Source organism: Castanea sativa, chromosome 6 (genome assembly GCF_040712315.1).
Source record: "Castanea sativa cultivar Marrone di Chiusa Pesio chromosome 6, ASM4071231v1".
Classification (NCBI taxonomy): Eukaryota; Viridiplantae; Streptophyta; class Magnoliopsida; order Fagales; family Fagaceae; genus Castanea; species Castanea sativa.
Genome location: NC_134018.1, coordinates 37,675,188 through 37,737,023, shown reverse-complemented (window position 1 = coordinate 37,737,023; position 61,836 = coordinate 37,675,188). Strand labels below are relative to the sequence as shown.

At 36.6% G+C, this 61,836-nt stretch overlaps 3 protein-coding genes across 5 annotated transcripts; 2 read left to right on the top strand and 1 right to left on the bottom strand.

The window, feature by feature from the left end:
* Nucleotides 1–5,146: 5,146 nt before the first annotated feature.
* On the bottom strand, nt 5,147–7,311 carry LOC142637937 (squamosa promoter-binding-like protein 4). The gene is made up of 2 exons (XM_075811914.1): nt 6,763–7,311; nt 5,147–5,764 (listed from the first exon to the last, which is right to left on the bottom strand). The coding sequence occupies exons 1-2, from the start codon at nt 7,104–7,106 to the stop codon at nt 5,527–5,529; spliced, it is 582 nt and encodes a 193-aa protein (XP_075668029.1). The 5' UTR covers nt 7,107–7,311; the 3' UTR covers nt 5,147–5,526.
* A 26,403-nt stretch (nt 7,312–33,714) lies between these two features.
* On the top strand, nt 33,715–40,104 carry LOC142639142 (mitotic checkpoint serine/threonine-protein kinase BUB1). 3 transcript variants are annotated; one of them, XR_012845131.1, is made up of 16 exons: nt 33,715–33,881; nt 33,989–34,127; nt 34,677–34,834; nt 34,961–35,051; nt 35,178–35,288; nt 35,383–35,470; nt 36,280–36,383; nt 36,462–36,533; nt 36,618–36,707; nt 36,790–36,947; nt 37,718–37,772; nt 37,861–37,995; nt 38,085–38,206; nt 38,422–38,908; nt 39,159–39,469; nt 39,970–40,104. XR_012845131.1 is itself a non-coding variant. In XM_075813252.1 (14 exons), the coding sequence occupies exons 1-14, from the start codon at nt 33,814–33,816 to the stop codon at nt 38,606–38,608; spliced, it is 1,578 nt and encodes a 525-aa protein (XP_075669367.1). In that variant the 5' UTR covers nt 33,715–33,813; the 3' UTR covers nt 38,609–39,004. The 3 variants fall into 3 exon arrangements, 1 of the variants encoding a protein (XP_075669367.1); XR_012845132.1 differs by having other exon boundaries at nt 39,159–39,337; nt 39,970–40,082; XM_075813252.1 differs by lacking the exons at nt 39,159–39,469; nt 39,970–40,104 and having other exon boundaries at nt 38,422–39,004.
* LOC142639143 (ADP,ATP carrier protein 3, mitochondrial) lies at nt 39,996–43,528 on the top strand. The gene is made up of 4 exons (XM_075813253.1): nt 39,996–40,144; nt 41,615–42,107; nt 42,296–42,667; nt 42,995–43,528. Exons 2-4 carry the CDS (start codon nt 41,637–41,639, stop codon nt 43,289–43,291), a joined length of 1,140 nt encoding a protein of 379 aa, XP_075669368.1. The 5' UTR covers nt 39,996–40,144; nt 41,615–41,636; the 3' UTR covers nt 43,292–43,528.
* Nucleotides 43,529–61,836: the final 18,308 nt, after the last annotated feature.

Here is a 61,836-nt window from a genome sequence, read left to right as displayed (position 1 = left end):
TAGATACATTACGATTCAAACATGTGTCTAGTTTTGAATAGGTGTCCGCATTGTATTGTCTACAACGCAAAAAAACACCGAACACAAGCCATATTTGTCCAAACATACTATCAAACGGCCATTTATTAAAAACTTAACACTTATCCCACCGCTATTGAAGCCAATTTGATTACACACCTTCATTAAAATGAACACTGAGGAATACATGAAATGAAAGATTTAGCGGAAAAAACCAAAGTGAAAATACTATTTTAGTTTTTACATTTTAGTATTATTATCAATTTAGTTCCTATATTTTGGTAACAACCAATTTGTTCTTTGTTATTTTTAACTTGTAAAGTCTAGGATCATTCCATTTTCTTTTCCTATGTTCTTTTGCCCCTCTCTCTCTCTCTCTCAGAGATCACCAAGCCACCAAATCATATACATTAGCTTGACTGTGCTGCTTCGGTCTTGCTTCTTCATTTTAATTTGCTTTATCATAATATAAAATGATAAAAGTTAGAATTTCTCATGATTGGACATTTTCCTGTCCACTTTGCCTATCTTAAACTCCAATGTCACCATTTTGTGCTGCATGCTATGTAACAGAGACGATATTCACAAATGGTAGATTCCACCCACCTACTATTCATGTAAGATGAGGCCCTAACAGAGTATCACACATCACTATATTTTCAGAATATTGAATAATTACTACTATCATGATCATAATATATGTGTGTGTTGGATTCAAGTTACACTTAGTATAACTCTAAGTAATATTACACCACCCAATAACTTGTTAATTGAAAGAGTTGACCCCCTAAAACAATGTTACGTGAATGATGCATGACAAGCAAAAACCAATTGGATTTTGTGTATCATGAATGATACATACATATATATATATATATATTTATTTATTTATTTATTTATGGGTTGGGTTCAATAACTTATTACATGTTTTGAAAATGTTACACCACTCAATAACTTATTATTGAATTCATATTTTGAAAATTCAACGGTTGAATTACATGTTTTATATGTTCTTAATATGCATGCCAAATTTCATATCAATCAAATGTGATTTACCATTCGATCCATTTGCTAATCTTTTATGCATTATTTCAAACTACAAAAACTTGAATTTAAATAATTTATTGATAACATAGCTATTGATTTTTGATCATCTTGAAATTTTGCAAGCATTGAGAATATACAAAGATAATGTAATCTAACGGTGGATTTGTCAAAATTTGCATCCAATTAAAAACTATTGATTGGTGTAGCATTGCTTAAAGTTACACTAGGTATAACTTGAACCTAACCTTTTATATATATATATGGCAATAACAACATGTATAATAGAAGAGCCGTGGCCCATTATATAATTCTCACCTCATTTGTTAAGTTGAACCTTGTTTTTAAACATCAATAGTTGGAGATGGGAAGATTTCAACCCTAGATTTCTTCATTAGAAACACCAAAAAATGCTATCCAATTGAACTTTAAAACTCTTTACACATATATTGATGCTATTAAGACAAGACAAAACATCTTGTTGACAAAGACAACATGACAAGGGGTTTTTTTTCAAAATAACACTGATCTTTAAACAATTTCGTTAGTTAGCACGTTTTCAAAACTATTTAGAAAACTAACATCTCGAGTGTAATAAACTCGATTTTGGAATGCTAAACTCGAGTCCATTAGACTCGCTTTCTGTCAAATTGAAATCGAGCCTTACAGACTCGATTTTTGTACTCAGTCAACAAAAACAAAAACAATGAAGAACTTTGAAGAAGCACACACAAACCCATTTCCAAAAAATCGTCTTCTCAAACAATTAAACACAACAACCCATTTCCAAAAGCTCTTCTTCTCCAACAATTAAACACTGAGAAACAACGAAATCAAACCCAAGACCCACCTGGGGTTTTGCTCAGATCAAATTGGACCTGGGTTTTGCTGGAGTTGCTGGGATCGGATTAGAACTGTGAGGAAGGTTTTACTAGAGTTGATTGGATCGGATCGGTGGTTCTCTCTCACTTTGTCTTGTTCCATATCTCTCGTTCCTAACTAAAGCTCACCAGGGTTTTGCTCGGATTGGATCAAACCTGGGTTTTGCTGGAGTTGAGTTTTGCTAGAGTTTGTTAAAGGTAAGAACTTAAGTTGAATTCTAAAATTTAAACGAAATCAAGTCCAATAGGCTCGAGTTCTATGAAATCGAGTTCATTGTACTCAATTTAGAACACCAAAATTGAGTTTATTGCGCTCGAGATGTTAGTTTCCTAAATAGTTTTGAGAACGTGCTAACTAACAAAATTATTTGAAAATCAGTGTTATTTTGGGAAAATAAAAAAATCTCATAACAAGTATTAGCAATTTGCTAACATTTGGAAATCAAAAAGGACTGGGACCTATCATAATGCAATACATGCTAGTTCTTTATTTGAGAGAGAGAGAGAGAGAGAGAGAGAGAGAGAGAGAGAGAGAGAGAGAGAGAGGCAAAAGAACATAGGGAAAGAAAATGGAATGATCCTAGTGAGACTTTATATGTGTAGTGTGACTTGTGTGACGATTTAAAGTAGGCTAGCACAGTGATATGAAAGTTAGCGTGCGTATGGATAAGAATGAAAAATTAAAATTTTTTTACTATTCAGCTTATTTTTGCCCAAAAAATCATTCATTTTACACATTTTGCCTAAAAAAACACCCACATCGGTGGGTGTAAAAATGTGTATAAATGCAAGTACTACAGTAACCGTGAATATATGCACAGTTAGAGCATCTACATCAATATGTGCAAAAAATTTCCATTTTGCACATCTAAAACTTACTTTTTCTATTTTACACACTTATTTTTACAAAACACCCACGTCAGTTTGTTTATTATACACATTTATTCAAATAAAATATTCATTTATTTAACATTGTGAATAGTAACCGTGAGAGTAAGGTGAGAAATGAAATGAGAAAAAGAGAGTGAGGAGAGAGAAAAATAATAATAATAAAATTATTTACACAGTGAACAGTAAACGTGTATATATGCACGGTTACTGTTCATTTACAAGACCATTATGTATATTTAGACATTTTTACAAGACTGATGTGGAGGGTTTTTGAGTTAAAATGTGCAAAATTGAGCACTTTTTGTATTTTAGAAGACTATCCACGAGCTGGTGTGGTTGCTACTATTGAAGCACTTGCATTTATTATTTTATTAATTTTTTCTCTCTCTTGTCTCTGGTTGCCAACCATTTTTTTTTTTTTAATTTTTTCTTTCTCTTGTCTCTGCTTCTTTTTCCTTCTCTCTTTGCCTTCTAGCTCCAACCTCGCGTCCTCGTCACCAACCTCACCAACTAAGGCCTCACCGTCCTCATCACCGGCACTGTTGGCTTTGTTAGAACCCACGTCTCCATGGCCCTATAGCGACGAGGCGACGGGTTTGGTTCTCGACAACTTCAATGGGTCTTAAATGGGTCTATTCGCCAATCGGAGTGGGTGATGATGGGTCTCGACAACTCCAATCCCCTCTCTCTCTCTCTCTAGCTTTGTGAATTTTAAATTCCTTTATTTCTTTCCTATCGCATTGTCTTCTCTAATTTGATGGTGCTAGGAATCAAGATGAAGAGATCGTTGAATCAGAGCTAAAATTTTAAGATTTGTAGTGGTGCAGGTGTGGGCCCATGGAGGAGCTAAAATCTTAAGATTTGTCACAGTTGTTCATGGTGGTTTGTGTGGTGGTAGTGGTGGAGGTGGGAGGATCTGAGAAAATTTTGTTTAATTTATCTTAAATCTGAGTTGTTTGGTTTGTGAAAAAATCTGGGATGTTGTTTAGATGTTTTGTGGTTATTTTATTATGAAATGGAGGATTGTAATTATTATTTTATTGATGAGAAAGTGGGAGAGAGGCGGATTGGGCTTGAGAGAGAGAGAGGCGGTGAGGGAGAGAATAATAAGAAATTGTGAAAGAATGAATATTTCATTAAATAAATGTACAAAATAGATAAACTGATATAAGTATTATATAAAAATGTATATAAAATAAAATAAAAAGTAATTTTTTGTATGCGGAAGTTTGCATCACTGTAGATGCTCTACGTGTGTGTAATAGCTGGCACTCATTTGAGAATATCTAAAAAGAGTGGAACGCATTTGACGAGTACACCGTGTATGAAACGGCACTTACCAAGACAAACATAACGTGTATGAATGGGCAAAACAAAATATTTCAATCACTTTTATCAACCTACAATTCCTCGCCGCTAGCTATAAAAATTCGACAAAATACAAAAATCCAGTACATCATTCATTCATTCATGGAATCCCATTTCCCACATGGGATCCGATCCGCGTGCACCTACATAGTAACAGAGGTCCCACATGACATGGCCCCTACATATATTATTAATGATCATCAAACATTGTTTCCAGAAAAAACAAAAAAAACAAAAAATGATCATCAGACATTGCAGATCCTTTTCAGTGCAGTAAAGTGCTCGCATCAATATTTTAAGGAATATATAATACATATATTATCATATATGGTCCCTTTAATAACCATGGATTTCACTACGAACCTTAAGCATCAATACAGTCCATAAATCAGATTTCAATGATCAGGTACTTGGGATCTTTTTCATAACTACGATTTAATGCTCTGCAGAAATCTCAAAATGTATATATTAAAACACTTCAAAACTCTAACAATACGCAACCAAAATGTAAACCTATGTATATATAATACTTGCAAGTCTTGAAATCCAACCACCAAGAAGATTATTATTATTATTATTTTTTTTTTTTTTTTGTGAAAAAAAGTTTAGGTGAGATCAAAGAGGCTACCTCATACCTAGGTAAGAGCAAGGACTGCTGGCATCTTTTGAGCAAAGCATTTAAGCTTACTAATATTTGAACCAACCCCATTGGCTACCACCTACAAGATTAAAAGTATCCTTCCTATCCTATCCCTTTTAAGGTAATTAAATTGTGCTTATGCGCCAGTGTAATAACAAATGAAAAGGCGGCATAATCCATTTAAAACATATATTCTTTCTATGAAAAATATAAAAGGTGAAAATGGAGTGGCTAAAACAGTCGTAGATGCTCCAAATGCACTTTAGAAACAAATAGCATATTCAGATATTCTAGCATATCCCACTTTCCAAAATGCATCCATTTTGCATACCATAATAGTACATTACAAACTAGTAGCAGAAAATAATAGATAAGATAAATTAAGCCCTAATTAATTAAGGGCCAAGGAAGGAAAATACATGCAAATCATAATCTAACCTTGCAAAATATACAAAGTTAAATTGCTTAGCCCAGGTACTAGCTAGTCTATACCTCCAACTACAATTAGCAACTCAAGAACCATGAATGGAAGTTGCTAAGCCGCAGGCATTTGTACTCAGCCTAAATAAATTTCTTGAGTAAATCCACACTACACAGTACACAACAGCACTAAGTTATTATCATTTTACCCTATGACAGAAGAGAGAGAGCATGCTTGTTGAGAGCAGGCATAGTTGGATGATCTTATCTGATCTGGAAATGCTTGTAAGTGGAGTTTTCATGGATGGTTATCTTAATTCTTCCCCTATCATCAACCTGTCCACAAACAAGATCCTTCAACTGATGATTGCCGCCTATTCCCTTGCGGCTTGACCCTTCTGCATGAGACTCAGCAGAGTTCTTCCTTCGTCGCTCATTATGTCCGGCCAGACGCCGGCGGCAACTCCTCTTTGTTTCATCAAATTCTGACAGCTCATGAAATCTGCACCACAATATCGATCCCCCCATTTACAATGAATATATAGTTCAATTACTGAAAAGGGAAAGTCCCAGTTCTTGGTTTTGGACATTGGACATTGGACATTGGAAGACTAAGGCAGCGTATAAGTTTTACAAAGCACAAACATATATTTGTAACAAGATTAGGAGATAGCATGTTTCTCAACAAAAAAAAAAAAAAGATTAGGAGATAGCATGTGTCAATCTGTATTAACGTTTAATAGATCATGAAACTAACGTAGAAAGTTTTTATCTTTGTACAGAAATGCAAAGCAATTTTGAAATCCAAGACAATATATATGACCATATCAAAGCACAGAAAATTAAGGAACTGTTAATGACCATAATCATGCAATTTAAACGGAGAAAGAGTTGTTTAAACAAGAATATTTATAAATATATGCAGATTACACCCTATCATACTGCATTAGCTCATGGTACCATAGTGCCAAATTCATGAGTAAAATATTATATAAAACAACCTAAGTTGAAACAAACATTTTGTTATCTTTAATATAAAATGAAAAATACACATACCAACAAACTGTTCTAACGGATTGTTTGGAAGATTCTAATTAGCCTAGCTAGAGTTGCATTAGAAAGATCTAAATTAGTAACTTAAAATTAAAAAGGAACCGTACCAGCCACAACTAAACTAACCGTAGCCTTAAATTCCAAACTTCTTGGGATCAGCTACTGGGAACTTGCCTTCTAAATTTTAGCAAATTTTAGACCTAATCACGCAAATTTTGTTGTTCCTTTTTTTCAATCCAAAAAATACTAACAAGCCAACAAACAAAAAGACAAGCTCTTTGTTTTTTTAGGAGGGCTCAAATTCCAACACAATTGAACAAAAGTGACCCAATTGAACAACAATTATGAATTATCCCACCCATGAAGGAATTCAGCAGCAGCAACAACAACAACAAAGACAAAACACCGTGAAATTCATCACAAATAAAAAGAAAAAACCCCCCAAACCTGCTGCATTGTTGACAAAACCTTTGCCTAATCCCACCCACGAGCACGTCCTGAGCCTTAGCATGATTCTCACACACCTTGTGCCTCCTATGGTATGGCTTAGCATCACTCAAATCAGCTGTGCACTTCTCAGCTTGACAACACCTCATCCCATTCCCAGTAGTACTCCCACCTTTCTTTCCATTATTTCCAAAACCAACACTACCCACCACCCCTTTTTGCCTCTTCTCCTCCTCCAAACTCTCCAATTCCTCATCAGAAGACTCCATCATCACCTCCTTCTTCACCGCCTTCTGTTGCTTCTCCATCCTCTGGTAATTCCCATCAACCTTACCAAGACTCATGATGATGGTCTTTTACTCTTAACAAAAAAAGTGAGAGAAGAAGTTGGAAAAAAGGTGAGTTGCAAAAGAAGATATTAATGAATGATCAGTTCAGTTGGGTAGGGGTGTGAGGGTTGGAGTGACTGAATGAGAGATGAATTATAGTTGGAAAATGAAAAAGTAACAAAGGAAAGTGTGTTTGAGGGAGTGAGGGAATTAGGACCACAGGGTGGTACTGGTGGTGGAGCTGCTTCATCTTTTTTCTTTGTTTTTGTTTTTTTTTTTTTTTTGTTCTTCTGTTGTTGTTTCTGGGTCTGATTGACTGACTGTTTGTTTGGTTGTATGTTTGTTTTGTTGTACATGGGGGAGGTAGTACAAGCTTTTCAAAGCTGATAATCAGTAACTAGCCTCACGCGCTCCAAACGAGGTTTTTTTATTTTTTTATTTATAGTTTAGGGTTTATTTGAATATAGTTTATTTACTAAAAATTAAAAATTTATTACTAAAAATATTATAGCAAAATAATCAAATAATGTCAATTGTAAAAAAAAGTGACCACCCGGATAGAGAGTAAAGGGAAAGACATGATTTACCTTCTAAATACTAAATGTTGGCCTAAATTTTTCTTATTCCTAAAGTCCTCTCTCTCTCTCTCTCTCTCTCTCTCTCTCTCTCTCATTTATTTTTGGATAGTCCTTAAAGTCTTAATGTAGGTGGTAATGTAATATAATTTACTCCGCCTCCCATTAAAAGTTATCGCAACTTTTGATAAAAAACAGACCCAGGACTCTCCCTACTCAAACCAAAAAAAAAATTATTGATTATAATTTTTTTTATTTTTAAAGTTGCATCTTCCTCTTCCAAAAACTTAGACCCTTTCTTATTAATTAGCCTAGCCCAACTAGCAATTACTCAATTCAAAAAATTTAACAAAAACAAAACTTTAAAATAAAAAAAATTATAGTCAACACAATATTATAGTACTAGCACTAGGTGTTCTCAATGCTAAATATTTAGTATTTAAAATACCAAATACCAAAAATACTAATTTACGAGACATTTCAAATGCTATATTAAAGTAGCAAAAGTAATTTTTGGTTTGTGAATTTTTTTTTTTTGCAATAACTGATGCTCTTAAGAAATAATATTATTGTGTTTTTTTGTCGTTGTTGGTAGATGATTATATCTTAATGTATTAAGAAACTATGATTTTGTGTATTTATCTTGGTTGATAGTTTGTTAATACTATATATATACTTATTTGGTTTTGTTTTTCTTATAATTCGATCCCCTAACTTGAAATCCTGGATTCACCCCTGACGTTGATTGAAATTCATGGTGTACTTTTGTTTTAAATCTTAGAACTCCATCCCTCTCTTTAATATATGTTTGTTTCTAAAAAAAAAAAAGAATGTAATGAGTGGGACAAACATGTGTAAGCTTTTTAATGTAAGGTAAGCCAAGATTCAATTCAAAGTCTTCCTACTTTAATACCATAATGATAAATTAGGGATAAATTTTAGATCCAAACATATTTAGACTCCAACTACTAGTAAAGATATTTGTTTCTGTTATGTTTAACACACGTGATCTACTTAATCCAATTAATCAAGAGTAATGCACATGATATGATATGATATGATGCATATTATCTCCCTTTTTTTTTTTTGAGACAGCATATTATCTCCTTATTAGTATTTAGAGGCCAAAGATTACAAACATGTTTAGAGCCATACATTTTTCATAAATTAATTATCCAATTCTAGCAGTTAAGAAACGAAAATATTAATCAATAAAAAAAAAAAAAAAAAAAAGAGTCAAAAGTAACATATTCACACACGTACGCACACTATCTTCTTTATGTCTAGGCTCATGGGCTGCGAGTCTTCTCGTGAGTGGTGGGCCCAGCTATGGTTAAAGAGAGAAAGAGTTTATGTGTGGTGGGGGGAAAGAGTTGAGTGGGTGATGAGGGCGTGTGAGAATTAGTGACGTGGAGGCATAGGATTGGTGGATAGGGTGGTCCTTATTGACTTTGGGATGAATTGACTAATGAGAAATCGAAACGTGTGGGCGTCATATCGGGGTTGATGGTGATGAGTAGTTTTGTAGTGAAGGTTGGGTCTTTGTCCTATTTAAGTGGGCGTGGTACGATTCCTAATTTCAGTGGTGGGGACATTAGTTTTTTTTTATAGCTTTTAGAACTAGTTGACGACCCAATGAAGATCCGACCCGATTTGGTGTAGTAGGACTAGTGAGTAGTGACTAGGGAATGGAGTGGAGAGAGAAAGGTAAAAAAAAAATCATGTGCCGACTGCCAGCCAAGATGCCCAAAGTGGTCCTGATAATTATCATCTCTTTCTTTGGTCATGGACTCATGGTCAAGGTTATTTCTTAAAGGCAAATACCAAACAAACTCTGTTTCAACGATTTTGGAAATCCATTCGAGCCCTCATAAATTTGTATTTTATCAATGAGTTTCAAATCCCGTCTCTGTTGATTTGATTGTAGTGTGTTTATCAGGGAATTTTGGTATTTTGTCAGGGTAGTATACTATTTTGTAGAAGATATGTGAGACAGTAGACACTGCATGATGATTCTAAGATAACAGTGTCCTGGATATCAACCAAAAAAAAAAAAAAAAAAAAGAAGAAGAAGAAGATAACAGTGTCTTTTCCTTTCTTAATTCTACCATAATATACTAATATATAACTTAATTTAGAAAATCTCAAAACTTCTTGCAAATTAACAAATAGAGTGGATAGTAGTAATTTGACTTCATTTGTGGAGCCCATATTTCCTGTGCATGTGAGAGAAAGCAAGCAACCCGGGGCAGTGGGTTTTCACTTCACCAAGAAAACCATGGTAGAGTTGGGTTGGATAAGTGTCAATTTAATTTCTCATTTTTTAAAGAGTAATTCAAACGGCACACAAAAAATTTGATAATTCATTAGAAAAAGTATGAACCTCAAACATGAAATTCAGAAAGCCTTTGAAACCATCAAGGATTACCTCCTCATCCCACCTGTCCAAATGGCTTCCGAGCCCAAAAAATCTTTACTCCTCTACCTATCAATCATAGAATATGCCATAGGGAGCATGCTAGCCCAAGAAAACGATGGCAAGAATGAAAGAGAGGCAAGAATGAAAGAGACGTGTACTACCTAAGCAAGAGTGCAAGAGACTACATGATTAAGAGAACAGATACACACTTATAGAGAAATCATTTCATGCTCATGAGTTGGCAAGTTTCATTGGTTCTCGTTTAAGTATACAATTAACTTCACTTTTTTATCTAAGACTAAAAATTTGCCACATCAATATATGTCAATTTTTTTTTTCATAAACATTCTCTGTCTATAATCAAGTTCAAGTCATTAGAGGATGGTCTTGCATCCTACTAAGAGAAAAAAGTTTATACACACAAAAGAATTCACAATTGTTGATATGACATGTTATTATTATTAGTGGTTAATAAATTAAAAAAAAAAAAAAAGTGATGCATGTGGTGAGCTCAAATGAGAACCAATAAAAAATTTAACACAATTTTTGTGAATTTTTTTTTTTTTTGGGGTATTTTTTACAAGTGGTTGATGTGATAAATTCTTATTGGTTTTCATTTGGACCCACGATGACTTCGTTTTTTTGCTTACCAATAACCACTCACTATATTAACAATTTGTAAAATATTTTGTGACTTTAGCATTTTTCTTTTCCACTAGTAGTTTACTAGACATCTCTTTTTTTTTTAATAGGATTTTGTCACATCACCTACTATATTAAACATACGGTTGAGAAACGATGCGACGTTTGTTTATCTATTGGAGGGAAACTAGGGATTCATGACCTCAATGCTTCATGTTGAACAAAATCCATAGTAGAAGAGTCCAAGGATTTTGAGCTGCATGTGTTCATATCAGTATCACAAGAGGTCACACTAGAATCAAGGTTAATTCTTTTGTAAACACGTCAATTCTTAGTGGATTTTTTCCCTGATATTAGAGGTAAACCCTCGAAAAGTTTTTTCTATTAGGGATTTCTCTTCTTAACCATATCGCATGTGATATTTATTTTTCATTGTTTATATTTTGCGATATGATTTTTATATGGATTAACCATGAACTAATTTTCAAAGCACAATTGGTTAATTGATCAAGCTCGGTATAAAATTGATTAATTAGTTGACATTAGGGGCTAAATTTTCTAACGAGTACAATTAAAGAAAGATGGTGTGACGGATTTAAGAAAATTTACAAGTTGTGAAGAGGATAAAACTAAGGTAGACGGACTCATTCAATAAAACCTACCTTGGGCGAAGATTTTGGAATAATGGATGATCAAAACATAAGAAGAAGACGACGGATTAATGCACCGGACGGAGAGAAAGAGAAGGTGGACGGATTCTCCATAATGGACGGATTCTAGTAGACTGATACGAAGTGGATGGGTGACAAAGCCACGTGGCATCCACATGGCTTAAGTGGTTTTCAAGAAACTTCAAATGGAAATGTCTTGTGCCCTATGATTAACTCTAATCAACAAAATCTCTATATGGAAAGGATCTCGTAAAATACATGTATTTATAAGGATCTTCCCTACAAGGAAACATCTTCTTCACCAAGAAACAAAAGTCGGTTCTACACTACTATAAAAACCCAAAACCCTCAGAAATTAAAGTACGCATAATTTACCCTAGCTCTGGCACTCTAGAGTTGTGAAAGTTCTCTAACTTAACTTTCGGAGGGTATTTGGCCGCTACCACACCGGTACCCTCTGTAGGGTCTTCTTCTTCTTTGTTGTGTAAGTCTTGTCTAAGAGCGTGTAAGGATCGTGTGGCTTCTAACGATTTTTGGCATCATCAGTTGGTGCCGTCTATGGGGAGGCAAGTAAGCCATACTACCGCTTCCTAGACAAAGAGTTACATGGTACTCACTCATTCGATGGCGACCACCAACAATAATCAAGGAGACAAACTACGCACCACCGCCCTCGAGAGACGGGTTCAAACTCTCGCTACGGTAGTAAAACGCCTCACCAAGCAAGATCATGACCTAAAGGAACAACTACACCAAAAAAACGCAAGGCATAACACTTAGGAGAAGGACCAAGAAGGCACCAGCATTGAGAGAAGGGACCAAGAAGGGTCGAAAGGCAGCAATGCTCCAAGCAAACAAGAGCAATAGGATACAAACCGTCCTTCCGCCACAGATACGGCTCCACCATACATGGTCGCCGAGATGCAGATGATGAAAGAACGGATGTAATTTATGATGAATGCCCTCAGAGGACGGCTGTCGAGCGACCTTGACGAGTTGGTCCATCGAACGGATTCACCCTTCACTGCATTCCTCACATCGTTCCCCCTTCCACCGAAGTTCCACATACCGCAGGTAGAGGCCTACGACGGATCTAGGGATCCTTTAAATCACCTAGAGTCTTTCAAAACCCTGATGCACCTACAAGGCATAGCAGATGAGATCATGTGTAGGGCCTTTCCCACCGCGCTGAAGCGCCCCGCAAGGGTATGGTTCAGCAGGCTAATGCCAAACTCCATCAGTACCTTCAAGGAGTTGAGCGCCCAGTTTACGTCGCACTTTATCGAGGGGCATAGGTATAAAAAGTTCACTGTCTGCCTAATGAACATCAAGCAACAGGAGGATGAGACACTGAGGTCTTATATCACCCGCTTTAACAAAACGGCCATTACGATTGATGAAGTTGACGACAAGATACACGGTGCCTCGTTCACTAATGGATTACGGAAGGGGAAGTATTTGTTTTCCTTATACAAAAATGACTTGAAAATCATGTTGGATTTACTTTACAGGGCTGCTAAGTACATGAATGCGAAGACGCGTTGCTTGCCCAGGAAGAAAAACCCAAGAAGAGGGAAAGACAAGAAGAAGCACGACAGGATAGGAGACGAAAGACAACAAGGACTGGAGACAGACAGGAGGATAGGCGCTATAAACCCCCCACTGAAAGGTTCACGAGCTTCACCCCGCTAAATGCCCCAATCGATCAAGTCCTGATGCAGATTTAGGACGAAAGAGCCTTGACATTTCCTGGCAAGATGAAGGGAGACCCCAGTAAGAGGTCCAGAGACAAGTACCGCTGTTTTCACCATGATCACAATCATGATACATCCGACTGCTACGACTTGAAGTAGCAGATAGAAGCCCTTATCAGACAAGGAAAATTGCAAAGATTCGTCAGTAAGGAAAGGACGGACCAACCACAAGAGCAAGCTGCCCGGAGGGAAAACAAGCGTCCTAGGCCACCCCTAGGAGACATAAGGATGATTGTAGGGGGCACCACAACCTCCGATTCAAGCAGGAAGGCACGCAAGACCTACCTCAAGATGGTCCAGAACGTCTAGCTTATGGGTTTAGTCCCAAAGATGGCACGCATCGACAACCCTGCAATTGGGTTCACAAAGGAGGATGTTGGACGTCTCCACCACCCACATGAAGATGCGATTGTAGTTAGCTTATGGGTTAGGGACTACAACACTCACCGAGTCCTTGTGGAAAATGAGAGCTCTGCTGATATCCTCTACTATCCGGCGTTCTAGCAAATGAGGATTGAGAGAGAACAGCTGGTTCCAACTAATGCGCCACTCATTGGATTCGGAGGAACAAGAGTATACCCCTTCGGTGCGGTCACTTTGCCCTTAACAGTCGGTAATTACCTTCAACAAATTACCAAGGACATCAGATTCCTGGTTGTTGACTGTTTGTCCGCTTACAATGCCATCCTGGGCCATCATACCTTTAACTCATGGAAGGTCATAACTTCAACTTACCACTTGATAATCAAGTTCCCCACCGAGTACGGAGTAGGAGAGGTATGAGGAGATTAGGTAGCGGCGTCCGAGTGCTACATTGTCATGCTAGAGATGGACGATCGTTTACAAACCATGTGTATAGAAGAACAGCGAACGGTGGCAAAGCCCGTGGAGGGGTTGGAAGAGGCACTCCTTGATGACTCTAAGCCTGAGCGAACGACTAGGATCGACACTCTTACTAGCCTACCCATCCGTCAGGCACTCACAGCATTTCTAAGGGAAAATCAGGATGTCTTCGCCTAAAGCCATAAAGACAGGCCCGGGATTGATTCTTTCAGTTATAGTCCACAAGTTGAATGTATTGCCCTCTTTTTCTCCCATCCATCAGAAGAAACGGGTGTTCACGTAGGAGCGGGACAAGGCCATAGCAAAAGAGGTTCAGAAATTACAGGAAGCAGAGTTCATACGAGAAGTATACTACCTCGACTGGCTGGCCAACGTAGTGATGGTCAAAAAGGCCAACGAGGAGTGGAGGATGTGCGTGTACTTCACGGACTTAAACAGGGCATGCCCCAAGGATAGCTACCCACTTCCACGGATTGACATCTTGGTGGATTTAACAGGAAGACACCAGTTGCTGAGCTTCATGAACACATTTTCTGGTTACAACCAAATCAAGCTAGATGAAGCTGATCAAGAGAAGACTTCATTCGTCACTAGCAAGGGTCTCTTCTTCTACAAATTAATGCCATTCGAACTCAAGAATGTGGGTGCCACGTATCAAAGGCTGATAAATAAGATGTTCGCACATCAGATCAGGAGGAACGTTCAAGTTTACGCAAACGACATGTTAGTAAAAAGCCAACAGGAAGATGACCATTTGGACGACCTCAAGGAAACCTTTGGTACCCTTTGCTCTTACAACATGAAGCTGAATCTGAACAAATGCGCATTTAGGGAGACGGCTGGAAAATTCCTGGAGTTTATGGTATCCCAGAGAGATATTGAGGTTAACCTGGACAAGATACGGGCAATAACGGAGATGACGCCGCCAATCAACATCAAGGAAGTACAAAGCCTCAACGGCAAAGTAGCCGCACTAAACAAGTTCGTCTCAAGAGCAACAAACAAATGCCTACCTTTCTTCCGCACATTAAAGAAGTCATTTGAGTGGACAGCTAAGTGTCAGCAGGCATTCGAGGACCTGAAAGCATACCTATCCTCCCCACCGTTGCTGAGTCCTTCTAAACCAAGGGAAAAATTGTTCCTCTATCTGGCCATCTCCTCTGTGGCTATCAGCGCAGCCTTAGTCAGAGAAGAAGACAGGGTACAGAAGCCTGTATACTACACTAGCCGGGCACTTTGAGGCGCAGAAGAGAGGTACCTCCCGATGGAAAAGCTCACCTTCACGTTAGTGACTGCGGCTCGTAAGCTCAAGCCATGCTTCTAGGCCTACACTGTGGTCATCCCAACAGACAAGCCTCTTCGGAGAGCAATGAGCAGCCTTGAAGCCGCTAGACGGATGGCAATATAAGCAATTGAGTTAAGTGAATTCAACGTATAGTATTGCCCATGCACGACCAAGAAGGGGCAAGTTGTCGCTGACTTCATCATGGAATTCACCAGTATGGAAGGCCAGGGGGCAGGAGCGCAGCCTCAATGGAGCATCCACACGGACGGGTAGTCCAACAGACAGGCAAGCAGAGATGGTATAGTACTCCATTCCCCAGAAGGGGACGAGAACGAATGCATGGTCCGACTCGATTTCCCTACAACTAATAATGAAGCAAAGTATAAAGCTTTAGTAGCAAGGCTGGATCTCGCCAAAGCAACAGGAGCCACAAATTTGGTCGTATACTATGACTCTCAAGTAGTCACGAGTCAAGTAAACAGCAACTACAAGTGCAAAGGTGAATGGATGAAGAAGTACCTGGAGCAAGTGAAGAAATAAACAAACGACCTTCGAGCAAAGTTTGTTCAAATCCTAAAGGAGGAAAACGAGCAAGTCGACCATCTTGCTAAGATTGCATCAGTAAAGCATATGCACATCCCAAGTCATGTACTATCCTTTGTCGAGATCTCACCATTAATAGACAACGTCAGTGTGTAGGAGATAGGTTTTGAGGACAACTAGACTACACCATTAATCTCCTACCTAAAAAACGGCATGCTACCTGACGGTAAGGAGGCTGCAAGGAAGTTAAAGGTTCAGACGGCATGATTCATGCTAATCAAAGACATCTTGTACAAAATGGGCTTCTCCCATCCGTACTTGAGGTGTCTTAGCCCCGAGAAGGCAGACTATGTCATGAGAGAAGTCCACGAAGGAATCTGCGGGAACCATTCAGCATCACGATCTTTAGTGCATAAACTGATTTTGGCGAGATACTATTGGCCTACCATGCAGAAGGATGTCTATGCATACGTCAAAGCTTCCAACAAGTGTCAAAGGTTTGGCAACCTCATCAAACAACCAACAGAGGAGCTCACCCCAATGACGGCCTTATGGTCTTTCGCTTAATGGGGGTTGGATATCATGGGTCCATTCCCAACAACAGTTAGACAGTTGAAATTTCTAATAGTCGGTGTAGACTACTTCACCAAGTGGGTGGAAGCTGAAGCCCTGGTCACCATCATGGAGAAGAATGTGTGAAGCTTTATATGGAGGAATATCATCTGCAAGTACGGCATACCTAGAGTACTGGTCTCAGACAACGGGAAGCAATTCGACAACAATTCATTTAGGGATTTTTGCTCACATTTAGGGATCAGGAATCACTACTCATCACCCGCCCACCCTCAAGCCAATGGACAAGTATAGGTCACAAACTAATCCTTGCTCAAAATCGTCAAGATTCAGCTCGAGGGGGCAAAGGGAATATGGCCGGAAGAATTACTAAGCATTTTATAGGCTTACAGGACTACGACAAGGACGCCTACAGGAGAGACTCCTTTTCGACTAGCATACGGAAGTGAGGCAGTCATCCCGGCCAAGGTCGGACTCACAAGCTACAGAGTTGGAAATCATGACGAGAGTAGGAATGATGAAGCTATGCGCCTTCAGCTTGTTTTGGTTGACGAGGTCAAGGCAACGATTGAGCAAAGGTTAGCGTAGTATCAGGACCTCATGGCCAAGCACTACAACTCCAAAGTCAGACACAGTGACTTCCAACTCAGAGATCTTGTCTTGAGGAAGGTGACGGACGCCACAAGAGATTCCACCCAAGGAAAGTTAGGACCTAATTGGAAAGGACCCTACAAGATCGTGTCATGGCAAAGGAGAGGCACCTACCACTTGGAGATGCTAGATGGACAAAAGTTGCATCACCTATGGAACACAGAGCACTTGAAGAAATATTACTAGTAGACGATGGCACGAACAACAACACTCCTCATTTCCAGTTTATTTCCTTTTAAAATTTACTATCTACAGTAATTATTAAGCGTGAAAGGCAGTCTTTTATTTTTTCAAGAACAATTTTTATACGTGTATTTATCATAATAAGAGGGGTTATTCAAAGATGACATATGTGCTGTCAACATTTCTACAATTATCAAGCCCAATAGCAAATGGGGTCATCCCAAGTGATGATAAAAAATTATCAAGTCCCATAGCGGACGGGTTCATCCTAAGTGATGGTCCAAAGTTATTAAGTCCCATAGCGAACGGGGTTCATCCCAAGTGATGGCCCAAAATTATTAAGTCCAATAGCGGACGGGTTCATCTCAAGTAATGATCCAAAATTATTAAGCCCCATAGCGGACAGGTTCATCCTAAGTGATGGTCCAAAATTATAAAGTCCAATAGTGGACGAATTCAACCCAAAAGATGATCAAAAGTTGTTAGGTCCATAAAGTGGACAACTTCATTCCAAGGGTGACCCAAAAATTGTTAAGTCTAATTAGGGGACAGGTTCATCCCAAAGGATGGTATGAACTTATTGAGTCTTTGAATGGATGAATATAATATTAAATCTATGAGTAAACGGGTCCATCCCAAATGATGCCCAAAAAATATTAACTAACTAAGAGGACAGATCCATTATAAAGTCCTCAGAAAGAACAGATCAGGAACGAAACATACGATCAAAATGCTAAAGAAACACCAAGATAAACAGGTGGATACACAAAATATATAATCAAAATACAAGCGACAAATATCAAAATATTATAAAAGCCCATAACAGAAAAATGTCTACATGCAAGGCCTAGATAACATTAAGCAACGGTTAAATTAACAAAAACATTGTTCTCCCAAAAGATTTTCACATTTAAAAGAGGAAAACAATAATTAAATCAAAAAAAAAAAAATCCATTGCTAGTCAACTGGGTTCTCTCCGTCCTTCTCTTTAGCTTTCTGGTTCCCCTCAAGTGGACGAGCCTCATCCTCAACAAATTTGGCTTGATCTTCATGAGGAGCAGTCTCCCCATCATCTTGAGGGTCAACGGTGGTGTCATCAGCAAATAATTCATCGGTGCTTTTGGAGTAGACGGGCTTGGCTGGAGTCAGGGCCTCAACATCAATACTTATATGGGACATGTCCAGATCTAGGAAGGAGGCCTTGACCTGAAGTGGTGTCATCAGCAAATAATTTTTCGGTGCTTTTGGAGTAGACAGGCTTAGCTAGAGTTTGGGCCTCGACATCAATACTTATATGGGACATGTCTAGATCCAGGAAGGAGGCCTTGACCTGATGGAGGCAGTCATCGAAGCCGTCAACAAAGGAACTACCTCCTTAGCCCGACGAAGCTGCTTCTTGGACTTAAAGATTTCTTCTTCCTCGTCTTTAAGCACTTTTTTTAGTGCCTACGTCTGCGCCTCAGCCTCTTCTAGGAGATTTTTCATCAGATCGACTTTGTTTTCCTAGACGACCTTCCAAGCCTTCAGCTCTCCCAACTCTGCCTCCGTCACCTTTGCCTTCACCCTCACACGATCCATCACCATCTCTTGAGATAGGCAACGGTCCATTAGGCCCTTTATTATGAGCATCCCACGCAAGAATCAAAAATGAAAGTTAGAAAAACAGAGACAACATGATGAAAAGGAGAGAAGGATGGATGTACATACCTGTGCAATGCTGAAAAGACTCGTCTCCCCTATAGCCTCGGTTGCATGGTTGCCCAAGTCCTCATAGTCATCATCTTTGATGATGGAGGAAAGTTGCTTGAGTACATACCGCAAGTCCTCATGGAGGAGGACGAGGAACTTTTCAATGACGGGACCCTGACTCGTCATGAGGCCTTTGCCCTTCCCATGACTAGATGGAGGAGGCAGCTTGTTTGCATCAGGATTCTCCCCGATGGCTGAACCCACCGTAACCTTGGGTTTCTTAGGAAGACAATCGGTCTTGTCCAACGATTTCCTCTTTGTGGATGAGTTGGTCGGACCCGTTCCCTTGGGAGGCAGGCTTCCCTCCTACTTCTTCCGCTCAGTAGCCTATTGTTTGATGAAAGCCCTCCTCTTGTCGTCTTCCATTTCTGCATCAAAATGGACAAAAAGAAAGAGTTAGGTAAACCACTATAAATAAAAGAAAAAGTTAGGTAAACCACTATAAATAAAAGAAAAAGTAATAAGCGATAGACTTACGTCTGCATGCTTGACTATTATAGTGACGGGCAGCTGCGGTAGGTTTAGGACCATCACAATACCAGTGGACCGTGTCCAAGGTAACAAGTTTACCCACGTCTTCTCCACTAATTTGATCTTAAAGATTTTTTTCCAAAAAACTCCACTGCTCCAAGGTCACCTCTGGACGGTCTTGAGCTGCAAAAAGGGGATGGTTAGGTTAACACGACACAAATAATAAGAAACAAAATTTAGACCAGACGGACGCCTACCAGACGGGGGCATTATACCCCAGGTTTTGTCTACAGGCATGTATTCTTGATTGTCAGGGTGACACATCCAGTCATCCCCCATAATGAAGAAGTACCGACTTTTCTAGTTTTTGTTTGAATCAGAAGTGTCACACACTAGCCTAAGTACTAGCTTCCTCGGTAGGAAACTGTACATACCCTTAGACTGAGTGATTTTTGATGGATGGTAGCAGTGGAAGAACTCCTTCACCGTCATCCTATGTTCCCCATTAGACAAGACTCCATATAAATCTTCTACGCCAAGGAAGACTCTCCAAGCATTCAGAGAGATCTGGGTGACGGCCAAGCCCATGTATTGAAGTAGACGGCGGTGAAGAGCACTTATAGGGAATCTAAGTCTCGCCTTAAACATCTGCTCGTACACCCCGACGTCCTCAGCACCTCGGTAGTAGCACTTTTCAGATTTGAAAAGCAAACGGATACGGATGACGACAGGAATCTGGTATCTTTCCCTGAAGGTCTCGAAGTGTTTTATCTTGATGCTAAAGTTGAAGTCATTTACCGTCCATAAAGGGAGAAGGATAAACTCCCTAAGGCCATCAAGACCTATGACGGATTGAACGGGAGGTTCAACGTAATATACGTCTTCACTGTTTGAATCTCCACCTAAATCACCCTCTGATCCGACCACGTCCAAATCCTTATCCTCCTCTGCAAAAAGGGAGTTTGCAGATGGAACCCTTTTATCATAAGAGGCGCCGAGGTCATCCTGACCTGACAGATACACCTCATCATAGTCCGCTCCTTCGCAGACACTCGATTGTTGACTCGACACCTCACTAAACATTTATCACCTACACATGACAGATAAACTCCTAAGACTCTACAGGTGTACATAGGCGACAGGCATGCAATATTTAAAGTGAATAACAAAAAGAGAACTCAGTATAAAGCAACAGATTCTTACTAGTTGAACAATACAAAGAGGCAATAGAAAAGGCGTGGTGAACTGTCACACTAAGTCGACAGTATGACAATTTTTGGTAGGAGACGGTAGCGCTCTAACATTGGAAATTTGTTGTGGAAAGTAAAAATGAAAGGGAGAAGCAACATATATATACAGAGGGAACGACACGGAAGACGAAGGGACGCTTCAATCCGAGTGATTAACCACTAAAAAATGCCACGTGCCCCTACTGCATTAATGGCTCTAGGCTATCCTGTCAATCCGAACGTGTTTCCCAAGGGTTAAGAGTTAGACCATCACTTCACGGGTCCGTTCAAAAAATTAAGGCAACGAACCCATAGAGTGAGGGGGCAACTGAAGAGGATAAAATTAGGGTAGACGGACTCGTTCAAGAAAACCTTCCTTGGGCGACGGTTCTGGGATAATGGATTATCAAAACATAAGAAGAAGACGACAGATTAATGCACCGGATAGAGAGCAAGAAACGGTGGATGGATTCTCCATGATGGACGGATTCCAGTAGACGGATACAAAGTGGACAGGTGGCAAAGCCACGTGGCATCCACATGGCTTAAGTGGTCTTCAAGAAACTTCAAATGGAAATGTCTTGTGCCCTACGATTAACCCTAATAAACAAAATCTCTATATGGAAAGGATCCCATAAAATACGTGTATTTATGAGGATCTTCCCTACAAGGAAACATCTTCTTCACCAAGAAACAAAAGTCGGTTCTACACTACTATAAAAACCCAAAACCCTTATAAATCAAGGTACGCATAATTTACCCTAGCTTTGGCACTCTAGAGTTGTGAAAGTTCTCTAACTTAACCTTCGGAGGGTATTTGGCCGGTACCACACTGATACTCTCTGTAGGGTCTTCTTCTTCTTTGTTGTGCAGGTCTTGTCTAAGAGCGTGAAAGGACCGTGTAGCTTATTGACAATTTTCGGCATCATCAAGTTGTAAATAGGGATTTTGAACCTTATAGAATAGATGGTAAAAACAAGTACAAATGAGTAGAAACAAAGACAAGTTGCAATGCTCATATAATAATTGAACTTGATAAGTAAAAGGTAAAATATTTAATGTGTAGTCTTGACTCCAACCATAATCCTAGATCCATATTTCACAATGTGATCACATGATGTCGTCACAATGAAAGATCTTAATAACATAAACATTAGTTTTTTGTTTTTGGTATAAAATTGAATGACTATATGCAGTGCAAGAGTTATAACATTGAGAGGATCTTCCTGGGTGTGAGGGAACTGAGAAGGACGCAACTCAAGTGTTCCAGTTATTGTGCCCACAATAAACGTTGGATAGGCAAGTGTGGAGCGGATAACTACTAAAAGCGTATAAGTAGTAACCCACCCTAAGATGAGTGCTCTTTTATTCTAATTCATTTCAAGATGAAAGCAATTTAATGAGTTCAATTAATTAGAAAATAGAAAAAGTATGGAACAAGGGAATATATTAGTATCGGTAATAGATTGAATAAAAGAATTTCTATTTTAGACACAAAAAAATCTTCAAATAAAACGGAAGTGGTGGGGGGGGGGGGGGGGAATTGATGTGACTACGACTCAATTGAGTGAAATATTAAATTATGATTTTAAAAATTATTTTGAGTTAGACTTGTTGAATTACCGATCGTTTCAAAATTTTAAGCTAATGGAATATGGTAAACTCAGGAGCTCCCGCTCTGATACTATGTTAAATTATTGATTGCCCCAAAAGTTCAAGGTGATTGAATATGGTAAATTTAATAATTTAACCACATACTTCTAATAAGACTATGGTATTGTAAAAGCCTTCACACATATTGAAAAATTACTCTACAATGAGATGCAAGTTGGGTACAACCTCAGTCTATCTATTTTATGTATTTATGTGAAGTCCAAAGGTCTATTTTATGTATTTGGTCATTCTACTAAAAAAAAAAGTTTGATCATGTAATATATGTACTTATTTTTGAGAGAGTTTCAACCTATAACATCCACTCCTGATAATAGCTCTTTATCATCAGACCAAGACACCAATCGGTTTTTAGTTTAGGCGGGGATTGAACCCCAGATCTCTTATTCACATCAATCGGTCTTTTACCAGTTGAGCTAACTATAACCCACATATATGTACTTATTTTGTTTGTGCATGTATATATATCTCTTTCATAGCAAGAAAAAAGATCTCTCCATCTAGGAAGAAAAAGGGGAATAAATTATATGTGGATAAAATAATACATTTGAAAAATCATAAATTAACCAACCAAAATCATGGACTCAATTCCCTTCACTCGTAAGCAAATAAAAAACTTGAAAAAAAAAAAAAAAAAAAAAAAACTCATGCTTATAGAATATTACAATTAACTTACCTAAACCATTGACTTAGTACCATTCACTTGTTAAAAGCAAAAATAAAAAGGTAAGGACAGAGTTTCCTTGAACCTAATGCTTGACAACTCAAAATATTATTGGCAAAAATGCACATTTGATCCCTATATTTTGACCCTATTTCTATTTTGGTCCTTACTTTTTTATTTTACCATTTTTAGTCCCTAAAATGGAAAACGCATTCTGTTTAAATCCTTACCGTCATCTTACTAACAAAAATTGTCTACGTGGCAGATAGAATATACTGTTGATACACTAAATGTTGAATGATCATTAAAATAATAATAATAATTTTTATTCAATTTAAAAAAATGTCACATTAGGATCCAAATTTAAAAAATAACGAAAATATAAATTTTAAATTAAAAAAACATAAAAAAAAAAACCAAAAATCACATGAATTGAGATCTAAGTGTATCTTAAACAAGAACACAAAGGAAGATTACAAAACTTGACCCAGTTGAGCCCTTGGAAATTAAAAACAATGAACCAACTTGTTATATAATGACCCTCGGTTATCACGTTTGGACAAAATTACTACGGCCAAAATGACCATATATCATTGTTTGAGAAAATATATATGGATCTACCACTGTTTGCAAAAAATTTAGCAATCTACCACATTTTTGAAACTCAAATTTGTCTTGTAACTCGAGTTCTAGAAACTCGAGTTCTTTGAAAAAATACCTTAAAATTTGCCGTGCTATTTCTTATGGAACTCGAGTTACATAAAAGAATTTCAAAAAATTTCGATGGAATTCGAGTACCATGGAAAACTCAAGTTCCCCAAACTTAAGTTTCCAATTAATGATAGATCCCTACATATTTCAGAAATAGTGGTAGATTGCAAAATATTTTCAAAAATAGTGGTATTTAGCCATTTTGGCCAAATTACTACTGTTATCTTATCTTAATTCTCAACAGAACAGTGGCAATGTTACAAAATTTTATAATTAACTAGTGTGTTATTTTTTTTAGTTTCAATGGTGTTATTGAGAGATGATGCTCAACTCATGGCTGTGAGATGAGAGGAGAGGAGATGGGCAATGGTCAACTAACTTCTTAAAGGCTCAACAAACCACTGCACCATTACCATGCCAATGTTCATCACCACAGACCATCCACAGTAACCATCAATATCATTTCCTCTGTTCCAAAACTTCACAATCCCACCCACACTCTCCAGTAATTTGAACGGGAATTCAAATTCCCAACCGAATCGGGAAAAGAAATTTCAAAATCCAAAAAATGGCGAAATTCCTGGAACTATAGAATCAAGACAACTAAGCCATCATCTACTTCACCACCAAGATTTGGATCTGCCATCGTCCTTAACCCCTTCGCCATCGTCAACTTCACTGCCAAGATCTGGGTTTGAGTTTTGTGTTTGATACTTTGGTGGTGTGAGCAAGGTTTTCATACTCGGACCGTTCATTAAACCGTAAAAGGGAGAGATTCAAGGTTTTTGAGATCAAACTGAGGTCGAACCGGGGTCGAACCGAGGCCGAACCGTAATGACGTCATAATTAGTTTAATAATTATTTTAAATATATATATATAAATATTAAATTAGTAAAAAATAGAAAAATTAACTAAAATAGTCCAATTAAAACTATAAATCCATATTTTAACTATGTCTAATATATCCATCTCAAACGCAAATATGAAATATCTATCCAATAATAATAATAACCATTTTTTTTATAAAAAGAAAATTAAAAGCATCAATTGTCTTTCCAATTTCCACTTTCCAATGCCCACGTGACCAATTGTCTAGCTCACATTCACAAACCTAAAAAAGCACTAGAAACAAAAGTGAATGAAATTAAAGGAAGAGATAAAAAAGCAATACAAACAAAAGCAGATGAAGAAAGAATTGTTATGTTATATCCACAACATTTTTCGCATTATTTTCACAAGAATCACATCAAAATCATATGTGAAAAGTTGTTACTAGTTCTAATTTGAACCCACCATTGAAATTATTTTTTTACCCACCAATATTAGCAAATAACAATCTAGTACTTAAAATTTATTGTAAAAATATTGTGGTAGCATTTCTTAATGGCCATTTCTTAATATTAAATGTCACACGTTTGAATAAAAAAAAAAACCACATGATTACATAAAAATAAATAAATAAATAAAACTAAGGGATAAGGATAACCTCCACCACACATTTTTCGTACCCAATTTATTACTCAACCTTCACATTTATCACATACTCACTATTCACATCACAGAGAGAGAGAGAGAGAGAGAGAGAGAGAGAGAGAGAGAGAGAGAGAGAGAGAGAGAGGGGAGAATTTGAAGCATCGGTGGAGATCGAGGTGCACAGATAGAACGTCGATGGAGATCGAGGTGCACAAATAAAACATCGGTGGAGATCGAGATGTACAGATAGAACGCCGGTGGAGATCGAGATGCACAAATAGAATGCCGGTGGAGATCGAGGTGCATAAATAGAATACTGATGGAGATTGAGGTCGCCGAAAGGACAAAGTCAATGGAGATCGGTGTTCACCATGCAGCACTGCCTCGTTCGCCACCCCACCGCCGCTCGTCCTCTTTCCCACCACCAGACTGGGTCAAATCGACTTGTTTTATATATATATATATATATATATATATATATATATATATATATATTGTAAGTGCACAATTGCACCTGGACCCAAAGACAACTACGGGCTCAGGCCCAATGAGCCTTAGACAATAAAATTTGTAGAGCGTGGGCTTGTAACCTAGATTAGAAGTGCTGAGAACTTCATAACGGGCTAAGAGTTACAAACACACGTAAATAACAAAAGATAACTAAAAAAAAAGGCCTCATCGGACGTATGCCGAGGACCACTTCTGTATTATTGATATTTCTTCCTTAGAAGTTACAACTCTTAGTTTCTTTCCTTTTTTGCTGATCCCCCCTCTTCTCTGGCCTCCACCCCCCTTAAATACTTCCTTCCCTGATACTTTTTGGACAGTGACTAGAAGTTTCAGCCCTACTGTTCAGGGGTCACTTCCCCATTAATGCGGCCAGGGAGGTAGGTGCAGAGCCTTTAATGCGGAGGTGGCAGCCTTTGTACTTGATATTTTCTTTAACACTGGTGCATCTAGAAGGTTCAGGGTGTCCCCTTTTAACCATTAGTCTTTCTAGAGTTGTGTCTTGACCTTCATAATGAAGTCTTGAGTTTTTTTGGATCTGTCCGAGGAGAAGCTCACTCTCGGCTGTACCCTCGGATCCTCGGCGTATGGGCCAATTTGTAAAGTTTAATTCTAGAGTAAGTCGGCCCTCCATGCTACAGTCCAAAGGCCCATATGCCCATCCAGGTCCTTTTATTCCCCACACACACACACACACACATATATATATATATATTTGCTTGTTCTGATTCAACTTTATTGTAAGAATTGGATTTTGTATTGTGTTTGGATTATGTGAGACGTTTTTTGAAAGTGAAGCAAAGAGACTGAAACAAAGATCAGACGCTTTCTGGGTCAGATCAGATGTTTTCTGATTTCTTTTTATGTTTTCTATTTGGATATTTTTTTTGACCAAAAATAGTAAATATTCCGGTATGGTGCCGTTTAAGGCTTTAATTTTTTTTTTTTAAAAATGGACCTATGAGAATCACGAGAATCGTTCACGGTTCTTAGAACCATGAGGTCCGACCGTGGTTCGCACGGGTCCCTGCTTTTTTCCCATAAAGCGGTTTTTGAGGCTAAAAGAACCGCAAAAATGAGCGGTTCGAGGTTTTCCTGGTCAAACCGTATGGTCCGGTCCTGGGTTCAGAACCTTGGGCGTAAGGGGTTTGATTTTTCGGATTTGTTTATGTTTAATTTTTTGTTGATGTGGATCTGATGTTAATTTTTTGGGTTTTAAATTTTCTGGGTTTATGTTCTTATTCAAATGTTTAATGTGTTCATGTTTAATTTATTGTTCATGTTTTATCTGGGTTTCAATTTCTTGTTCAAATTTTATGGGTTTTAAATTTTGTGTTCATGTTTAATTTCTTGTTTATGTTTAATCTGATGTGGATTTGATGTTTAATTTTGTGTTCTTATTTTCTAAGTTATTTGTGATTTTTGGTTTTTAATTTTGAGTTTTGAAATCTGGGTTGGTGATTTTGTTCAAGATACACTTAGCTCTCAATTCATGTGATTTTTAGTTTTTAATTTTTTTATTTAGTTTAAATTTATAAATTAGTTTTTTTTTAATTTTGATGTTGATGTGACATTTTTTTAATTCTAAATAAAAAAATTTATTATTATTTTAATTGTCGCGTAAGCATTTAGTGTGCAAACCAATATTATGAATACCGTTTCGGTTTGTTATTGGAATGGAATGTTTCGGTACCGGTTTGATACCGGCTCATTTTAGTGTACCATTTCGGAACTACTACAAATATATATATATATATATATATATATATATATATATAAATAATTTTATATGTTATTACTTACAAATTTTTTTATAAAAATTTATATTTTTAATACATTTATAAAACTTGTTATCTTAGAACTAATATGATCATTTACTTAAACTACTATTATTTTATTAAAGTATACTAATTAATTCTTTTAATGCGAAAAAAAAACAGACAATAAAAGTATGAAAATTAGAAAGTTGACTTGCACACTGCCCAACCAGTCATATTTTCAATATTTTATATTTTTATTATTTTATATTACTCCTTTTTTCCTCATCAGCCAGCTAGTTCACTCTCTTTTCATTTTTAGTTTTTTTTTCTCGTCTATTTTCTCATCCACACACTTCCAGTCACACTCCTTGACTTCCACTCTTCTCAGTTTTAAATTTCCTCTCATCTTTGTCATTTTATGTTGTCTTCCACTTTGTAGTTTGTTCTACTTTTTTCCTTTGTGTGCGTCTTCTTCAACCTAATGGCAGTAAACTACCAGTGCCTCATCTCATCTGATTTTTCTCCACTTCTCACTCAAGTTTCTCACCGTGGCTTTTTTGTTTTGCTTTTTTTTTTTTGTAAGGTACGTTTGTTTATTTCATTTCTTTCTTCTTCTAATTTTTTTTTTGGTTGAGATTTTAGTTTTACAGTCCAAACTCCATGCCGGCCGAATCTTAAATTTCGGCCGGTATGTACCGAAATGATCCGAAACACTCGAAATGAACCGGAATTACTCGAAATTTTTTCCAAGGTGAAATAGGAGGGGTTACCATTCCAGTTTGTTTACCGGTACGGTATTTTCCGGCCGTACCGGCCAAGATGGAACGGAATTAATAATATTGGTGCAAACAGTACACTCTGTCTGTCACGTAGGCAAATTCCGGTAATAAGATGATGGTAGGGACCAAAATAGAACAAGTTTTTCATTTTAGGAATTAAACGCGGTAAAATAAAAAAGTAAAAACCAAAATAGAAATAAGGTCAAAATATAGAGACTAAAAGTGCATTTACGCCAATATTATTTATACTTGTTTTTAGTCACATGACTTACTTAAATTGTTATTCACATCTTTTGAAATAATAGAACAATTATATGATTTATTAGGAGAGTGATCAAAATGGATTTAAGGGAAATTTCGTCATGTGACTAAAATATACCAATTGTAAGAGCATTAGCATTCAGTTTATAAAAAATATCTTATTTTACCATATTAAAAGTTACTTTATCTATTATACCATATCACTTTACAACACACCCAACATCCCAAACTCTATTTTTTTGCCACTTTATTTAAACATGATTTTTTTAATTCTTTTTTTACTATTTCTCTCTCTCTTTTCCTCTCTTTCTCTCTCTTCCTCTTAAGCAACCAACAACCACAACCAAGCAAAACGCGCGTGCGCACACACACACACACACAGCAAACTCACATCCCAGAAACCCAACATCGCTAATCAACCCACCAAGTAAAACACACACACACACACACACACACACACACACACACACACACACAGACACCAAGGTTATTAGGATCGAGATCCTACACGAGATAGGTGAGATTGTTCAGGGATTGGATCGCAGAATTGGCACAAGAATTGTAAGATCCTACTTGCCGAATAAAAAAATACTGATAATTATAATTCATAATATATATTAAAGAAACATTGAAAAAAGTATATTTTGACACAAATTAGTGAAATTACTAATAAAGTACCAAATTACAAATCACTACAAGAAAAAAACCTTATTGCAATGAAATTTTTTGTTGCAATAAATTTCAAATTGTTGCAATAAACCTCTATTTTAACGAAAAAATTTCATTGCCCACTGTTGTGATAAAGTTTGTGGCAATAGACAATTGCAAAAAAAATTTGTTGTGATAAAATATATTTATTATTATTAAAAATACTTTATTGCAACAAAAAATATTGTTGCTCTAATTTGTTGCAACAAAAGTTTTGTTGCGATATGTTACCACAACAGTACAATTGATCGTTATAAACAACATTATCGTCATTGTTAGTAGCCACATGACCCACATCATCTATTAGATAATCATCAAAATCTCTTAATATTGCATTTAGGGGTTCATTCACTTCATTTTCATTGGCATCACCAAACTCATATTCATCACTAATAGTATGAACTTTTTTTTTTATCATTTTCACCTAGCAAAAAAGAAGAAGGAAGTTTATACTTAGGGTCCGTTTGGATAGAACTTATTTTGCTGAAACTGAAAACTGAAAACACTGTAGCAAAATAATTTTTAAATATATGAATAGTTTTGTGGGACCCATTTTTAATGAAAAAGTTGTTAAAAAGTGAAATTTGTGGGACCCATGAACAGTGCATTTGTGCACTGTTCATGGCTGAAAAGTCAAAATAAGCTGCTGGGTAAAAAAAAAAAAAAAAAAGCAAAAACGTAGACGCACAAACGGCGGATCCAAACGCCCTCTTAAAGTTTTATCAATTTGGGCTAAGGCCATTGGCTTATCTGATTATTGCATTTTTTATATATCAATTTAGGGCATTTGGAGGCCCAAAACAATATATTTTTTTTTTAATTTTCCTTTATATCACAAGATCTTTAGTATCGTTGTGGGATCAAACTCTTATAAGATCCTAAGATCTAGATCAGGATCCCACACAAATTTGACCTTAGTAGAGATCCTAGTGAGATCTAGGATGGTTCAAGGATGTTGGATCTTAGGATCCTAAGATCCGAATTGGAATACTAATAACCATAACACACACAACAAACCCAAATCCCATAAACCCACCATTGCCAATCAAACCACCAAGCAAAACACACACACATAAAACTCAGACCCATAAACCTACCATTGTCAATCAATCACCACTATAAATATGCCTATCATCATCAGAAAAGGATGATTTTTGGTGGTGGAGATGAAATAGAAATTCGGAAAAAAAAAAAACCCAACAACCCATCACCATAAATCACCCATCACACACCTCACTGCCACATCTAGCCATTGTTGATCTAGCGCCACCACCACTACACCAACACACAAAACCCATCAACCCACAACCCCTCAAACCACCCACACACCACAACCCACCATCAGATCCATGCCAGACCCACGACCCACGACCCACACCATAAAAAACACAACAATTGAGAGAGAGAGAGAGAGAGAGAGGAAATGAGGACTCAACGACCCACAACCCACATTGAACCTTGCCAATCTCAACCAACCACATCCAAAATGGACCCATAACCCATGCCAGAAAAAACCCACCACTGAGAGAGAGAGAGAGAGAATCAAAGAAGAGGGAAGTGAGATCAGAGCAAGAGTGGGAGACAGAGAGAAGAACAGTGTGAGGAGCAGAGAGAAAAAATGTAATTTAATATTATACAATATGCTATAGTAGCGTCTTACAAGTAAGACAATCCTGTAGCTAGATTGTAAAAAAATTTACAATTGGCTTCCTGGGTTAATGCACTCATTTTGTGCTTTGATGCTAATATATAGCATATTATGAGATTTGGAAGTCTGGATACTGATTCTCTAAAATACTAAGGGGCTGTTTGGATTCTGGTGTTTCCATCACTCATCACCTAATTTCCATCACTCATCAGTAAAAAATGGTAGGACCCATGGAGATGCAGCTTGTTTGGATTTGTTTTCAAGTTTTGTTTCCATCACTCAATTCTCACATTTTTTAGTAATGAGTTACAAAAACTAAAAACAAGTTTTAGGTGTTTTTGAGTTATGGAAATTGAGTGATGATGACATTTTTGTAAATACACACATATGTGATGGGCTCACGGTCAGAGCATTGTCACCTCAGGCGCTACATTTCACTCACCCCACCAAAGGCTCCTTCACACCACAAATTAACCCACCCAAAAAATCCCACATCCAAGCTCAGAGCTCCTTACACACCCTCAGCCCAGCCACGCTTACAAGCCCCACCTCAGCCAACCTGCGCTGGCCCAAGCTCAGTCAGGCGAACATGACGCCGCTGCTACGATCTTCAACTGTCAACCTTTTTTCTCGGGAATTTCAATAAACCCAAAGTACATCCACCATGAACTCTTCCTTGAACAAATAGTAATGAATCTTGGAAAATCTTCATTCTTTATAGATTTTATTAGAAATTTATCTGTGGCATTTTTCCTCCTTGTTGATTTTTGCCAAACTGTGGTTTTTACGTGTTGGGTGTTTTTTTTTTGCTTACTCTTTAGGTGGACTTAAGTTATGTTTCCCTTCTCTCTTTTTCTTCGGGTTAGATCTCCTTTCTTGCACTATTGATCAGCACCGCTGGGTCACGATGGAGGAGATCGGGGCTGCTATTGCACGTCGAAGGAGATCTTGCAAGCTGGGTGATGATGGACATGAGGTTGCCCGCTGGGTGACGGTGGAGATCGGCGTCGTAGGCAAGGACAATGGATTTCCTTCGCTAGGTTCGTTGAGGGTTTTGGAAGAAGATGTGGGTTGAAAGGGAAAAAGAAGTGAAAACGATTTGCCTTGAATGTATACGCAGGTAGGCTAACCGTGAGCCTGACATGGTGCTCGAGAAATGGGTCCCACAAAAAGTAAAAGTTTTTGAGTTATCAGAAGTTGGAAACAAGTGCCAAACATGCTATCGAAGGAAGTTGGAGAATTTTTAGTGATAGGTGATGAGTTATTGAGTGATGTGTTTTGAGTGATGAATGATGAGTGAAGGGGTCTCCTACATCCAAGCAAGGCCAAAAATTGTTAATTTTTACTAGCCTCATCAAACATGCTTTGCATGTGCGATGAAGCTTTTTATGTTTTATTTTTTGGGTTTACACATTTTACTTATGACAGCTTTATTTTATTTTTTATTTTAAGAAGAAATTGTATTATTACTTGACTACTAATGTGAAAGAGAAATGTGGAGGTAGGAAAAAAATAGCTTAGTAATAAAAAAAATTGTACATTTGTGGAAAAAAAGTAGTTTTATTTTTTTTTGTTCAAAAAGAAGAAGTTATATTAGTACTTGACAACTAATGTGTGAGAGAAATGTGGAGGTGGGAAAAAATTGTTTTATTTATTTATTTATAATTTAGCTAAAAATTAGGAGTTTTTAAATTACTAATTTTAGACGTCTAACCTTATGATTTAAGCCTTAAAAACAGATGAATTTGAGGGTATTTTGGTCATCGAAATTGAGGACTCCAAACAGGGAAAACCTTTTCAATAATATGCTTTGTTTGTTTCAGCAATGATGTTTTCTAGAAAATGAGTCATTTTCAAAGAAGTATTTTTTATAAAACTATCTCATTTTATAATGTTTGGTAGCAATTTTAAATGAATTGAAAAAAAATCTTTTAACTTCTTTTATTTAGCTTGCTATAAGAAATAGTTGTTTTCCAAAAACATTTAATGGAAAACAAATAAACCATATTTTTATGTTGACTAAAGATAGTTTTTCTTTATCTCATCTTTTTTATACTACTAAAAGCTGAAAAATATGGAAAACTATATTTATACAAGGTTTTTGGTAAAATTTGCCAAACAATATAATTCTGAAAAAATTTTAGGTGGATGACATGCGTTCAAAATTTATTAGTTAGTTAGACTCTTTTTTGGAAATCGAGTTCCTATTGAAAATCAGCTCTACGGTGGATAAAAAAGAGAGCCGAGTATAGTAAACTCGATTTTGGCTGAAAGTTGATTTTGTTGTACTCAATTTCCAAAAAAGAGTCCAACTAACTAATAAATTTTGAACACATGTCATCCACCTAAAATTTTCCCAGTATTATACTGTTTGAAAAATTTTGCCCAAAGTTTTCTATCGAAATAAACGGAGCGGTAGTATAGACTACATGCCAGAAATAGGGAAAAAAAGAGAGGTTAAAATGCAAAACTTACCCTCTAAATTTCTTTTAAATTCATTTCAGTCTTTTAACTTTCAAATTTATTTAATTAAAGTTTTTCCATCAATTTTTTTTTATATATATTGTGGTTAAATTTCCAATTTTTTAGAATTTTATTCAAATTTTTTAAACTAAAAAAATTCAATTAATGATTGAAAAGTATTTTTCAGATATTTTTTTTCAAAAATAATTGATTGAAATGCCTTAATTGAATAAGTCTGAAACTTAATATACTGAAAAGAACGAAATCAAAATTAGAAGATTGAAATGTGTTAGAGGGTGAATTTTACATTTTAGTTCAAAAAAAAAAAAAAAAAAAAAGGCTTAAATTTGAATCCAATGAATTCAAAAAATTACCACTTGCCGCTTCTTTCTGTAGCGGAAAAAATAAGGGTTCAAACTGAAGAAACCTCTTCTGAGTTATCGCTCACAGGCTTTCACACAGAGACACAGAAAGGCCAAGTTCAAGCCATGGCTGTGATCTCCAAAGACTCCCAAGACACAAACTCTGCTACTGATCCTCTCTTGCCCTGGCTCTGGTACTCTCTCTCTCTGTCTGAAGCATTCAAACAAACACATTATTGGCTTTTGTTGTTGTTGTTGTGTTTAATGGTGATGATTTTTGGTGTGGTGGATCCGATTCCAGGTCGATCAAGAAAGCACTTCAAGAAAAGGATGGTTCCGGGTTAGATCTCACAAAGCTTCTCTCCGATTGCTTCGACACTTTCAAGGACAATACCCAGTACCGAAACGACCTCAGGTTTCTCAAGATTTGCTTCCTCTATGTAATTTCCTCCTTTTTCTTTTCCCATTTCTCTATTTCTTCAATTTTGCTTTAAAAAATGTTTAATGGGTTCACTTCCTTTGTCTTTGTTACTCACATTCACTTAGTTTCAATTGCTTTATTAGTTTTGTTTGTGTGTACTATATGGGTCGCTATTATGGGTCATTGCCTTTCATTTTCAATTGGGCTTAATGGGTTATTACTTTTAGGCTAGAAATATTTGTGGGTGGGTTTTCTTGGTTTCTCTGTTTCACAATTATGTTGCTGTAAGTTGAACTGGGTTAGTCTCTATAAGTCGTTTTGTTTTCCAATTCAATTGCTTGGGTTTTGTTTCTTTATGGTTCTTTCATGGATGGTTGAATTTTTTCTGTAGATTATGATTTTTGATGGGTTCGTTTGGATTCTGTATATATTGATGTTTTGGTTGGGACTGATTTGTTTTTGGTTCATTTTGTTTTGCCGTTAAAGACTTAAAGTTGCTTATATGGCGCTTGTCTGTGTTGGTTGAAATGTTTGATGGGCTTAATTTGGTGTTCTTGTTTTTTTGTAGATGGACGTTAGTAATGATTTTGAGAGTGTTTTTAGAGAAATGGTGGAGAGTGAGATATGTATTGACCATTCTATGCTTTATGTATGCTACGCGTCCTTTCTTGAATTGAAACAGAAGTTGCATGATGCTCACCTGGTTTATCAGTATGGAATGTTGAGGTCTCTCTCTTTCTCCCTCCCCAATTTGTTTGTGTCTGTTTGTTACTCTCTCTCAGATTGGAGGTGTGTTATCGTTTCGGTGTTTCAAGTTGTGTCATAACACTTTTAATGTTACTCTGCTGCTAGGAATGCCAAACCGGTTGAGTTGTTGAAGAAAGCGCATGCCTTATTTCTTGATAGATTGTCTGAATTGGTGAATGCTTGTTCACTTCAGAAGGTATTATCATGTGCCGAATGGTGCAGCTCTTTCTTAAGGAAAGGGTGGAGGGTTGAAGTTTTAATTAGCTGAACTTCATATCTATATGCTGTGTCAAGATTCATCTTTTTTCATTTCCATTTGCAGATTGATGAAGGTGAAACCATTAAGTTTGAGAAAAGTTACATTAATCCATGGTCTGCCTCCACCGTGAAAGACCTATTGAAGAAGCTGAATGCTCAAATAATAAAATATGATGTGAGGCAGTATAGTCTTTATCTTTTGCTTAGTTTTGCATATAGTAATCTCATTAATAGTTGGTGTTGTAATTGCTTTTTGACACATGTTTCAGGGATACCATCACAGTACAAAAGCTTATACAGGAAAAGTGACCCTACCTTCTTTAAAGAAGTCATCAAGGAACAAGATTATTGAGATAGGTGATGCTCCACATTAGATTCATTTACTTTGATATATACACATCAATATATCAAACTGCCATTAAGAATTTAGTTTTACATGAATCTTTCTCTTTGTATAAAATAATTTTTCAATGTCAATCATTTGCATGAACTTTATTTGATTTAAAAAATGTAATAGTTTAGCAATAGAAATAATCGCTCTAATTTATCATCGGATATCTATGATTTTCAAACATGAGCAATAAGTTAGTTTCTAAAATTATGAGCTCTGACTTTCTTGAACTGACTATAGACAAATAGAAGTGCATTCACAACCAGATTGAAAATTCTGGGGAAGAACTGTTATTCAATTCTGTTATCATTGGATGAAATGGAAGAGAAACTCTGGCCCTCTTTCTCTCTTTCTGTAATGGATTTGAATGGATTGGAATATTAAGTTGTTGAGACAAGTTATTGAGGCATTCTAGAAATTCTTGCTTCTCTTACTTAATATTCAAGTTCTAGCTTTTTACCAAAAATGTCAGTAAACCCTGAAGTTGTGTCTCATATAAATAATTGCTTGCCACCATTAATTTATTGTTGTCAAATAAATTAGTACCATTCTGGAGCAACATATGTGCATATCAATTTTTGTCAGTTCTGTTTTCTGGATATTTCTATTGAAGGATATCACTTTCTTGGGCGTCTATGCTTAGGGAGGAAGGAAACATATCTCTGAGTTACCATTTTATGATTTCTGAATTTTAAATAAAGGCAAGAGTTAGTTACTAGGACTCTAGGAGCCCAAACTTGTTTACCCTTGATTGTGTGCTTTGTGATACTCAAAGGTGGAAAGAAGTACCAGATCAAGGGTTGTGCTGGTCAAGGTGGTTTTGCTCAAGTATATAAAGCTTATGTCAACAGTAATCCAGATGAAGTTGTTGCACTCAAGGTAATTGCTATCTTAATATTATCCTTCTTGACCAGATTTCTTGTTGGATTATATCATAGTCTTTGAAATTTCTGGCAGATACAAAAGCCTCCTTTCCCTTGGGAGTTCTACATGTATCGTCAACTAGATCAGCGCATCTCAGAGAAGGAAGTATGCCTTTTTCTAGTGTTCCAATGTTTAATGTCAGTTTCTGGTTTTAGTTATTCACTTATTCTTTATATCTCGTGTAATCAGAGATCAAGCTTTGGCATTGCTCACAGAATGCATCTCTACTCAGACTATAGCATACTTGTCTTTGACTATCTAGCCCAGGGAACTCTTCAGGTTGGTTTATCATATTTTTTATAATCTATGTTATTGGTTTTAGTCCTCTGTAATACTCAGGCTACAAATCAACCTTGGGCAGGATGCCATAAACTCCTATCTGGTCTCTGGCAAGTCCATGGAAGAGGAGTTATGCATTTACTACACAATAGAGATGCTCTATATGCTAGAAAATTTGCATGGTGCTGGCATCATACATGGTGATTTCAAGCCTGATAATCTGCTTATTCGTTATTCTAGGTAACAAACTTTTTCATTGTGGGTCATTAGACTCATTACTGTGTCACCTCTTAAAGGAACTTTCATGAAACAACAGAGCGCAATTTGTATATGTTAATGACAGCTTTTGGTTCAATCTCTTATATATCATCAGAATGTTAAATTTCTATTTTGGTCCTCCATTTTGCTGTTTTTTCTTTTAAATTCTGATTCCTGGCATATTTGTATGTGGTTGTTTGTAAAAAGCTTCCATTTTTGATGTATGGGAGAAAATTCATCTCTCAAAAATGGCGATTGCAGTATTTAGATATTGTTGCAGCATCAGATTGTTAGACGCTTCCTAACCTACTAAAGACACTGTTTTTCAAAATTATCAATTGCTGGACAAAGTTGCTATACACTCTTTATGCACATTCACTGCATCACATAAGAACTGTAATATAGGCAAGTCATACATTATCTCAAAAATTGATTTGTGTTTGGTGAAGTCTAGCCCCAGATTTACCAGCATCCCTTTTTGTCTTGACATCTTTGTTGGATTTTTACCTTCTAACTTGTATAGAACTAATGTTCTTGCCATGGATTCTCACACTGCATAACTTATATCCATAATAAATGCAGAAGTATATTTTTGTATGCCAAACCTTTTTTCCATGTTTCATAATGCTGCCAAAAGATAACCTATATTTCTCTAATGCATATGTTCTCATTATCAGACACTAATGTCATTATACTATCTGCAATTTGCAGATAATGTCTTTTTGAATTTAATTACCTGACTGTTTTGGCAGGGGTGACCTTGCAGAAGATGCGTTTCATGACCGAACTGGTTCTTGGCAAGATCAGGTAATTTCTGTTTGTAACTTTGCATCAAAGCCTAAATTTTATTTTATTTTTTGAGTTGTTTGTAATTAATTAGAATTTTATTTTCCAGGGTCTTTGCCTTGTTGACTGGGGGAGGGGTATAGACCAACATCTCTTTCCTGACAATACAGAGTTTATGGGAGATTGCCGGACTTCTGGCTTTCGCTGTATTGAAATGCTGGAGAATAAGCCATGGACATATCAGGCCAGTCTCCACTTACATAGTATATCAAATGCAGTTGCTAGCACTAATGACTAACTTCATATTAGACCTGTTCTTTTATTTGCATCCAGGTAGACACATATGGCCTTTGTGCTGTTGTCCATTTGATGCTGCACAATTCTTATATGAAGATTGAAAAGAAAGCATCATCTGATGGTGGCTACATTTATCTACCCAAATCACCTTTTAAACGGTATTTGCTCATATCTGCATAGTCCTAGGCATCTGTTGATATTACTGAGCACTGTTCTCTTGATTGATGGAAGAGGATGCAATAGTTATTTTTTCTTAAATTTTTAGTAAATATCAATTCAGAAATTGAGATATATATGACCGTAAAAAGAACATCTTTATGAAATCTCTCTTATATTTAGCTCACTTTCATACTTTTTGTTCAATTGGCTTCAGATATTGGATTGACCTCTGGAAGGATTTCTTTACCAAGCTGCTTAACATGAGCCCTGGCAGTGATCACATAAAGTTGTTGCAGAATTTGAGGGAATCATTCCAGGATTACATGTGCTCTCAACCTCAGCTAATAAAGAAACTAAAGGAGTTACTGGTGAAGCAAAGGGCTTCCTTGTGTTCTGCTTAGTGTCTTTAGTCATTTCCACCAAATCTTAATTCTTAAATTCATGGAATTGTCAAGTTTATGCACAGTGCAACAAAAGCAAAATTAGGTGAAACTCTTTAGGTTAAATTTACCCAGAAATACATACACATCCTTGAACCCCAAATTAAGATTTCTGAGAATGTCAAATTACTCTTCCGCGCCCCCCTCCCCCCTTCCTTCCTGAAGTCAGTTTAGTTCCTGAGAGGATTTGTCTGATGGAGCACTTGCAAGTGTGAAGCTTTCTGTCTTCAGAAGAAATAGTTTAAGCTTGTAAAGAATGTGGTGAGTTGGTATGCTTGTATATTTTAGCAAATTAGTACTGTTGATTTCTGTGTATCATATTTAAATCTGTACTCTTAGTGGCCTCTTGTTTTAGTTCATTGATTTTCATTACTATTTCAGCATTCTTTTTTCGTGTTACCGTTTCATACCCTTTCACTTTGTTTCTATTATGGTCCGCTCATACTCTCTAATATGATGTAAAGCTGAAACCCAAAATATTTGCCTCTTGCAATTCTTTCTTCCAATTCAGGTGCTTGTGCTGCCGAGCAGACGTGTTTCAAGTTCTAATGTAGAACCACTCAGCATCTCAAAAAGTCTCAACATCCATGCAATTGGCAAGAACTAAGCTGTATTAACTACCTTTTTTAACATGCCACCGTGCTGTATAGTCTGGACATGAGGCTTTGTTCTGGCACTTTTCAACCTAAAGTAGCTCTCCTCCAAACGTTGATTATTGAAAGCCCATTGGAATATCCACTCCTTGCCCTGCCTCGAAGAATACTTGGAAGAATTATAAGTTTCGGGTCATGGAGACTGGAGTTAGAGAAATTCTACTTATGTGTGCGTATAAATCTACTTACTTTTGACTTACTTTTTATCAAATTATTCAAATATGACCAAAAGTCGTGTAGCTTAACAAGTGGAACAGTACATGATGTTCTCAACGTATTTATAAAAAAAAAAAGTTCAACCACCTCGATATTTAGATGTATGGATATAAATTGTTGGATTAGATTAGCATGGCAAAATGATCACATATTAGTGTCTGCCGAAACCATTAGCAGCCCTTAAATTCATGGTCAACAAACTTGGATGGTTCTCTCTTTCTTGTCTAGTCAGTGTCATTACCATATAATCGGAAAAGAAAATATTATTATAATGGATAAGATCAAATTGCAATAAGGAAATTACCAAAAGAGTATTGGTGGAGATTGGGCCATTGGGCTACGTAGCCCAAGCCCACATTCTCACTTTCCCTAATACTCACGAGTCCACCCACTCCCTCACTCTCTCTCACTCACTCATGACTCACTTCAGTGGCACAAGCGTGATTTATGCAGGAAATGAAGGTGAAAAGCGTAATTGACAGAGGAACCCTAAATGGCTGCATAGAAGTTTCCCATTTATATATTGAGAGCCACCTTCTTGGTCATCGTCTTTCCCTGACATTCAGGACGTAGCGCTCTCTCTCTCTCTCTCTCTCTCGCCCTCTCCCTCCTTCGGCGACCTTCTCAGGTTAGGGTTTTTCTTCTTCGATCTCATAGTCTCAGATGTGTAAGAATCGAAAACGAAAAGTTTCCAGCTTGCTAAATTGTGAATTTGATTGTTGTGTGGTGATCATTCATTTCCTGTGCTTTTTGTTTGTTTGTTGCCTGAGAAAAATATTGAGCTAAACTAGAGGAAATGAATCCGGTTCGAGATGATGTGGTTTGTCATTTTTGTGGGGTCATCTTTGCGATTTTGCTTTCATTTTTTATTTAATCTGTGTTTGATTGCTGAGAAAATTGAGTAAAATGATGGAATTGAGAGTTTACTATGTTGTGTTTGTATGGGGATATATGTGACTTTGCACTCATTTTCTTTTTACATTGTTTGGTTGCTGAGAAAGTTTAGAGAGCATAAGAGAGCATTTCAAGCTAATTTAGTTTTGTACATTTTTGGTTTGTATGATGATAAGTGGAGATCTTTGAAGTTGGTTTCAGTTTTGAGTTTCTTATCTGATTGTTTTATAGATCAATCTAAGATCTGGAAACTTATTGTTTAGCCTATGTTGAGGAAAAGAAAGAAAATGAAATCTGGGTCTTAATTAATTGAGGTACTTGAATCAGCCTCAGTTTTGTGGAACCTAGTGGTTGTGTTTATGCTCAATTGTGTGGAATTCTGTCTTAAAATTTTTATTTAATGTCCACATTTTTTATGCAAACAATTGGAACCAATCATGGTGTACACTCTAATGGGTGGGGCATTGTTCAAAGTAATGGGATGATGCTTTTTGTTTGTAATGAAATGGTGAAATGATCATGTGTTGGTAAAATGAGCTTTTATTATTATTGTTAGTTTGAATAAAACTGGTCTTTTTAAAGCAGTGTTATGAAGGTGATAACCCTGTATGAAGTGCTCTTACAAGATTATGTAGCTGTTGTTCTGTCATTTCAGCATTTCATTTTTAAACAAAATGAACACGTTCATCCAATTAAATTCAGAAGTGCCCTTTTTGGACTTTTTGAATTTTAATTCAAGTCTTGGTACAGTTGCAAAATTTCTTAATCTTCACTCTGTTATCTGTTTTTAATACATGGTGGTGCGCCTGATTATGGTTTATGCTTTGATTTGTTTCCATGCTCTACACATGACTAGCATAATATAAAAGCATTTCTTTAGTTACGCTTGTAACAGAGTTGGCCGTGAAACAAATGGCTATTCCTTTCATAGTGTGACTTACAGGCCTATCCAACACTAAAAAATACAATAAAAATTTATCGATATTGCAGTGAAGGGTAAGGGGGGGGGGGTAAGGTGATTTTCTGTTTCGTGCTGTTGTATGGAAAAATTCTTTTGGTCACTTATGGTTGGAAGTTGCAAATTCTATGTTTTTTTTGCAATTGTGTGTATATGGTAACTGAAGATCCAATAGTGTTTAGAAACTGATGTTGATTACCCTTGCACATTTTTGTGTGTGTATGATATAATGTTATTCCTTAGCAGGTCACCGTCTTGAGTCACAAACATGGCAGATGGATCACAGCATCCGTCGGTATTTCAGAAGATACATGGGCAGTCTTACCTTGTTTCTAGGCTTTCCCCCAACATGCACTCCATGAATTATAGTGCAAATGGTGCTTATGTCAATGGGGGTTTGCTGAGTTCCCTGCAGCCAGCATCCCAATCTACCGGCTTGGCACAATTTTCACCTCTGTCTCCTGTGTTTGTACAAGCTCCATCTGAGAAAGGTGTTAAGGGTTTTCTTGTGGATTTTCTCATGGGAGGAGTTTCTGCTGCTGTTTCCAAGACAGCAGCAGCTCCAATTGAACGTGTTAAGCTCCTGATTCAAAATCAGGATGAGATGATCAAGGCTGGTCGTTTGAGTGAACCATACAAGGGAATTGGTGACTGCTTTGGCCGAACTATTAGGGAAGAAGGTGTCATTGCTCTTTGGAGAGGAAACACTGCTAATGTTATCAGATACTTCCCCACCCAGGTCAATTTCCTCTCTCTTGTTGTTTGCTGGCCTTCTACCATTTCTGTCTTTTGTTTGTTTCTTATTGGTGGAACTCTTTTTGTAGTGTAATTTTTAAGGGAAGTGTAGATCATAACTTTAACTATTTCTCTTTGGTTTTCCTTTTTTGCTCTTTACTGGTAATGCTTGTATTCCTACATGTATACCAGGCCTTGAACTTTGCTTTCAAGGACTACTTCAAGAGCCTTTTCAACTTCAAGAAAGACAAAGATGGGTACTGGAAGTGGTTTGCTGGTAACTTGGCATCAGGTGGTGCTGCTGGTGCTTCATCTCTTCTATTTGTCTATTCCCTAGACTTCGCCCGAACACGTTTGGCTAATGATGCAAAGGCTGCGAAAAAGGGTGGTGAGAGGCAGTTTAATGGTTTGGTCGATGTTTACAGGAAAACCATCAAATCTGATGGTGTTGCTGGGCTTTATCGTGGATTCAACATTTCATGTATTGGAATCATAGTTTACCGTGGTCTCTATTTTGGAATGTATGATTCTCTGAAGCCTGTGGTTCTTGTTGGTGGGTTGCAGGTATGTGACAATCTCCAGTTGCAGTCTGTTTCATTTGTGTATTTTGGGTTTGTTGATAAGCATCTCTTTCATTTCTCCGGATGAATTTTGTGTTTCATCGTTATATTTTTATCAATCATTCAACCAGTCTGCCTTGCCTGGAAATCTGCCTTAATTAGGTTTACTTCAGAGACTGCAGTTTGCTTTACCAACAATGTCCAACTTTGGATTTGTGAATTAATGCCCAGCTCCCAAGTATTTTTGTTCCGTGCACGGAATGTTGGGTGATGTTTATAAAGTTTCCTAGGCATGTTTTATCTTCACTTTTCTCCTGTTTGGTGTTTACAGGATAGTTTTCTTGCTAGTTTCTTGCTGGGATGGGGAATCACAATAGGTGCTGGATTGGCTTCTTATCCCATTGATACAGTACGTAGAAGGATGATGATGACCTCCGGAGAAGCTGTCAAATATAAGAGCTCTTTGGATGCATTTAATCAAATTCTCCAGAAAGAGGGTGCTAAATCACTCTTCAAGGGTGCTGGTGCAAACATTTTGCGTGCTGTTGCAGGTGCTGGTGTGCTTGCTGGCTATGACAAGTTGCAGCTCATAGTGCTCGGCAAGAAATATGGATCTGGTGGTGGTTAATATGGCACGTTATGGTGATGAAGATGATGATGAAGATGAGTGTGTGCCTTCTTCAAGAGTTGAATAATTTTGGAGAACAATAGTGCCAGTATTTAGGGATTTGATATTAGAAAATATAGTTCTGAAAAACATTACTTGAATTTTGAATGTTTATTATCTGTGCTTGAGCACCTCCAATGTGTAGTTTTTCTGTTTCTCTTTTGATGGAGAATAATTAGACTGTTTTGCCCAGAACCATATGCTTTGTTGGAATTGTGGTGGATGCTTTTTTTGCTCTTAAGCTATTTATGTTGTTCTGGAGCCTCATTCTAGGAGATATGATGGTTCCTTTGAACCCCGAGATCCGGGGGGCTGGGACTGCTAATATTAATGATTGTTCATCCCATGTAATTACAACATCATTACGAATATGAGTCAGTTCTTAGGAGTAATTTACTAGATTACTACACCTGGTGCTGGTAGCAGCAGGCTAGATTTTTGTACGGAGGTTTTTAATGTTTACGAAGTTTTTTTGGGGCACTTATTACATGGGGCTCTCCAAATCATCTTTTCTTAAAAAATGCGCACGGGCTGGAGTTTGTAATTACCAAAAAGTCCCTACGCCTAGTTCCAAATCTGCAAAAAAGACACCGCTTGGAAGGATTTCGTGGTAAACAGCATTGTGTAAAGTGAGTGTTTTCAAATAAGGCAAATAGTGGGTCTTAGGTAAAGTCAGTGCTAGATGTTATAGGTTCAAATTCTCTAAAAATGGGGCGCTATAAGTTAAAACTTTTTAAGAAATAGAAGACAGACATAATTTAAATTCCCTTTCTTCTAAGGGTCCGTTTGTTTCGACAGTAAATCACTTCCGGAAAATATTTTCAGCATTTGTGGGTATTTGGCAACACCTGAAAATTTGGTCAAACGGAAAATGAAATCAGTTGACCGTAAAATCAACCCTCCCCACCCGTAAAATGAATTCCATGTCTATTTTACCTTCAAATTGGAATTTTCCAGAAAATTGAGAGACAGAGCACGAAGAGAGAGAGACAGAGCACGAAGAGAGAGTAGAGAGAGCGAGTCGCGACTTCATAGCACGTCGAACCCAGTCCCGGCGAGATCGAGGCGCGATCTCGCGCGGTCGAGCTCGCGCCGGGCGAGATCGACGTGCGATCTCGCGCCGTCGAGCTCGCGCCGGGCGAGATCGAGGCGCAATCTCGCGCGGTCGAGCTCGCGTCGGGCGAGATCGATGTGCGATCTCGCGCCGTCGAGCTCGCGCCGGGCGAGATCGACGTAGCGATCTCGCGCCGTCGAGCTCGCGCCGGGCGAGATCGAGGCGCGATGCGCGAGATCGACGGCGCGAGATCGCGCCTCGATCTCGCCCAGATCGCGCGTCGATCTCGCCCTGCGCGAGCGCGACCGCGCGAGATCGCGCCGTCGAGCTCGCGCCGGGCAAGATCGACGAGCGTGATCGCGCCGGCGAGACACCCTCCCCACCGATCTCACTCTTCCTCCTCCCTGTCTCACCTCCCTCTCTCAGTTTAATTTGATTTGGCCGGTGATTTCTTCTTTTGTTTGTGTAGAAGTTGATAGATTTTAACGTTTTATTATAAAATTTGTTTGGAATGTGAGAAAATAGTTGAGAAAATGTGAAAAATCAGTAAAAAATTTGCATTTTCAGAATGTTACCAAACACTTGAAAATATTTTCCAAAGTTTTTTTTAAAATGCCACCAAACATCTAAAAATATTTTCCTTTCCCGAAAATATTCTCTTTTCCTGAAAACATTTTCCAGAATTACTTTACTGCCGAAACAAACGCACCCTAAGTATAAGCATTGTAGCTATTTTTTGATGAATGAAGTATTGTAGCTTTTGTACATGCTTTTCACTATTTATTTTACTTCCTTACCCTCATCTATTAAAAAAATCTATTATGTTAGTGTTATATTATGGTTTAAAAAAAATCATTTAATAGTGTTATATACTTATATTATGGTAGTGTATATAAATGGAGCAGTAACTCTAATTTTACTTCTCTATAAACTGCCAAATGTCTGATGCTTGGAAGGGTGTTTAGACTTTCCTTTGATCATGACCTTAAAATCATATTGGGCAGGTAATCGGAAACTAAAATAGTTTGGAAGGGTGCTTTGACTTTCCCAATTTAATCCGAAACTAAAATAGTACTATATTGTGTTAAGGGCAAATAACAATAGCGTGGACTTTCCCTTTGAAGCACTTTCCTGGGCAGGAAGTCTCTCTCTTTCTCTTGCACTCTTCAACACAAAAACGAAAAAAAAAGAAAAGAAAATGTCGGCTACTTTTTTTTGTGTGTGTGTGTGTGTGTGTGGAGAATCCACCCCACAACTTTTATTAACTATGGCTATGAAAATCAGCCCAAAAGTACATTTGCAATTTCTGGTGGTACATCTTATGTCACGACCCAAATTCATGGAACATGAATTTAAATGCATGACTAACCTGTTGAACTTATATAACTCAATAACCATAATTGATCCAAAATAAATTAAAACTCCAAAGAAACAAGTACTCTTAAAAACCTCTTACAAAAAATCTAAACTCTATAAATTGAAATTAATCTCCACTATATAAAACATGCATTACAAAATAAAGGTAACTGAAATTCTATAAGTCTTCAAGTAATACTGAAGTCACCTACAACTTTCACGCTCTATCTTGCACCTTACAAAGCGATCCAAAGATTCTATATTCTCAACTACACTTTAATCTGAAAACAGTAATTGATGGGATGAGCCATACATCTAGTAAGTAATTATACAGAATACACAACGGAATAGAGTCAAGCAAAACACGAGTATTTTGATTTTTCACAAACTCATTCAATGATATCAAAAATAATTATTCCAAAAAACATATAATGAATCACTTAATACATATGTAATCACATCTTAAAATCATATGAAATCACATACATATAATTGATCAGAGCACAGTTTCACATATACACATCACATATTCTCACATACAATCTTGTGAGTGGATACCAATATCTAACCCTTGTTGGTGAGAGATCAACACATATTTTCACATACAATCTTGTGAGCGGATTTACATATATATTTGATCAATTCTAAAAATACTCATTTTGAGTCATATATCACAAAAAAAACAAAGTTTATACATCACAAAATAATTTTCATAATATTAACAATTATTCCAACAATAAAGGCATATCGAATATCTCAATATTAAATTGATACATAAATCAAAGGATGCTTGACTCTCTTAGGGAACAGATAGGAATTGAGGAATTTATACAAATATATTACAATTCTTGAGTAAATCTAAAATTTCAATTGCTAGAAGAAACATTTTAAATACCATTTGGAGAATAGGAATATGGCTTTGAAATCAATTGGTTTTATCAAATTAAAGAACAAGGACCATTTTAGAGAACTTACTTTGAAACTCAATTATTTTTGAAAAATAGTTTAATTTAGAAATCATATTTTAAATGAGATTTGGACATTTTAAATGTTATTTAAAATTCGAAGTATCTCTTATAAATATTATTTAATAGTTGAAATTTCTCTTTCAATGATACAAAAATACTTTTGATAAACTTAGAAAATATAAGTTTGAAATACATAACTTTTGAAACTTTTAACTTCTAAGAACCTAAGGGACAAAACTTGTGCATATTATGCATAATTACTTACAGTACTTGAATCCCTCTTAAAGTCTAGCTAAAATACCCTCCAAATAGTCTCAAAATACTCTTAAATAAGACCTCTAATCAATCATGGAAATATACTTCATATCTTCTACAAAATATAAAGCTTATAGAACTATACAAATGGACCCACTAGGATTATACTTTGCTGAACTAATAACATTTTCAACACTAAATTAACGTTTTTCTAATCAATGGTATTCTAATCAATAATACATCCTTGCATTAATCGAAACTCACTTTACCAAGAGGGATGCAATAGCTAGCACTTTAGGATTTAATATATAATCCCCAATGCAAATGGTGGGCCAAAACCAATATGATACTTGTGGGGAGTAAAAAGATCCTAATGGGAACGTGGGCCTTTTGAGCCGTGTTAAGGAAGGCCGACCTGACCCTGGGTTTAGAAGTTGTTAGTACTATGGGTCGGCCCATACGCCGAGGATCCGAGGATCCAGCCGAGGGTGAACTTACCCTCGGATGAGCACCAAAGAACTCGGGATTTCATAGTAAAGGTTAGGGGATGACACAGTTAAGGCCAATGGTTAAAAGGGGTGAACCCTAGAACGCCCCAGAAGCACCGGTGTTGAAGAAATGTCAAAGATAAAGGCTGCTACCTCCACATTAAAGACCCTGCACCTACCACCCTGGCCGCATTTATGGGGAAGTGACACCTGAACAGTGGAAGAGAAACTTCTGGTTACTATTCAAAGGCACTGAGAAAAGAAATATCTAGGCTAAGGGGGAGGTGAGGCAACACGTGTACAAAACATTCAAAAGAGTAGTATATAAAGAGCAATTTAAGACAGAAAGAGGGGACGGACTTTTTGTAACCTAAAAAGAAAAGAAACAAAGAGAGAGATAATATAAGAACAACTCGTGGCTTATGTCCGAGGAGGCTGATTGACTATACTCCTTGTTGTTTCCAAGCATTTGCAATCTTTAGTTTGTCATTTAATCCTCATACGCTTCTAACCTGGGTTTCAAGCCCACACTCTACAAATTCATATTGTTTAAGGCTCATTGGGCCTGAGCCCATAACTGTTCTTGGGATCAGGTACAGTGTGCGCTTACAATACTGTTCATGGATTTACATTCATTGACCCTACGGATTTAATATGAGAATTTTGGTATGAAAATATCACGTTTTTCCTTATCCTTTTTAAAGAAATTGTAGCCGTGTCACTTGAACCCTTAAATGGTTCATTGTGTAGGAAATAGTCAACACCTAGGCAATGACTATTGAAGCTATCAATACACCATTAGGGAACCTAGACTTTGACAAAAAGTAAGAGAGAACTAGTGGCACATGGGTGGGGTCGGTTGCAATTGTCCAACAATTTAGAATTAATGTTACGATATATGAATAAGCAACCAAAAGTTCCTATAGACCTACTAAAGTGACGCTAGCCTTATACATGGATTTGACAATTTCGACTTTTGTTCTAGGATCCAAACAGTGGCAACCTAGAATTCCAGAATTACTGAAACACTGTAAAATCGTAATCTAAGAAATTACCAATTAAACAATCTGCACATCACTAAAGTTTTCCATGATAAAATTCTAACTCCTTAATTCCTTGTTTCTAACAGTGAGAAATTATACCTTGAACAATCTGATTGCCTCTTAAATTGTATGTGCTCTAAACTCCAAGGAAAAACTCCTCTTAGCCTCTCTGATAAAACCCTTCCAATGAAAACCCTGATTATCTCTTCCTCTACCCTGTAGTTTGTATTAGAGATGTGGGCTTAGTGGGGTAGCAGGCTGCAGTTATTAATAAAAATAATACCTATGGCCCAACAATTATATTTAAAAGAAAACTTAATAATAACCTTAAATAAAAGTATGTGGGGTATTACATCTTCCATCCGAACTTGTAATGAAGAAAAAGAAATTGCTCGCCTCGCAAGCGAGTGAGCTACATTATTACAATGCCTCCTTACATGAGAATAAGAAATCATGGAGAACTGAGTGGCTAAGTGCTGTATATCATTGACAATGTGACCAAAATGTGAAAAGCTGTGCGATTTAGATTTTAGAGCGTTCATGAGGATCAGTGAGTCACCCTCCCAAACTCCCTTATTGAGACCGGTTTCCAACACCATCTCCATTGCACACCTTGTTGCCAACGCCTCAACTTCTATGGCTGTACTGGGCAGGGGGATTTGCTGCATCAAGGACACCATCACTTGCCCCTCGCTGTCTCGGATTACCACGCCTATTCTTGCCTGATTTTCTGCCTTGAAAAGTGCCCCGTCAAAATTAATTTTGTATTGTTGGTGTGCTGGGGGCTGCCAGTGAGTTGGAGAACGTCCAACAGGTCCCACCTTTGTATGATTATGCAACAGAAATTCCCTTAACTTGCTGCGAGCTTGCTGCACCAGGTTTGGGCGATTTTCCTAACCTTTCCCTACCCTCATATCATTCCTTCTCTTTCATACAGCCCACACTTCCATAGCAAATAGGTTCGGGTCCCTATTCTCCGCCATAATACATCCCATGAGATCAATAAAACTCGTTGTTTGTTGTGGAATGTGCTGATTCCATGCTTGTACTGAGAGCCAAACTTCCTCTAATTTCGGGCAGAGGTAGAGGGCATGGAAGGTGTCTTTATGTTGCATTTTACAGTGATCACAATAGTCCTTGGAAAGAATCTTTCTTCTGACTAAGTTCTGCTTTGTGGGGAGGGAGTTTTTTGAAGCTCGCCAAATTAAGTTCTTCACTTTACTTGGTACGTTGAGGTTGCATATCACTTTCCACAGTGGCTTGAGCATCAGAGGTTCGAACTATCCTGGTTGTTGATTCTGGTATTCTTTCTGCAGAAACCGATAGGCTGTCTTGACTATGTACTCACCATTTGCACTGTTAGGCCAAATTAATTCATCGGGTTGCTCAGTACAGCAGAGGGGTATGCGTTTCACCATATCTGCCTCAAAGTTCAGCAATGTTTCATGGATTGAATCCGTCCTCCTGCATCTTCTATCTTTATCTATCAAACTATTGACTTTAGCTTCAGCCAGCTTGCCTACCCGTGGAGATAAAACTAGTGGTGAATGTTTTTGGGGTAGCCACCTATACCCCCAAATATGAACTGATTACCCATCACCAATTCTCCAAACAGCTCCTTTCTTAATCACATCTCTCCCCTTTATAATGCTCTTCCATGCATAGGATGCCGAGCTTGGACAAGTGGCTTCCATGATCAAACAATGTGGGAAAAATCTTGCTTTAAAAATCTGGTAAAACGGTGTGGATTTATCATGTAGGAGTTGCCAAGTTTGTTTAGCAAGCAATGCATCATTGAAGTGTGACAAATCCTTGAAGCCCATCCCTTCTTGCTCCTTTGGCTTACATAGCTCTTCCCACCTGACCCAATGCACCTTTTGACCATCTCCCCGCTGCCCCCAAAAGAATCTTCAAATGAGAGCTTCAATGTCACAGCAAAGAGTTACCGGCAGTTTGAAACATGACATAGTGTATGTGGGTAGTGCTTGAGCCACTGCCTTAATTAAAATTTCTCTCCCCGCTTGTGATAGGAGTTTGCCTTCCCATCCTTGAAGTTTTTCCCACACTCTTTGCTTGATATTGCCTTCCCATCCCAAGTACTTCTTGTATTGTTTGACCACGGGTACTCCAAGAGCCTCTTGACTTACAGCTTGCACTTGTTGGGGAGTGGACTTGCTAAAAAATAGAGTTGTTTTATCTCTATTTATTTGTTGCCTGGATGCTTGTTCATAAGTGGTTAAGATCTCCAAAAGCTTCTCACACTCATTTATTTTTGTCCTGTAAAAAATAAGGCTGTCATCTGCAAAAAAAAGGTGTGTTAGTTTTGGTGTACTTCGACAAATAGAGTCCCCCCTTATTTCTCCATTCTCCTCTGCTTTTCTCAATAAACCATGGAAGCCTTCGGTGCATAATAAGAATAAATATAGAGACAAGGGATCTCCTTGGCGCAACCCCCTTGTGGGTGTGATATGACCATGTGGCTCCCTATTAATCAAGACAGAATAAGTAGCTTTGGATATACATTGCATCATCAAATTCATCCAAGTGTCTCCAAAATCCATCTTCTTCATCAGTTTCTCCATATACAGCCACTCCACCCTATCATATGCCTTCTTTATGTCTAATTTAAGTGCCATATACCTTTTCTCCCCCGAACTATGATTTCTCATATAATGGAGGGTTTCAAAAGCCACCATAATATTATCAGAAATCAACCTGTCCTTCACAAAAGCACTTTGTTGTTTCGACACTAAGTGGGGTAGAACTTTCTTCAACCTGTTAGCCAACACTTTGGAAAAAATTCTATACAATACATTGCTAAGACTAATAGGGCGATATTGCGAAATATATTCAGGGTTCTTAACTTTAGGGATCAAAGTTATAAATGAATGACATAAAGATGGAGGGAGATTACCCGAATTTAGGAAATAGAGAATATCATTAGCCACATTGTTGCCTACCAAAGACCAGTAATGTTGGTAAAAAATTGGTGGCATTCCATCCGGTCTGGGTGATTTCAAGGGTGCCATATGCTTAAGGGCGGTCTCTACTTCATCTGCTTTAAATTTAGCCAACAAATCATGGTTCATCTCAGCTGTTACATCCCGAGGTATTTGTGCCAAAATCTCATCAAAGTTATCCAGCCTTTGGGAAGTGAAAAGAGCCTGATAAAACTCTATAACAATGTCCTCCACTCGGCTAGGATTAGTGCACAATTGGCCATTATTATTATACAGCCCCTTAATATAGTTTTTCCTCCTTCTCTATGAAGCTTTGCTATGAAAAAAACCTTGTATTCCTATCCCCATCTTTCAGCCACTGCACCTTTACCCGTTGCCCCCACATCTGTGCCTCTTTATCAAGGAGTTGGTTTATCTCTTTCTCCAACTTTTTCATCAAAGTCACCGACCCCCTCTGCATGCGAGTCTCTTGGCTTGGGCAAATTCTTTTCTTTTTTGTTCCAGCTCTCTTCTTACATTTCAGAAACATTGCTTGCTCTATTTGGTCAGTCTTTTCCCACAATTGTCAATTTTTTTAATCACTTTCTCACCCCTCGGATCAGCCCCTGCCTGCTGCCATACCACTTCAATGGTTGCCCCACACCCTGGATCACTCATCCACATCTGATCAAACCAAAAAGGCCTCTGTTGTTTGCAGTCCATCCCATTCGAATTAATTAACAAAGGCTTATGGTCCAAAGTAGTAACATCTATATGATGAACTCATGTATCCGGAAACATAGAAAACCACTCATTTGTTGCCACTGCCCTATCCAATATCTCCTATATCGTGAAGTTATCAAAATGCTTATGCCAAGTGAACTTTGATCCAACAAAACCAAGGTCCATAAATCCACATTCATCCAATATGTCTCTAAATGCTAGCATTTGATTATGAGGTCGAGTTCTTCCACCCAATTTTTCCGATTACTTTGTAACTTCATTAAAATCTCCTGCACATAACCAAGGTGCTTGACTTTTGGTTCTCAAATTTCTCAAATGCGCCCAAGCTTCATGTCTGAGTTGTGTATCCGGTTCTCCATAAAACCCTGTAAATCTCCACTCCCCTTCCTTGTTTTTGCATATTGTGGCATCAATATGGTTCTTTGAAAAAGTCTCTATTCTTGAGTCAAACTCCTCTTTCCAATACATCACCAAACCCCCTGATTTGTTTCTCCTAGGTGCAATAAATCTGTGCTTAAACTTCAAACGATCTTGAATCAAAATTAGCCTAGCTTCATCCGTCCATGTCTCAGCTAAAAACACAACGGAGGGATCTTTTGCCCGCACTAATTCTGTAAGCTGATTTTCTATACGTTGGTTCCCAAGCCCCCGACAGTTCCAACATAAAAAACTCATTGGTTTTGGTGGGGTTGGGAACCAGCCTTCGCCATTATCGCATTGTCACCTTTACCGACCCAAGAAACAGTCTTCTTCTTCTTCTGTAACTCCGACTGACCCCCCTTAGGGTGAGCACTCCTCTTTGATCCCACTGCATCTGCCATAACAACATCCGTTCCTATGATGGACCTAGCCTGACGTTTCCAAGTAGCTGAAGTCCCTGTGTTAATGTTTGAAGTATTGGGTAGAACAGAGAGAGGTACACGGGGACAACCATGTGATGTTGCAAGTGATTAAGTGGAACTTAGAAAAATCTCATTAATTGTCAGTGAGTCCAAATTATTTTCCTTACCCGTGGGAGAGTTTGATTTTGGATAAAATTTTGTCGCCGCATCAAATTTCCTTAAATCATGATTTATTTCATCTAATTTCTCTTCAAATAGCTCAGTAGATAAACTCCCCCTATTTTGACCCGTATTAATAGCATTGACTTCACCCAAAACATTGTGATTCGTATGGAAAGGATTTGATTCCATTGGGTTTGCCTCCTGAGAATCTGGGAATTTAATTCCTCCTAATTTGGTGTCTCGCTACCCTAGCCTGATCTGACAATCTCCGGCGCCAGACTTTCTCTTCGGATCACCACTTGTGGTTTTGCAGACGGCTTTGGGGTGGACGTTGTATTTGGATCGGCGGATTTTGTTTTAAAAAATCCAGGAACAGAAACTGAGTTTCTTATTGATTGCACGAATGGTGGTGCTTTGATCCATGCACCATACTGTTGAGCCTCAGTTGGTAACGTGCCTTCACTCTCAATCCACAACTCACAGTCGCGGTCATCGTGTGTTAGGCTGCCACACCAATAGCACAAGTTTGACAGCCGCTCATACTTGAAAGAGACCCAAAGTTCCTTGCCATTCTCCAAAGAAATCACTCAGCCTCTGCATAAAGGTTTTGAAATGTCCACCTTAACCCGTACTCGAATAAAACCATGGCCCATAATTTCCCCTTTCGTGTTCTTGTCTACCAAACTAGCAGCGCCACAAATTTTTTCAGCTACAACCCTTGTTCGAAAGCGGACTGGTATGTTGTGTACCTGAATCCAGAAAGTAACCATATTAAAATCAATATCCACTACGTCAACCTCTTTATCATACCGATGTAAAACCATAAGGCACTTATCAAAGCTCCATGGTTCTGTATTAAGGACTCACTCCATGTCAGTTTGATTATCGAAGGTAAAGAGCACCACATGATCACTCTTTTTAGTCACCCGAAATCCATTTTTCATTCTCCATAAGGGTGTGAATATTTTGGCAATAGCCTCCACATTCAAAGCCCTCTTGGTGAGAAACTTTGCAGCAAGGACGAAATCTGAAACTGCTTCTTCCTCCGAAATGCTAACATGAGAACCTTCCACATTCGAGAGGGTACTCAAAGAAAAGGAAAAACCACAAAACCTTAAAGGTAAACTTGTTACCTCAAGGTACAAAAACACCTTCAAGAGAAGGGACGACTATTCTACGACAGAAGATGGAGAGTAACCACCTTTTGCTAGCGAAGAGAAAACTATTATATAACTAGGGGCGGAGCCACGTAGTGGCTTGGGGGGGCCCAGGCCCTTGCAAAAAAAAAAAAAAAAAAAATCCATTAGACTATATATAAAAAATAATTGGGCCCCCCCAATTTTGGACATTTGGCCCCCCCATAGCCTGTTCTCCCCAACCCAGCTGAAGTTTTAAGCCTACTCCAAATAAAAAAAAAAAAAATTTGGCCCACTAAATACTCAAGTCCAATTCCAAACACTCACAACAAAATTACACTTTCTCTCCATCTCAAAAAACCCACCCACCTGACCCACGGAATCCCTTTCCTTTTACATACATACATACATACATACATACATACATACATACATACATACATATATATATATATATATATATATATATATATATATATATATATATATATATATAGTCTTCTTTGACACACTTCCACTTTTTAGTCCCACCCTCCCACTCCTAACTCCACTGCCTACCAGCCCCAAAACTCAGCTCTCTGCATACTGCATCAGTCCTCTGTGACTCTGTCCTCACAATCAGGAAAAAAAAAAAAAAATCTGGTGAGTTCGGTGACTGCCTCTGTCTGGCCTGGTGGTGAGTTCGGTGTTTCATGTTTGTGTTTTCAGAAAACTTGCTATCAGGTAAAAAAAAAGAAAAAAAGATTGAGACCCTCAAACCTAGTTGGGTTTTTAAGTTTTTATTGTGAAAAAAAATGTGATTTTCATATAGAAATTTGGTTAAAGTTGTGATTTTTTTTGCTTAATTTTGTTGTTGTAGACCGTGGTGAATAATTTGGAAGATGCACATAACTACATGAGTTGATTGATATAGCCAAAACTCAGCTCTCAGCATCAGTCCTCTACTCGGCTACTCCTCTGCTCTGTCCTCATAGTTCGAAAAAAAAAAAAAAAAATCCTGGTGAGTTCGGTCATCGGTGTTTGTGTTTTCAGACTGTCATTTGCTATTAAGTAAAAAAAAAATTGATTGAGACCCAGTTGGGTTTTTTAGTTTTTACTGTGAAAAAAATGTGATTTTCATATGGAAATTTGGTTAAAGTTGTGATTTTTTTGCTTAATTTTGTTGTTGTAGGCTGTGGTGAATAATTTGGAAGATGCACATGAGTTGATTGATACAGCGATTTCGACTTCATTGAAGGAAAGCAAGCCTGTTTACAGTTTATATTAGTATAAGCTGTAACTAGTGGTGAGTTTTCTTCTCTTTAATTGATACTGTGGTGTTGTTAAATTGTTTGGTTTATATTGTGTTTTTTGTTTTTGTTTGAGGGGTTATTATTAATTAAAGTTGTATTAAAAATGGGTCAACTGTTTAAATTATAGTGGAATTTTTTTTTCTTCAGTATGAATAACATTCATATAACTAAGTAAAAATTTCTAATTAAAATTTTATTTTTTAAAGAAAAAGGAAATTGCTGGGAATTTCATTGTGGAAATGATTATGGATGAATTCTATTCCATGAAACGTTTTTTTTGTGTAGATATTTTTGTATATGTCTATAGTGAACTAGACAGTATGTTCATTAATGTTTAAGATATATCAAAATTGAAATTTCATATTCAATAGACTTGTAATTTATATTTTTTATATCAAAACTTTGAATCGGCCCCTCTTGTAAAAATTTATGGCTATGCCCTGTATATAACACTATTATCTATACTACTATTTAAGGGGCTTCCCCTGTTTGGATTCCACATTTTGGATGCCTAAAGTACCCTCATCATATCCACTTACAAGTTTTCAACTAACGAGGATAAATATTTAAATTAAAACTCCTACACTTTAAAACCCACAGACTCACGTACGCTTTGCAGTTTCTATCTCACTTTCTATCTCTCATTCTTCTTCAAATTAAAGACATTTATTGTCAGAGGCTCCAACAAATTTTCAGGTTCTATCTTTTGTAAGTTCCTCTTTGTTTTCTTTTCTTTGGTTTATGAATGACTTTCTTTGAATTCTACTTTTTAAATTTTTTAATGTATCACGTTAACTCTTTTTTTTTTAAATATAATTTTGAAAATTTGATTAATGATCAAAATATAAATGATCAATTACTATTTCCTTCTATTTCCTCACTTCTTCTTTTTTTTCCTTCTTCGTATTTTTTTTCTTTTTAAGAATTTTTTTACCATCATTGTATATGTTTTTGGCGATAAATTTTTTTATTTAGTTATTTATTTAAATAGTTGATGATGTGGTGATTAGATTTTAAAGAGTCCATGATAGAGTTAAATTCTAAAAAAATCTTTATCTTCTATTTCCTCACCTTTTTTTTTTTTTCCTTCTTCGTACTTTTTTTTCTTTTTAAGAATTTTTTTTTTACCATCATTGTATATGTTTTTGGCATTAAGGTTTTTTAGTTTTTTTTTTTACCATCATTGTATATATTTTTGGCGTTAAATTTTATTTTTTTATTTAGTTATTTATTTAAATAGATAATGATGTGGTGATTAGATTTTAAAGAGTCCATGATAGAATTGAATTCTAAAAAATCTTTATCTTCTATTTCCTCACTTTTTTTTTCCCTCTACGTATTTTTTTTTCTTTTTAAGAAATTTTTTTTTACCATCATTGTATATGTTTTTGGCGTTAAAGTTTTTTAGTTTTTTTTTTTTTTTTTTTTACCATCATTGTATATGTTTTAGGCGTTAAATTTTATTTTTTTATTTAGTTATTTATTTAAATAGTTGATGATGTGGTGATTAGATTTTAAAGAGTCCATGATAGAGTTAAATTCTAACTTTGGTTTGTTGATTATTTTTTTTTAAAAAAATACTTGGTTTAACCCTAATTCTTTTATCTCTCCAAGGTTCACATACGCACAAATTTTTTGGATTGCATTGAGGAGTCATTGGAATGGAATATTAGATAAGTTCAGGTGAGAGACTTTACAAGAATTATTATCAACTAACAGGATAAATATGTAAAAAAAAAAAAAAAAAAAAAAACAGCCAGTTGAATTCCACTTTCCATGTTTTACTCCTAAAAAAGTGCTTTTAGTTTTAATATGCCAATAACATTTCCCACTTTTTCAATTACCAAATTCTTTTTTTTTTTCCTTCACAACCGATTATATTTAAATTTCACTTCCCATGTTTTACTCCTAAAAAAAATGCTTTTAATTCGTTCAGTTTTTTCATGTGAGCCTTTTACCTCAACAAAAATAAATAAAACTATTAAACTTTTAGGAAAAAAAAAACTATTTATAATTATCCTCATCCACGATTTCACCCATGTACAAACCCAGTACAAATTTAAAGATTAAACTCCCCATTATCATCAACCAGTTAGTACTTAGCAATCTTGCAGTTACAATTTTATCTTAAGGTAGGCCATCCTTATCCTCACGTCCAATCTTTAATGCTAATTCAAAAAAAAAAAAAAAAAAAACCAACCTTGCTATGTTAAGAGCTAGAGAGGACTATGATCAAAGCAAAAAATTAGAAAAAAGGCAGAGACGAAGTGCCAAAAAAAAAATGCCACCGCTCAAAATAGAATTTAAAAGGTAGGTACTCTAATCTCTCTCTATATTTTGTTATTGACATTTGAGTTTTTGTAGGTGGGAATTTGGTGTTGTGTAGGTGGGAATTTATTGACAAAGATCTGATACAGTAATTTAACTATATGTTAAGCATCCCTATCTCTTTTTCATGTTCTTTTTAAGTTTTTTGTTTTTTGTTTACTGGATTCTGTTTGCCAAAATATTCGAAGACCATGATAGCATTTCTTTTGCATGCCTAGAACTTTATTACGCCCAAATCTTTTAATTTTATTTTTCCTTTTTCTTTTTAGATTTTAGAATTTCTTATATAATTCTATCAGCAAATTATAGCATATTAATTTTGTCGGTTGGTTTTCTTTATACTTAATTAAGTGAGGAGAATAGATGTTCATGACCATGTCTAACTTATTCTTTGAAATTCTTTTTTTTTTCCTTTACTTTTTAGATTTTAGAATTTCTTATACAATTTCCTTAGCAAATTATGGCTCCAAAAAACCGTGAATGGGAATATGTCTAAGATCTTACAAATCAAAGTGGATTTCAAATTCATGTATAGTACGAGTGGTAATTTAAAAGTTATGCTCTGATCTCCCACTCACAAAAAAAAAAAAAAAAAAAACTTATTGATGTTGAAATCATTAATGAAAAATTTTACAAAAATAAAAAAGTCTCTACATGCGCATTCAAAACTTTTAAAAATATCATAGCTTTGCAAGATATACAAATCATTTACCTTTCAAGGCCTTTTCCTCCATTTTTTTCTTATTTGAATTTGGATTCTATAAAAATTGCAAAGTTCTACGTAATGACTTTTATTCTCTCCTCCAAGAATGTAAAAAAAAAATTAAAAAAAAATTTTAAGAATATTTTAGTTTAAGTTTTTTTTTTTTGGATAAATATTTTAGTTGAAGTTGAGTCTTAATTTTGTATCATATTAATCATGACACTAATACCAAGTATTGTTACTTGAATAGCAAATGCTTTGTTGACTTTAAAGTAGTCAAAAAATTATGAATATTTTAATAGTCAATTCTAGATGTTTACATAATTCTTTTAAGATGTTGGAATTAATTATACACTAATTTTTGGTAATTATTTCTTTACAAATCAAGTAAAGGTAGGAAGAGATGAATCCATTGACAAAAGTTTGTTCTTTTTGTATCTTATCATTATAATTACAATTTGTATATTAATGGAAAAAAAATTAAGATAAAGAAAGTATTGACGTTTAAAAAATAGAAAAGTCTCTAAACATGCATAAAAGGCTATTATGTACATTGTAGCACATTTATGTTATTGGCTAATAAGTATTAGTTTGAGGAGCATTCAAATTGAGTAATGTTTCTAAAACTAATTTTCTAATGATATAAACAATTTGACAATCACATTAGAAGAAATTAGCATTTTTGCACGTTCTTGAAGACTCTTCTTTTTATTTTTACTTTTCTCTAAGGTGACGTTTGGTATGGGGTAATGTTTTAGGATTCCCAGGAATGTTTAAAGATTCCCATGTTTGGTTGCAAATTACGCTAGGGAATCAGATGCCAGGGGAATCCTTAAACCCTTCTCAGTAGGAATGTGGATTTCCTTTATGTGGCGTTTGGTACGGGGAATCCACATTACTCCTGGCATCTAGATTCCCAGGAATGCGATTCCTAGGAATCACATTCCTAGGAATCACATTCCTAGGAATGTAGCTATTCCTATGTTTGGTTTTATTGGGAGATTCCCAGGAATGTGAGATGATAATGTTTGGTGTATTCCTAGGAATCTTAAATGAATTATTTGTTTTTCCCATTTTGTCCTTAGATTTGAATGTGAAGTACCAAGCCCATTAAAAAAAAAAATCTTCCTTTAAATAAATAATGAAAAAAAAATATAAACTATTAATTAGTCCTTTAAAAAAATATCTTACTCTAAATAGATAGATAAAAAACATTATATAAACTATCAATTAGCAACACATTCATTAAAACTGTGATCTAACGTTTCAAAATGACAAGAATAATACAAAAATAACTATTAGCAGAGTTATTTATCATGTTTATGTTGTTTTGGCGGGAAAAGATAAAGACAAGAGAGAAGATATTGATAATTTGTTTTATAGTTTATCTTAATTGCTTAAATGATAAGGAAAAATGGTTAAAATTGTCAATTTATAAAAAATACAATTTCTTTTAAGTTTGGGAATCTAGATTCCCACATGTTTTAAAGGGAATCCACATTCCTACTGAGAGGGGTTTAAGGATTCCTCTGGCATCTGATTCCCTAGCGTAATTTGCAACCAAACATGGGAATCTTTAAACATTCCTAGGAATCCTAAAACATTCCTAGGAATCCTAAAACATTACCCCGTACCAAACGCCACCTTAAAACAGATGGGAATCCAGATTCCCAAACTTGAAAGAAATTTTATTTTTTATAAATTGACAATTTTTACCCTTTTTCCTTATCATTTAAGCAATTAAGATAAACTATAAAACAAATTATCAATATTTTCTCTCTTGTCTTTATGTTTTCCCGCCAAAACAACATAAACAGGATAAATAACTCTGCTAATAGTTATTTTTGTATTATTCTTGTCATTTTGAAATGTTAGATCATAGTTTTAATGAATGTGTTGCTAATTGATAGTTTATATAATGTTTTTTATCTATCTATTTAGAGTAAGATATTTTTTTAAAGGACTAATTAATAGTTTATATATATTTTTTCATTATTTATTTAAAGGAAGATTTTTTTTTTAAATGGGCTTGGTACTTCACATTCAAATCTAAGGACAAAATGGGAAAAAAAAATTCATTTAAGATTCCTGGAAATACACCAAACATTATCATCTCACATTCCTAGGAATCTTCCAATGAAACCAAACATAGGAATAGCTACATTCCAAGGAATGTGATTCCTAGGAATCACATTCCTGAGAATCTAGATGCCAGGAGTAATGTGGATTCCCCGTACCAAACGCCACATAAGGGACTACTTTTCATCTATACTAGCCTCTGAGCACGCGCGTGCGTGCTCAGAGGCTCTTCTATTTTTTGGGTAAGGGTTAATTTAGAGTATTTATTATAATTTGGGATTACTACATTTTCTGATTACAAAAAAAAACCTTAAGGGTGTGATGAATATTATGCGTTAACAGGTGAAATAATTTTTCATTACACCCCTAAGTTTTTTTTGTGATTGAAAAATGTAGTAATCTCAAATTATAATAAATACTCTAAATTAACCCTTACCCAAAAAATAGAAGAGAGCTCATAGGCTAGTTCCTTTGATGAGCTTACTATTATGTGGGTGACTTGGTATATGTTGATTCAAGTATTCAATATTTTGAATCTCTAATCTCTTTTATTTTTTCTCTCAGCGCCATTCCGCTGAGGCTAGTTTCTTTGATGAGCTTACTATTATGTGCGCGACTTGGTATATGTTGATTCAAGTATTCAACATTTTGAATCTCTAATCTCTTTTATTTTTTCTCTCAGCGAATAATGTCAGACAATTTACCGAAAGTCTCCAAATCAGTGTTGACCGAAGAAGAAGAATCCATGTGGGAAACTCTACCTCCTGAAATCCCAACCCTTGTTCTCATGCGCCTACCTATCAAATCCATCCAAACTTGCACCCACGTCTCCTCAAAATGGAAATCCCTTATTATCCGAGACCCTAACTTCATTTCCTCTCATCTCAACCACACCCACACCCACACCCACACCCACACCAATCCCATCCTCCTCTTCAAGTTCTGTTCTCAGAGCTTCTTGAAAGCAAACTACAGCCTCAAAAAGGGACACCCATGAAAAATAAGCATTCACGTTGGATTGGGACAACCAAGAACAAGAAGAACATACTAGGTTTTCCTTGTTGATGATTTATTACTACTCAAATATGCTGACCAATTCATTCTCTGGAAACCTTGT

Coding starts and splice junctions, on each gene's coding strand:
- LOC142637937 (XM_075811914.1), bottom strand. CDS start 7,106: ATGAGTCTTGGTAAGGTTGATGGGAATTACCAGAGGATGGAGAAGCAA. Junction 5,765..6,762: donor TTTTGTCAACAATGCAGCAG/GTTTGGGGGGTT, acceptor ATTGTGGTGCAG/ATTTCATGAGCTGTCAGAAT.
- LOC142639143 (XM_075813253.1), top strand. CDS start 41,637: ATGGCAGATGGATCACAGCATCCGTCGGTATTTCAGAAGATACATGGG. Junction 42,108..42,295: donor TCAGATACTTCCCCACCCAG/GTCAATTTCCTC, acceptor CATGTATACCAG/GCCTTGAACTTTGCTTTCAA. Junction 42,668..42,994: donor TTCTTGTTGGTGGGTTGCAG/GTATGTGACAAT, acceptor TGGTGTTTACAG/GATAGTTTTCTTGCTAGTTT.
- LOC142639142 (XM_075813252.1), top strand. CDS start 33,814: ATGGCTGTGATCTCCAAAGACTCCCAAGACACAAACTCTGCTACTGAT. Junction 35,289..35,382: donor CTCAAATAATAAAATATGAT/GTGAGGCAGTAT, acceptor CACATGTTTCAG/GGATACCATCACAGTACAAA. Junction 36,384..36,461: donor ATGAAGTTGTTGCACTCAAG/GTAATTGCTATC, acceptor AATTTCTGGCAG/ATACAAAAGCCTCCTTTCCC.